The sequence below is a fragment of the Aedes aegypti genome, chromosome 1, assembly GCF_002204515.2.
Source record: "Aedes aegypti strain LVP_AGWG chromosome 1, AaegL5.0 Primary Assembly, whole genome shotgun sequence".
Classification (NCBI taxonomy): Eukaryota; Metazoa; Arthropoda; class Insecta; order Diptera; family Culicidae; genus Aedes; species Aedes aegypti.
This window is the reverse complement of record NC_035107.1, coordinates 118,174,571-118,246,659: the sequence shown is the minus strand read 5'-3', so window position 1 is coordinate 118,246,659 and position 72,089 is coordinate 118,174,571. Positions and strand designations below refer to the sequence as shown.

The following is a 72,089-nucleotide window of genomic DNA, read 5'->3' as shown; positions in this document are numbered from 1 at the left end:
AAAAATGGTCCCAGTTTGTGAAAATGCTTTTCGCGAAGAGATTTGAGACCGTATTCAAGTTCTATGATAACTAGGCTATCAAAGATAAGTGGCCAACTATTCAAAACTACATCAAATAGTGATCGTAGAACAGATTGTTTGTAAGCGTTTCGAAAATGTTAAAATTGTGTAAATTTTTTGAATTTGTAAGCCTAAAATGTTCTTGATTCAAATGAAAATCGCTCTTACATGAAGTGTCATACTAATATTCTTTAGTTTTGCATTCGTTTTGCTTAACTGATTAACAGACATTATGATATTCCGTTTAGTATGCGGTGGGTTACGCACTATCAAAGTTACCCGCATTATCAAAGTTACCCCGTTTTACGGTAACTTTGATAATGGAGTATAAATCGAACAAAACTGAATGAATTACGTAACATTTGTAAGGCGTTGCATACCTCTAGGCGTTTAATGCTATATGGAAATTTCTGACTTTGATTACAAAAACGGTCCCAGTTTGTAAAAATGGTTTTCGCTAAGAGATTCGAGACCGAATTCATGTTCTACTATAACTAGGCTGTCATTATGACTTTATCAAATAGTGATCGTAGAACAGATTGTTTGTAAGCATTACAAAAATGCTAAAATCCTGTCAATTTTTAATATTTGCATATAAATCCTCAAATGCACTTGATTCCAACGAAAATAGCTTTGACATGAAGTATCATACTAATGCTCTTTACTTTTGCATTCGTTTTTCTTAACTGATTGACAGAAACTTCGTTATTCGGTCTCGCACCGGTACCGTAAAACGGGGTAACATTGATAATGCGGGTAACTTTGATAGTGCAGGACCCACCACATACAAAACGAAATAAGATAATATCTGATAATCAGTTAAGCAAAACGAATGCAAAACTAAAGAATATTAGTATGACACTTCATTCATACATATAACGTGAATGTCGTGTTGTTCTTACGTTAGCACAAATCACACAAATTGTTAGTGACACTTCATGACAGAGCTGTTTTCATTTGAATCAAGAATATTTGAGACTTAATATACGAACATTAAAAATTGATGCACCTTTAGCAATTTCGAAACGTTTACTTGAATAAGGTCTCAAATCTCTTAGCGAGAACCATTTTTACAAACTGTGACCATTTTTGTAATCTAAGTTAGAAATTTTCATATAACGATAAACGCCTCGAGGTATGCAATTCCCTACAAATGTTAGTAATTCATTCAATTTTGTTTGATTTATGCTCCATTAGGTATCAAAGTTACCCCAATACAGAAAACCGACTTTCGATTATATGAAAAATTATATTATAATTCATAATAATTACTTTTCACAATCTTTCAGCTGCAATCGATAGCTAGAATGCCAGTACTTGTTTTAAAAATAAAAACAATAAATCTTTGAAACAGCATGCATAAATATTCAAGTTTTCTTCGAAAAAACTATCAAAGTTACCCCGTTTTACGGTACCAAGTTATCGTAGCATATATTATTTTACTTACTTCTGATGGTGATACGTCCTTCAAGACATGATCTGTGAAACTATGTTACGCTAACAAAATCGGTCCATGCTTACCTGCAGTATCTCGATCATCCCATATTTCCAAGATCATGCTTCACTTGGTCAAACCACCTATCTCATTGCGCCTCTCTTCGTCTTGTAGTTCGTTCGTTGGATTCGAGGTGAACACCATTTTTGTGGGGTTTCTGTCTGGCATTCGCACAACGTGCCCCGCCCATCATACGCTTCCAGCTTTACCGACTTTCTGGTTTCACCTTAGATTTGCCCAAATGTGTGGTTAATTCTTCTTTATACGCCGTTTCAGCGAACTCAGCTAAAGAATGTCATAGGGAAACTCTTCGCGCTAGCTGGTCCTCTTCGTGCATCGTCCACGTTTAATGCCCGAAGAGGACTACCGGTCTTATCGGCGTCTTGTACATGATACATTTAGTATAGTTGCTCCACAGTTATGGACAGCAGACAGATATGGATCAGATTTGGATTAAACGAGGAATGTCTCATCAAATAGAGTTGCAACTACGCAGAACCCATTTTACCTGTGATAGGTACAACACGGAGAAAATTTAGGCACAACATGAAGCAAGGAAAACGCCAGTCGAGGATCGTTTCAGGTTGGAATTTTTCTCGACTTCCCAAGACATAGAGTATCCTCGTAAATGCCACACGATATACACATGTAAAAATGGTAATAAAGCTCTCAGTAAACAACTGTGGAAGTGCTCATAAGAATATTAAGCTTGCAATCAATTATGACATGCTTAAGCACATACTGTAAAATGGGGTGTTAAGGGATGAAAAAAAAATCCACTTAAAATTCGAGCAACTTCTAGTATGCCAATAATTGAACAAAATACAGTCCTACCATTCTCCCGGCGTGTATATCAAAAGCCAATTACAATGAAGACGATCCTTCGGCAGATTTCTGAGATAATCATAAAAATGTGTGATTTTTGACGAAAATGCAAAATGGGGTGTTAGGGAATTTGAGCTTTGTATATAAAACCATATTTTGCCAACAGCAAAAAAAATATTATTTTGGTCAACATCGTTGATGTGTCCCTTCAACTCTAAAGGTCTTGTTGAATCTAAAGATGATATTACTTCAATATAATTCAAGTTGGAACTCCTGAAAACGCTAATCATTTTATTTTAACTGCTAAATCTCTCATACCTATTGATTCTATTTTCAAGCAAGCTATCAGAGCATCGCACAATTGTCTTGAAAAGATTTTTATACTTATATGCAATATTCGTATTTTAGAACAGTGCAGAGCAATCTTGTCATGACTTGTCAAAAGATGGATAATTCCAACAAGCTTTAAGTGTGAATAGGGCAAGTGTCCAATTTACCTTTTAAATAAAGCACCACACCAAATAACGAACTTGCATGTAACACCCAGTGGCATGATCGGGAAAAATCCTAACGAAAAGTTTCCAATACAGAGCGGAATCGCTCACACTATACCGCACACTATATATTTTCCAAAAAAAAGTTCGGAAATAACCTTATACTATAATTGTATATCTAGGACCTAGGTAATACTAAAAAAATAGAATATCAACCGTTTAGACTGATTTTGAGATTTAGTGGCGTAATTTAGGTCAAACCTGTTTAAATGTGCTCGGGTGAAAGCTGTGTAAGTTTGTGTTCCGTTCAAATTAAAATTATGTGAGTTAAGTTAACATGTCCGAAATTTATTTGTAATTGCAGTGTAATGTTGTTAGTCGTTCAATCAATGTTTGTCCAAACCCACTTGACTTAAAAACAAATCAATGATGTAAGTAGTATTAATGACTTGACCAGACAAATAGTATATATTTTTGTAAATTGTAGTTTGTCCTGAAGATGAGCAAATAAATGCTCGAAACGCCGGCTTTAATCAAAACGATTGTTTATTAATGTAACCCGTGAACCAAAATTACGCCAAAAAATCTCAAAACTTAAAAGAATTAATAGCTCCAAAACCATTTCAAATAAGATAATCATTCCTATATGCAAACTTTTCTTCAATGTGATCGAACAACTTATGAAAATATTATCAAAAAAAAAAAACATATTCACATTAATCAGTTTTTATTTAGATTTTCCTACCAATTTTACCAAATTTTGAAATAAGTCATTTTTGGAGATATTTAGTGACTTACGAAATACAGGGGATAGGCAAAATGATTGAGATAGGCAAAATTTTGCCCAAATTCAAATGCTTATAACTTTATGAAAAATGGATGAAATTGGATGCATCTGGAAGCAGTCGACGGCAAATTTGGTCCAGTTTTAGGAACTTTCTGGGCCATGCATATTTGCCACTGGACACCGGAGATGTTCCGGATTTTCTGAGGTCATGTTCAAATGTCATTTTTTCTGTCGCTTGTATTTTTGTGCGGTGTAAAGTTAGATATATGTTTGCAATTTTCCTAGAAACTAGAACTAATAGGAAGTTGAATGCCACTGGACGCATTAAGATTGGTTGGAAATCTTCAGAAATATGACCATTTCCTTAAAACTGGTTCCGGAAAGCATGGTCAGTCATGTTTGTATTTCAAATCATGTAAATATTATCCGGAGCTATATCCAAGTGGACAGCAACCTTAAAAATGATGTTTCCTGCAGCGTATTCAGAACCATTATATGCACAGACCACTCTATAGAAGGTTCCAGGTACCCCGGGGGAAGTGGTCAATTAGGAACATATCCGGAACCATATCAATATGGGCATCAAACTTCATGATTTTCAAAGGTTATGCTTTCCGAAGCATTTCCAGCATCACCGGCTGCCATGACCACTTTATAGTAGGTTCCAGGTGCCCCGGGGGATGTGTCCAATTCAAAACATGCCCGAAAACACATCAATATGGGTATAAACATCAAGATTTTTGAAGGTGATGCTAATAGAAGTATTTACAGCGCAACTTATTTATACGACCACTGTATAGTAGGTTCCATGGGCCCTGGGGGATGAGGTCATGTTTCGAATTGGCTACATCTCTAGGAGACCCTGGAATCTACTGTAGAGTGGTTATTACATCATGTGGTTCTGAAAATGATCGCCATTTTCCAAGTCCCATGGATCTTACTGTTTATGGTAGAATGTGATTCTAAACAGATGAACGGACATGATCCGAATCGGCCACATTCCCCGGGGCACCTGGAACCTACTATAAAGTGGTCATGGCAGCCGGTGATGCTGGAAATGCTTCGGAAAGCATAAACTTTAAAAATCCTGAAGTTTGATTCCCATATTGATATGGTTCCGGATATGTTCCTAATTGACCACTTCCCCCAGGGTACTTGGAACCTTCTATAGTGTAGTCTGTGCATCTAATGGTTCTGAATATGCTGCAGGAATCATCATTTTTAAGGTTAGTGTCCGCTTGGATATAGCTCCGTATAATATTAACATGATTGGAAATACAAACATGACTGATCATGCTTTCAAGAACCAGTTTTATGGAAATGGTCATATTTCTGAAGATTTCCAACCAATCTTAATACGTCCGGTGGCATTCAACTTCCTATTAGTTCTAGTTTCTAGGAAAATTGCAAACATCTATCGAACTTTACACCGCACAAAAATAGAAGCGACAGAAAAAATGACATTTGGACATGACCTCAGAAAATCCGGAACATCTCCCCGGTGTTCAGTGGCCAATATGCATGGCCAAGGAAGTTCCTAAAACTGGACCAAATTTGCCGTTGACTGCTTCCAGATGCATCCAATTTCATCCATTTTTCATAAAGTTATAAGCATTTGAATTTGGGCAAAATTTTGCCTATCTCAATCATTTTGCCTATCCCCTGTAGATCCCTTAACTTTACATTGTAGTTCAACTTGACGGAACAACTCAAAAATTTAATTTAATGGCATATATTTAATGAGTTTAGTTACTTAGAAAAGTTAGAATAGATAATTCCTTAACACCCCACTTATTTTCAAAACGAGACTTTTTTCATAAAAGTTTCTGAAAATTGAACCCCAAACATAATTTTATGAAGTTTTTGTCTGTACTATGATCTCAATTAAATTTCCTTATCTTCTACCTTACTCGCGAATTTTTCTCAAATATATTTCATGGTTTTGTAGATAAATGTATTTAGCCCATAAAATTCGAACCAAAATGTTTTGAAAGGTTTTCAAATTCTAGAAACCACAATACTTCATATTAATAGACAGCTCCTATTACATAATGCAGTTCACAATCCTCTGAACAAATCGAGCATTTCAGATGACTTATATATCGATTTTCGAGGTTTCTGTGATTTGTCGAACTTGATTGAGAAGTTCAATCCCTTAAAACCCCACGAGTCCTTAACACCCCATTTTACGGTATGTTTCGTTTGTAGAAAATAAGATGTCAATCATATGCATAGAAGCGTTGATTCATAACTGTACGGCATTGAAAACCATATAGAGATGAGACGATTCCAAAAGAAACGCCAAAACGTATGCTTTCCCCAACACAGCCGTTCGTTGACCTTGCAGATAAATTGCTTTTATAGTGTTTCATAGCTTTGAGATGAATCGCATTTGAAAGTGTCAATTTTAAAGTGTATTCCCGAAAACAACTACGCTCTTAGTGCCAGATAGATACTATTATTCATTAAAGCGTCGTTTTAAGGTGTGATCCATCAGAGCATGGACTGTTAGCCTTGGATTCAGTAACTGAAATTCCGGGTAACAGCTCTTCTTTTCTTTTTGGTTCCGTTTATATGACGGATACAGTCACCCCACAGTTATGGATCAACTACGGGTCATTTTTCAGAACAAAATATGATTAAAAAATGCTGACGCTGTACTAAACAAAATTACCTCCCTGGCACTGCCCAATATAATTGATTTTGAGAACACACCACAAAATTCCCGGTTATTTTCGAAAAATTGTCGATTTTGATAGAAATTTCAAACGACCCCACAGATGTGGACAGGGATGTAAAGTCAATTTTTCAAAAATCTGGAAGATTTTGAAAATTTGTCTGGAAAAGTCTGGATCGCTTATGTCGTACATGGAAAACCTTACAAATTATTTACAGAACCTTATAAATTCATTTCAAATTTTATCTGGATCTTCCAGATTTTTGTAAAATGGGTCCTCAAAAATCTGGAATATTCCAGACAAATCTGGAAGGTTGGCAACGCTGGATGTGGATCAGTGGGAATGGAGGATCCCTATTATGGATCAAATCGACTCATATTATGGTTCAAAACACTATAACAGCAATTCACCTGCGATGTAAACGAATGGTGTGCAGTGTTGATAGACTCGCACTCAAATGTCAATCAATACGCTCTCCCGAGAGAGCAAACTCATTAGAGATCTGCTTCGCAAATCTCACGCTTGAGATTTTGATGCAAAATCAACTCAATCAACTCAAACCGTAAAAAATGATTCAGTCGCAAAACCCGGCCAAAACTCGTGAAACCCGAATATAGTTGTTTACGTTAGAAAGGATTACTATAATTTTACCAGACTAACAAGAAATTATTGCCGTGTGTGAGTAAACTGTGGAAATACGAGACAATGAGTTAAAAAGGTGAGCCAACTCATCCGCGATTTTTTGACTGCTGAGTTGCGTGATTGACAACTCACGCATGAAAAATATCAAGCGTGAGTTGTGAGAAATTGAGTTTTTCACAACACTGATGGTGTGCTGGTGAAAGCATACGTTTTGGCGTTTGTTTCGGAATAACCTTATCTTTGATTCATAACTGTGGTTACCGTAAAAAGAAGCAAGGTATTATACTCCGAAAAATGACATTTGGCAGTGACGTCATTCCTATCGCATACTTGAACGAGTGAAAAAGAATGCAAGGCCTGCTCTCCTTTACTATCCTCAAGGCCTCATACTTGATGATAGGAATGACGACACATGTTTTGATGAAAAACCGTTGTTTACACGTGGGAATAGCCTACCTTGTTGTGTCTACCGTGACTGTGGTATGGTGTTCAATGCCCCACAAAATTACTTTTCTTCATGCTTTGGGTTCTCAAAACATAGTCTGTCAAAAGAACCAAAGGTTCTAGTGAATTATATGCCTGTAACTCAGGTTTATTATTTTGTTTCCAACAACGTTTTATGCGAAATGCTCGCGTTAGCGTTGAATGAAGGATTTCATTGATTAAAGCTGCCTCGGTTACATTTCCATCACTCCGCAGATTAATTTCGGTGCCCAGAGTTGGGGGAGTTTTCCGTAAAATGATCACCTTTTGACGCTTTGTTTGTTAAGAAATCTTGTTGAAATCACTGATAGGTCGTGCTCCTAAACATGTGACAAATCATTACGTATAGGAAATTATTTAATATGAATACCTGCTGCATCTCGAGTTTTCTTTGGACTTCTATTCGAACTTTGGGATTTTCGCTGTATTTTTGAACATTCTCGTCTAACAGTTTTTCTGAATTTCTTCCTTTCAGTATCATCTTTAACATTCAGCTTGTTCTCAACTTTTTTCGATGCATATAAATACCTTGCACTCCATGATTCATTACAATGCTGATTAAGCATTTCAAAAATAGCATTCGGAGGAATACGAAACATGGTTTACACCAATGATTAAAGAAGTGTCAAATCTAAATAATTTTGGAACGACCGTTCTAGAGACCCTCTAGTTTCTTCATTTGCGATGATAATGCGATGGTGTAGGTATCTATGGATCAATGCAGAAGTTCACTGATTTGACGTTTGAGCAGCGCCATATTCACTCTTCGGGCTATACTGTGATTGGCTAGACGAGATTAAGAATTACTGGTGACTTCACTTGTATGTATGGTACCTACCGTAATTTCGGGTGAAATTGATCATTTTTCACGTTTTTTCTAGTCTGATTTCTATAATGTTAACAAAGCCAAACAACTAAATGCAGGAAAACAAGTACGAAGGTGAGCCTCATCGACCTATGTAACAAATGTCATTTTGTTAACAAATTGCTCTAAAATAAAAAATCAGAGGATCTCATTTCGGGGTGAAATTGATCACTTGTCAATGCCATTATTGTTAGTTTTCAAAACAACTCTACATGATAAATTTGAGCTCCCTGAATCGGAATATGCTCGTCAAATTCTTAGCAATGCAATATTTATATAAATAAAGAATAGTTAAATTTCAAGAATTACGCGGAAAACGCCTAAATGTATGCAATTTGCTAAGGAATTCAATGATATCTAACAGAAATTCAATTATTTCAACCATATGAGCTAATTGGAACGAATTTTGGTGATGAAATCTGGTTTGGGGATATATCTCAAGCATCCTCACAAACTTTCAATACCATGTTCAAATCCTTGCTTAGAAATAGAAGTGCATAGGTGTTTGTCATGTTTGTGAGGGGCCCAGATAGCCGTAGCGGTAAACGCGCAGCTATTCAGCAAGACCAAGCTGAGGGTCGTGGGTTCGAATCCCACCAGTCGAGGATCTTTTCGGGTTGGAAATTTTCTCGACTTTCCAGGGCATAGAGTATCTTCGTACCTGTCACACGATATACGCATGCAAAAATGGTCATTGGCAAAGTAAGCTCTCAGTTAATAACTGTGGAAGTGCTCATAAGAACACTAAGCTGAGAAGCAGGCTCTGTCCCAGTGGGGACGTAACGCCAGAAAGAAGAAGAAGGTGTTTGTCAATGCTGCACCGTGCATGATTTTGAAATTTTACATTATTTTCATAGTAATAAACATTCTTTAACGCAAAAAACTTCACAACACACAATTCGACAATAGTTACGATAAACAACGTTCATTTACTGCAGCTTACATTGATATTTGTGCTCCATTACGAAAAAATAAAATCGTGTGATAGGATGATCAATTTCACCCTTCTGATCAATTACACCCGATTTTACGGTACTCACCGTTGCAAACCTATTCGTGTTTTTGTGTTATATGTTGGACGTTAATTCATAGACTGTTTACTCTCGGACTCTGTTTTGTAATATTCTGCCCTGAAAATGCTGTGTTAAGTGCTATTAAAAAGTGTTTATCGCGTATCAGTATAGAGCTCTCACATCAACCCACGCCCATTTTTCTGCGAACAGCGACATCTTGCGGTGATTATTATAAATTGATTTTTTCACAAAAGCTTGCACGGTATTCCATAGCCGTTGTGGATATTCAACAACGCTTGTCTGCTTCTCCAACACCGTACGTGCATAACTAAAGGCGTAAATGTGCTGAAGCAATCACTGGACTTGATCTGGTTATCTGTCGTGGTTACTGCGAATCTGCATTCCACGTGAATTGCACAACTGTGACTCGCACTTTGTAGGCGTATTTCACGTCACACAAAAAGAATTTATTCTGGATGTGTGATAAATGTGCGAAATTGCTAAAAAAACTCACATTTTCGAGAAATATCTGTGCCACAAAAAGATGATTCGACATTAATGTCGCTGACATCCACTATTACTGAACTCCGAACGAAAATTCATGTGTAAAATGTAGTTAAAACTACATCTTTTTTTACCCCAGTGGCACGTAGCAGATGGCCTTTTTTATTGATTTATCTTTAGGCGAAATGTAACGGTCAGCCTCCTGGACTTCCCTTTTTGTAAAGTAGGATGACTTAAGCGCCACTCCCGAGGGAGACCATCCACCAAGATAAGGGTTGCCCGACCGTTGAGACCTTTCAGGGGGAATAAGGCTCAGTTTTCCAGATTTGGACGGGAAATAAGGTGGTTGACTAAAACGGTTCGCAGAAATTCTACTACTAATAACGACTTCTGAATAAAACTATCAGAACGGTTTTTATCATCACTGGCCAAGTCTACAAATTCCCTTCGGACCAAAATGTGTCCGAATAAACAGTTGCCCGGTTGGTTTCGGAGCCAACCTCCCCAGTAAAATAAACAACAGAGAAAAAACTACAAATGGAACACGAACGATATGAAAAACCTTCGATCAACTTCACTTCATCAGTGCGCATCGTACCTTCGTGCTGTGCGTACACGAATTCTCTCTGCTCTTGGAAGTTTTCTTAAAAACTACCTAAAGCAATAAAACAGTACTTTTCAGTGCTACACAAACAGTACTTTTCAGTGCTAAAATTAAAAACGGTACTTTTCAGTGCTACTTAAACAGTACTTTTCAGTACTATTTTTTCTACTATTGATCCCTTTACGATCCTTGTTTGGACCCGTGCCTTCGATTTTTCGTTGGACCCGTTGGCGAAAGCTAGCGGTGGTAATCCTTCTTGGACACCGTCTAGGGAAAAAACCTCTCGAAGGTCACGTCTTTCTCGTTTATTAACTAAACATGGTATCAACAACTAACAAAAGGAAGGGTGAATCTCTGAATTCACTACTTCCTTCCAAAAAAGTGGGTTTTAAAACTGTCACTACACGTGGCAAGAATGGAAGAAAGGACGCTTCCCCGGAATGCGAAGTTTCTTCCAAGGGTGAAATGAATAATTGTATTGAAATGAGCAATCAGTTCGATGCTCTAGACAAATTTTCCGAACACCAAATCGAAGCAGCCTCTAGCCCAGGCTCTTTGATTCAAGTGAGGAAGCAAAGAGTGCCGCCTATCGTGGTCAGTTGTTCCGAATTTGGGGGATTTAGGCAGGAGATCTTGAACTCCATTAGGGGAATCAAGGTTTCCTTCCAAATCGCAAAGAAAGGAGACTGTCGCGTTTTGCCGGAAACTCTTAAAGATCGCGAACTTCTTCTCAGATATCTTGAAGAGAAGAAGCACAATTTTTTTACTTATGACGACAAAACTGAACGTTTGTTCAAAGTCGTCTTGAAAGGTCTCTCAAGTGACTATAAGTCACCTGAAGAGATCAAAAATGGAATAAATGATTTACTTGGATTTTCCCCAGTCCAAGTAATCATTATGAAAAGGAGAACCCAATCTGGCATTGTTCGGAAAGGGCTTTCTCAAGAATATTATTTAGTTCACTTTAACAAAAAAGAACTAAATAATATTAAAGCTTTAGAAAAAGCTAAACTTATGTTCGATGTCCGTGTGACGTGGGAACATTTCCAGAAACCTGGAGGAAATTACCAGAACCCCACTCAGTGCCGTCGGTGCCAAAAGTGGGGTCATGGTACAAAAAATTGTCGCATGGATGCTAGATGCATGATTTGCGGAGGTTCTTCTCACGCTAAGGACGACTGTCCTGTGAAAGAAGATACCAGAAAATTTCAATGCGCCAATTGCAAGGGCCCTCACAAAGCTAACTTTTGGGAATGCATTTCACGCAAAAGAGTCGTTGAGGCTCGTGCCAAGCAGATGAAGGATAATATCCGTTACGATAACGGTCGTTTCCGGAATTTGCCTGGTAGAGTATCGAACAATGCTCATTTTTCAGTTAACGATCGCTTGATTAGGAATCATACCCACCAGGAAGATCATAATCATGCTCATTCACAAACAAATTTTAATCCGTCGGGTAGCCGTTCGAATCTTTCAATTTCGAATGTATCTACCCACGGTAAATCCTTTGCCGATATCGTAGCAGGTAATTTGAACTCTTCCCCTGTTCGTTCCATGAGTACCCATTCTACTTGTTTCAAATCAAATGGAAAAAACCCTACCGCCACAGGTAACTCCTACCCCGCTTCTTCGTCTACCGAAAATTCCAATGGGAAATCATCAGATGATATGTCTGCCTCTGATTTTAATTTTCTAACTGAACAATTGAATCTAATGATTGATGCAATGTTCAAAGCCACCACTATGACTGAAGCAGTCCAAGTAGGTGTAAAATTTACAAATAAAATTGTTATTGGATTACGTTTTTCTAATGGATCCAAATAATAATTTAAATATTTTAAATTGGAATGCTCGTTCTCTGAATGGTAAAGAGGACGAGCTGTTTAATTTTCTTACAGCTAATAACGTGCATATAGCAGTTATTACCGAAACTTATTTAAAACCTGGATCCAAATTTAAAAAAGATCCTAACTTTTTTGTTTATCGTAATGATCGACTTGATGGGGCATGTGGGGGAGTTGCAATCATCATTCATAGGCGTATAAAACATCAACTGTTTTCGTCATTTGAAACTAAAGTTTTTGAAACTTTAGGTGTTTCTGTTGAAACACAGTTTGGTAAATATACTTTCATAGCTGCCTATTTGCCTTTTCAATGCTCTGGACAGCAAGTTAATTGGCTTCAAACTGACTTGCGAAAATTAACTCGCAATAAGTCAAATTTTTTTGTCATTGGTGACTTTAATGCCAAACATCGGTCATGGAATAATTCTCAAAGTAATTCCAACGGCAGAATTTTATTTGATGAGTGCTCTTCAGGATATTTCTCAATTCAATACCCTGATAGCCCTACATGTTTTTCCTCTTCTAGAAATCCATCTACGATTGACTTGGTCTTAACCGACTCTAGTCATCTTTGTAGCCAATTAGTTACTCATGCTGATTTTGATTCTGATCATGTCCCTGTTACATTTCAAATATCGCAAGAAGCGATTCTCAATCCTATCAGCTCCACTTTCAATTATTTACGAGCCGACTGGAATATATATGAAACGTATGTTGACTCTAATCTTGATGTTAACATTTCTTTAGAAACTAAAATTGATATTGACAATGCTCTTGAAACTTTAACAAATTCCATTGTTGAAGCCAGAAACATTGCAATTCCAAAATGTGAAGTAAAATTTGAATCCGTGATTATAGACGATGATCTTAAACTCTTGATCCGTCTTAAAAACGTGAGGAGAAGGCAATTTCAACGCACTCGTGATCCTGCTATGAAAATTATATGGCAGGATTTGCAGAAAGAAATCAAGAAACGTTTTGCAGATTCAAGAAACAAAAATTTTGAAAATAAAATTTCTCAATTGGACCCCGGCTCTAAGCCCTTTTGGAAATTATCTAAAATCTTGAAAAAACCTCAGAAGCCTATACCGGCATTGAAAGAGGAAAACAAATTATTACTAACTAATTGCGAAAAAGTTCAAAAACTTGCTATGCAGTTTGAAAGTGCGCACAATTTTAATTTAGGACTTACTAGTCCAATTGAAAATGAAGTTACTCAGGAGTTCGAAAATATTCTCAATCAAGAGAACGTTTTCGAAAATGCCTGGGAGACTGATTTGGAAGAAGTGAGAACTATTATTAAAAAATTCAAAAATATGAAAGCTCCTGGCGATGATGTAATTTTCTACATCCTCATCAAGAAACTTCCAGAAAGTAGCTTATCATTTTTAGTTGATATATTTAACAAATGTTTTCAATTAGCATATTTTCCTGACAAATGGAAAAATGCTAAGGTTGTTCCAATTTTAAAACCAGACAAAAATCCTGCAGAAGCTTCTAGCTATCGTCCAATCAGTTTGCTTTCCTCCATCAGTAAACTTTTTGAAAAGGTTATTTTGAACAGAATGATGGCCCACATCAACGAGAATTCAATTTTTGCCAATGATCAGTTCGGATTCCGCCATGGACATTCGACCACTCATCAACTTTTACGTGTAACAAATTTGATCCGTTCCAACAAATCTGAAGGCTACTCTACTGGTCTTGCTCTTCTAGACATAGAAAAAGCATTCGACAGTGTTTGGCATGAAGGTTTGATTGTAAAATTGAAAAATTTTAATTTTCCAACATACATTGTTAGAATAATTCAAAGTTATCTGTCAAATCGTACACTTCAGGTTAATTATCAGAACTCCAGATCTGAAAGACTTCCTGTAAGAGCTGGTGTTCCCCAAGGCAGCATTTTGGGACCAATATTATACAATATTTTCACATCTGACTTACCTGAGTTACCTCAGGGATGTCAAAAATCTTTGTTTGCGGATGACACAGGCCTCTCCGCCAAAGGACGAAGCCTGCGTGTCATCTGTAGTCGATTGCAAAAAAGTTTGGATATTTTTTCTTCATACTTGCAAAAATGGAAGATTTCTCCTAATGCTTCCAAAACTCAACTAATAATATTCCCACATAAACCAAAAGCTCTTTATTTGAAACCTTCAAGTAGACATGTTGTCACGATGAGAGGGGTTCCAATAAATTGGTCAGATGAAGTTAAGTATCTAGGGCTCATGCTAGATAAGAATTTAACTTTCAAAAATCACATTGAGGGCATTCAAGCCAAATGTAACAAATATGTTAAATGTCTCTATCCCCTTATTAATAGAAAATCAAAACTTTGTCTTAAGAACAAGCTTTTGATATTCAAACAAATTTTCAGGCCAGCCATGTTGTATGCTGTACCAATATGGACTAGCTGTTGTAATATCAGGAAGAAAGCTCTGCAGAGAATTCAAAATAAAATTTTGAAAATGATTCTGAGGCTTCCTCCCTGGTATAGTACCAATGAGTTACATAGGATATCCAATGTTGAAACATTGGAACAAATGTCAAATAAAATAATCAATAATTTCAGGCAAAAATCGTTACAATCTACTATTGCCACGATTAATGCGTTATATGTTTAGGTTAAGTTAGGTTAAGTATATTAAAAACTTTTTTTTTCTCTTATAAGCAGGTGAAATCAACTCACCTGTAAAAAATCTGAACTGCTACGGCAAATGAAATGTAATATGTTGTTAACAAAATGTTAATAAAATCTTAGATTTGTTTTACCAAATTAGGATGATAGTGTTGTCTAATAACACAGAACACCTAGATATAAGAAATAATGAATGTAATGTTTGGAATGATACTAATAAAGAAATTAAAAAAAAAAAAAAAAAAAAAAAAAAAAAAAAAAAAAAAAAAAAAAAAACTTCATCGGGACATTAATTCAAATCACATTTTTAGGGGTATCATCATTTATTGCCTGCAGTGTTCATTGAAATACTTCTGTTCTGCCTGCCATAAAACGGAGCTTTCATTTGTGCTTATTCATTAAGGTGAAACATCTCGGAATCCAAAGATGGCTGGCATAATGGCCGACTTGTGTCCCTACTCACGTTTTCAAAGGCACAAAACTGGAGAAATAGTTAGAAAACGTTTCTGATCTTCTTATTTTAAGCTTTCTGACAGTGCACAAAGCCAAAATAAAAAGTGCACGGTTGTTGGATGCTTTTTTCGCTTAATTTGTGCCTTTGAAGTTTTAGTGCAATCTTAGAAGTTGATTTCAAACTGTTTCACCTTAATTTCTCCTACTACAAAGTGTTAATTTCTCTCTTCGTTTCTCGCTCTCTACTCTCTTTCTACCTTTCCCATCTATGGTCCCTGTCTATCTATCGTGTGTGTGCTTGGCTGGGTGTGGATTTCTTCTGCATGCAATTTCTCGTTTGCAAAGCAAACGCAAAACGGTTTTGTGCAAATAATATGTCATGAATATGCCGTATCGACGCCTAGCAACGTTAAATATGTTGCGGCGGAAAAGTCTCATGCGCATGGACACTACAACATACAAAGTGAGTACTCACGACCTTCTTGTGATGATGATGACGGCGCCCGCTCGACGCATGAACGGGAAGGGGTGGCGGTGAACTCTTCTACCTTGCGCCGGTGGGAGAAAGCGGTTTGCTTCTAATCGCTGCTGCTACTCGTCATGGGGGTGAACGGATGGTCCTTTAGCGATTCATTGATGCTGGCGAGGACGCGACACGTGCGTTTGAGTTCCGCTGGTCGTCACCAACGGAACGGAAAACGTGCTCGCTTAGGCGATGAACTCGCCGATATGCCCTTCCTAGGGCACGCAAAATAACGGACGGCCCTCTTCCGGCGTGCTCCGGGGAAACTTCGGAAGCTGACGGTGGGGTCAGAAATGGCCACTGACGATTGGGTTGTGGGGTGCTGGGCGTTTTGGCGGCCTTGGCCACAGATCTTTTCTGGACACAAGCAACACACGATAACACACCGCCGTTTTAACTATTTCACTCACAACAACTCTAGCTATGAACTAAGGGAAAGGAATTTAATTAAAGTTCCACTGATCGAACGAATATCATGTCACATCTACCTTCTACACAACACCACGGCGCGAAACAATTATCAGTTAAAGTTCATTTGTAGTTATTAATTATCAGATAAATAAATAACAGATCAGTAATCGGAGCCGTTATTTTACTGTAATTCTGAATGAATCGTTGGTAAAAGCCTGCGAGGCCCATCAATCTCCTAATGTCTTCCTGGGACTTAGGCTGCGCATAATCGAGAATCGGCTGGATTCTGGACGTGTCTATAGCAACTCGGTTTTCATTTAACAGGTAGCCTAAGTAGACAACTTGTTTTCGGCAGAATCTGGATTTCTCCAGAGAGATTGTCAACCCTGCCTTTCGAAGTCTGTCCGCTACAATTTTCAACAGCCGTAAATGTTCCTCAAATGTGTTTGACGCGATCACTATATCGTCCAGATATACGAACACATATGGTTCCAGGTCGAAACCTATCGCCTTGTCCATAAGTCTGTCCATAATGAACGGTGCGTTAGTCCAAATGGAAGTACCTTGAAACGGAATACGCCCTTTGTCGTACGAAACGCTGTTAAATTTCGGATTTCCTGTTTCAAAGGAATTCGAAAATAGGCGTCTTTGAGATCAATGACCGTGAAGTACTTCACCTTGCCCAATTGTCGGAATATATCCTGCATATTCCGCATTGGATACATGTCCTTTACGGTCATCTTGTTTATTCTTCGCGAATCCAGACAAACCCTTACTTTTCCATTCTTTTTAAGGACGGAAACAAGGGGGTTTGTCCATTCGCTATAACATTCCTCTATAGCATCAAGACTTTTGAAACGCTCTACTTCGTCGTTAATTGCTTGCTGTACATACGGCGAAAGGGTTGACGGTACATACGTATAGGGATGGTTATACCATCTACCAGAGCTGCGGCAACAGACATGAGCTGGGCACAGCTTTTATCGTGATGGGCGAAATGCAGAGGCGCGTGATTGGGTGGTGGACAATCGACAACAGAATGTGCAAGATGAGGATCAAAGGCCGTTTCTTCAACATCAGTATAATCAACGTGCACAGCCCTCACCTAGCAAGTGACGATGACGATAAGGACGCTTTCTACGCGCAGCTGGAACGTGAATACGACGGCTGCCCAAGCCATGATGTCAAAATCGTTATCGGAGATCTCAACGCTCAGGTTGGCCAGGAGGAGGAATTTAGACCGATTATAGGAAAGTTCAGCGCTCACCAGCTTACGAACGAAAACGGCCTTAGACTGATTGATTTCGCCGCCTCCAAAAACATGGCCATACGTAGTACCTACTTCCAGCACAGCCTCCCGTATCGGTACACCTGGAGATCACCCCAACAAACTGAATCGCAAACCGACCACGTTTTGATTGATGGAAGACACTTCTCGGACATTATCGACGTCAGAACTTATCGCGGCGCAAACATCGATTCGGACCACTACCTAGTGACGGTTAAAGTGCGCCAACGACTCTCCGTTGTGAACAACATTCGGTACCGACGCCCGCCACGGTACAATCTGGAACGACTCAAGCTACCCAAAGTCGCAACTGATTACGCGCAAAGCCTTGAAGCAGCGTTGCCGGAAGAGGGAGAGCTAACCGAAGCCCCTCTTGAGGACTGCTGGAGTAGTCTCAAAGCAGTCATAAACAACGCAGCGGAAGGTGCCATTGGGTTCGTGGAAGCAAATCGACGGAACGGTTGGTTCGACGAGGAGTGTCAGACGGTTTTGGACGAGAAGAATGCAGCGCGGGCGATGATGCTGCAGCAAGGCACCCGTCACGTTTTGACAATGGATACAAACAGAAGAGAAGACAGCAAACCCATCTATTCCGGGATAAAAAGCGCCGCCTGGAAGAGTTGGAGTGCGAAGAGATGGAGCAGCTGTATCGTTCTCAAGTAACACGAAAGTTCTACAAGAAACTAAATATGCATCCCGCAAAGGCTTTGTGCCGCGAACTGAAATGTGCCGGGATAAGGATGGAGGTATCTTGACGGACGAACATGAGGTGATTGAAAGGTGGAAGCAGCACTACGATGAACACCTAAACGGCGCAGAAGAGGAAGATCAAGACAGCAGGAGGAATAGCTTCATCAGTACGGCGGATGAGGGAGACGTGCCAACTCCCACAATAGGTGAAGTTAAGGATGCTATCAAACAGCTCAAGAACAACAAAGCAGCTGGAAAGGATGGTATTGAGCGGAACTTATTAAAATGGGCCCGGACAGGTTGGCCACTTGTCTGCACCGATTGATAGCCAGGATCTGGGATACAGAACAGCTATTGGAGGAGTGGATGGAGGGAATAATATACCCAATATACAAAAAGGGTGACAAGTTAGAATGTGAGAACTATCGAGCGATCACCATTCTTAATGCAGCCTATAAAGTGCTTTCCCAGATCATCTCCCGCCGTATATCGCCATTTGTGGGAAGTTATCAAGCCGGTTTTGTGGACGGGCGATCGACGACAGACCACATCTTTATGTTGCGGCAGATCCTCCAAAAGTCCCTATCAAGTCCCTACGCACCACCTATTCATCGATTTCAAAACGGCCTATGATACCATCGACCGCGAAGAGCTATGGAAGATTATGGACGAGAAAGGTTTTCCTGGGAAACTGACTAGACTGATCAAAGCAACGATGGATAGTGTACAGTGCTGTGTGAAGATATCGGGTGCATTATCGGACCCGTTTGAATTACGCAAAGGACTTCGACAAGGCGATGGTCTTTCCTGCCTCCTGTTCAATATTGCGCTAGAAGGTGTTATGAAACGGGCGGGCTTCAACATGCGGGGCACGATCTTCAATAAATCCAGCCAGTTCATTTGTTTCGCTGACGACGTGGACATTGTTGGAAGAACGTTCCAGGTGGTTGCTGAACAGTATACCAAGCTGAAACGTGAAGCAGATCGGGTTGGATTGAAGGTAAATACGTCGAAGACGAAATATCTGCTGGCTGGAGGAACCAAGCGCGATAGAGCTCGCATAGGCAGACGCGTGACGGTGACGGGGAAGAGTTCGAGGTAGTGGACGAATTTGTCTACCTCGGATCATTGATAACGTCGGATAACAACTGCAGCAGAGAAATTCGAAGACGTATCATTGCCGGAAGTCGTGCTTACTATGGACTCCACAAGACCTTGCGGTCTGGTAAACTTCACTTTCGTGTGCTTAGGACGATCTTCGGCGAAGTATGTGAGAACGGCGTATGGAGGAGAAGAATGAACCACGAGCTTGCCCAACTCTACGGTGAACCCAGTATCACGAAAGTCACCAAAGCTGGAAGGGTACGATGGGCGGGACACGTTGTGAGAATGCCGGACAACAATCCCGCAAAAATTGTGTTCAACTCAAATCCGGCCGGTACAAGACGAAGGGGAGCGCAACGAGCTAGGTGGTTTGACCAAGTGGAGCAGGATCTTGGAAGTGTGGGGCGATCGAGGAATTGGAGGTTAGCAGCCATGGACCGAGTTAGTTGGCGTAACATTGTGGCGCAGGTCATGTCTTGAAGGACGTAGAGCCAGCAAAAGTAAAGTAAGTACATACGGCGAGCATTTGTACATGGGTGTGTTCCGAGGTTTGGACCCCTCTTTGAGCTCTATCTCGTGTTCAATTAAGCTCGTTCTCCCTAACTTAACTACACAAGTCAGTTCAAATTGCTTCACGACGTCTGTCAGTCGTTTCCGCTGAGCTTCTGTGAGCTTCGTCTTCCTCGACTGTTTCCAGACCTGGAAGTTCACTAGTCGGTTCAATCGTGAAACATTGTGGTCGATCATTCCGGTGTTCTACTGTTTCTAGTTCCTCTAATCCTTGGCCTAGGTCTATCATGGGTTTAATCCCAAAGGACTTTCAGAAATCGGCACCAAGGATCAGGTGACGAGCGATTTCTGGGACCACTAACGTCGGTACTACTTTGGTTAGTCCTTTGTAGGAGAAAGGTACGTTAACGTAACCCAGACAACCGTACGCAGACCCATCGGCCGTTGTTACCCAAATTGCTGCTGGTTGAATTTTCAATCTGTACTTATCGACTATATCTAGGGAGTTTAATATGCTTATTCCAGCCCCCGAGTCTAAAAGAGCCTCAAATTCTGAATCAAAGATCCTTACTCTGATATGGGGACATTTCGTATGTTGAATTCTTATATGATAGATTTGTGAAAAAGGGCTATAGATTTCGTTCGATGGTAGTCGTTTGGGAATGTTGGTTAGGCAAGGGATGAACGAATTCCCAACGTCGCACCCCTTCATTCATTTCCCTGTTGGTGTCCTTCTTCCGCTGGTCTGGAGCTGAGACGAGACTCGCGGAGACGGTCTTCTGTTTCTGTGATTGCTGAGATTTTTCTTATTCCACTCTGTGTTGATATCAATCATGCGCAAGCCGTTCAAACTCTCACATGAACATCCCAGCAAAAAACTATTGCGTTCGCATCACACCGAAGCATACATAGCCTTTTAAGTGAAATTTCATGCCAGCAAACGTAGCAGACATCAAGAATAACTAGTTTTGTAATTAAATTTATCAGCATCTTTGGAAAATCTGCTCCACTGACTGGGGGTTTTGTTAACAGTTTATTTTGAATACAATACTTCTCACTTTTTCAGCCATAAAAAGTAAGAGGTTGTTTCCGAGATACGACCGACAAAGTGACGTTGGATAACTTTAACTTATTCTATTTCCTGGCTTGAGACCGTCACGAGCTTATGAAAGATTTCTAAGAGAACAGCACCAATTTTCGACCGACCGATTTTCGATACGGTTTTGGCCTACTTTGCATGAAAATCCGAAAATTGGCACAGAATTCTTGTAGGTCGAAAATAAGTGCTCTTCTGATCAATTTTCACACTATTTGTTGCATGTCAATTCTGACCTATTATGAACATTTTGAGTTATTATTTGGTTGGTTCGATTAACACTTCAACCGGTCGATGGAAGAAGAAGCATGAGCGGTAACTTTTGCTCAACAAACAAATATTCCGCTTGAAGGTCCACGCATGATCCACTAAGATTGATTGCTTAAGTGGGTTCCGAAGCCTCTCGATATTCGTCGTATCCGTGGCGAACGCGCTTAAATTGCATTGAAGCACAATTTCAAACAACTGCCCTTTTCAGGGCCACAATTGATAAAATAATTTATTTAGGTATCAATTATAGTTTCGGATGATTAGTTTTCAACGGAGATAAATGGAAAACAAAGTTGAACATAGGTTTCCGTCGTTCGGGTCGGGCGGCGGTAGCATTTTCGCAGTCTTTTCTGTGTGCGTATTTCCATTCGATTGACAATGTCTTACAAATCGAAACGTCAACAAAGCTGTTGCTGATTAGTTTTAGCTCTGTGTTCGACGAGTTGATACTGATCGCTCTAGTATCATGTAGGTAGCGACGGCGACAACGGCATTATGCGATCATCTCAAAATGCGAAACAAACCGTTAGGGATTCTTCATTCAAGCGCTGTTCGCAATTTATCCGACTCATGCACACACTGTCGACGATTGCCCCCCGCGCACACAATGGGAAATTTATTTCCTATTTATGGTTGCGTGGAAATGACTGACCAAAATCTGAATCAATCACATCCAATCATTAGTAATGTCGCTCTTCACGGTGGAAAATTCTCACAACTCTTCTAAAATGAAATTGTCGTCCTGAAAAGGACGGTTGGTGGTAGTCACCGTCGATCAAACTGGGTTTTCATTCCATTGTTAGACAGAAGCACACCAAAAGATCACCGAAGATGATTAAATTAAAATGCGGTCGGTAATTTTGTGCTTTCTTGCCCATCCTTGTATTCGATGGTTTGCTCACTCCTCTGACGGTAATTATCAAGGTTTCTGGACGCATTCTCCACGAATTCGATGAACTAGCTGGATGCCAAGGGCCATGATGAGCGATTACACGGAACCCGCAGCTTTTAGCTTGGGAATAAACAGCAGGAGCAGCAGCAGCGACGAACGTGTTAAATTTATTCCGATATGAGTCCTTCTCCGGTTGCTGGTCAACGATTGACTAATGCGCGCGTGAAGTTGAGTTTGGTTGGCTTCGACTGAACACGAGATAATAAAGAGAAGTAAGAAGAAGACCGAAAGGGGCGTTTCCCTTTGAATGACGAAGGTGGCTAAGATATCGCGCAATGATGTCTGTGTCAGGAATACACAAGAAAAATGTGCTTTTCTATGAAAAATAAGACATGCTTCGATGTTTCCCAATTTTTCAATAATTTAGTCATGAGAATCAAAAGTTTTCATTGTTGGAGTAGATTTGTAGAAAGATTTCCAATCGATTGGTGCAAGAATCTTGAAAATCTATCCGGGCGTTAGTAAGTTATTAACAGTCAAAATCTAACCACTTTTCGTGACGCGAGCGATTTTTCGTTTTTCGAAATTGTACCCCAGTATGTTGCCGTAAGACGTTATCCAACGTCAAAACGACGGGCTGCATTTGACGTTTCGTGACAGCGGAATCTGGGCTGCATATGACGTTGATATTTTTCCTCTTCACGAGTCCCTCTCTGGTCTGGAGCATCGCTCACAGTTGCGAATGGTTCGTCCTAAATTTCCGCACCCATAGCAGAAGACAACCTTTGGTTTCTGACATTGACGCCAACTATGTCCTGGTTCCTGACAGTTCCAACAACCTAACTGGTTCGCATTTGCTGGAACCTGCCGTGGTTCTCTAGCATTTGTCTGTTGGTTTCCTTGCCTGGGATTTCTACTATTTCGACTTCCAATCGCGTTGATCGAAGCAGACTGATCGCTCTCGTATTCGCTGTAGTCAGCTTCAATCTGGTTGATTGGACGCCGATTAGTAAATTCACCAGCTTGCTGCTGAAGCTGTGGGTCAGCTGCATCGATTCGGTGATTCAACCTGATCAACTGTTGAAGGTCTTTCACCTCAACCAGGGAGATCTTTGACCTGTAGTGTTGGCGCATGTTATCCCACACTACTTCAAACTTCCGTCGTTTTGAAAGTGGTCGAGATAACATTCGATCCAACTTTTCAATCTCGGAAACAAAGGCAATAAAGGACTCTCCCCGTAATTGCTTCCGTTCATGGATTTTGGATCGAATACCCTGATCCATGTTTGGGTTTCCAAACCTATAGGTGCTCGACGTTTCAAATTTTTTCCACGTCCGTAGCTCATCTACAAACGTAAAAAACCTATCTGATGCTGATCCTTCGAATAGCATATGTATATCTCTTAATAATATCTCTCTTGGAATCCCCTCACGTTCAGCCAGTTTCTTAGCCTTATACAAGAAATTTTCAACAGAGCCTGACCTCTGATCCCCTGAGAATCTCAATTTCCACTTCTCAATACGGCTTTGATAGGAATTGTTAAAGTTACGTGTGTAACGTCGGTTTCGATACCTGTCATCATAATCGGAGCATGTACAATCATCTACCTCGCTACCCTAAAACCAAGGTTCCTATTCCTACTATACATGTCATATGGTCCCGCCTGCTGATCGAACTCTGCCGTCTCACGTAGTGTTACGATCCATACATTTTTTTTTAATTTTTCATACAAAAACTGTTACGTGGAGGAGGTAGGGGATCTAAGATTGGCATATTTTACGTTACGTAATGTTTGAATCATCCCAAAGAGAACAAACTTCTCTGTTGATTATCTACGCGCGTAGGACAATTTGTTACTGGTGGCTATTGCTACTCATGCTGCGTGCACTAGAGCAGCTGCACACGGGGTCATCTAAGCCTAATACTTTCAGGGCCGTTGGGGGACCACTTAGCGACCACGTATGGACTTCAAATTTTTACCTGATTTTTTTCTTACCAAAACGAGCACTTTACAATTACGAACTTATAACATTTCGCATTTTCGAAAAATAACGGACGGCCTAATGTCCACCCCACAGATGTGAGAGGAGGATCCCTATTATGGATCAAACCGACTCAAATAGGGTCCTGAAGTTCTGTCCCAATTTTAGTGCCAAACGCTTAAGTTTAGGCCAAAAACACATGTTTCCTCAATTTTGTAATGTTTTTCATTTGTTTAAGTCCAAAAAACATTTTTTCATGTTATTTTAGATTTTGCCACATCCCTTGGCTTAAACTCAAATTTTAGGTGTGTTATGTTTTCCGTGTCCCTTTCGAAATGTCGGATAGGAACAACCCCAGTGTTAAAACTAAAACCCCTGTAGTGTTTTTGTCGACTAAGCGAACGTCAAACATGATCAAAAGTGTCAAGGTTCATTTTTGAACTCAATTTAGAAATTAAAGTTTAAATCATGCATTTAGCAGTTGTACGGCAATGTTTTGTGCCATGACCCCACTTTTGGCACCGACGGCACTGAGTGGGGTTCGGAAAATTTCCGAAAAATTTCTGAAATTGTTCCCATGTTACACGAACATCAAACATAAGTCTTGCTTTATCTAAAACTTTAGTATTATTTAGATCACTTTTGTTAAGGTGGACTTAATAATATTCATGAAAAAGCCCTTTCCAAAGAATGCCAGATTGGGTTCGCTTTTTCATAATGATTACTTGGACTGGGGAAAATTCAAGAAATTCATGAATTCCATTTTTGATCTCTTCAGGTGACTTATAGTCACTTGAGAGACCTTTCAAGACGACTTTAAATAAACGTTCAGTTTTGTCGCCATAAGTAAAAACAATGTGCTTCTTCTCTTCAAGATGTTTGAGGCGATGTTCACGATCTTTATGAGTTTCCGGCAAAACGCTGCAGTCTCCTTTCTTTGCTATTTGGAAGGAAACCTTGATTCCCCTAATGAAGTTTAAGATCTCCTGCCTAAATCTCTCAAATTCGGAACAACTGATCACGATTCGCGACACTCTTTGTTTCTCTCTTGAATCGTGACCTTCTAAGAGGTTTTTCTCCCAAACCGGTGTCCAAGAAGGATTACCACCGCTAGCTCTCACTGACGGGTCCAACGAAAAATCTAAGGCATGGGTCCTAACAAGGATCGTAAAGAGATCAATCGTAGAAAAAATATTACTGAAAAGTATTGTTTGTATAGCACTGAAAAATACCGTTTTTAAGCACTGGAAAGTACTGGTTTTGTAGCACTGGGAAATACTATTTAATTGCTTTTGGTAGTTTGTAAAAAAAAACTTCAAAAGCATAGAGAATTTGCACACGCACAGCACGAAGGTACGATGCGCACTGTTTTTAAGCATCCTAATAGAAATGCAATTGCTAAGGAATCTTCCAGCCTTTCTGTACGCTTGATGTAAGAGAAACACAAAAACTAAATAAAATATATCCCACAAAGTTCAAGATATCTCCATCACTCGGAAGCGCCTGATAACGCAATTACTGAAATTACAACATCGAAATCAATAAGTGATAAATCACAGTCGAGTGGATTGAACGACCTGCCAAACCCATCATAATTCTTGTCTAAACTCATTGACGGAACCCAAACGGTTGTGTGATATTGATTTATCATTTCTGTTTACGTTCGAATTAATGTCTAATGAAATGTATGTACAGCGTGTATTTATCAGTATCCACAGTACGACATTGGTCGGGTCAACTTTGGTATCACTATTCGCGCTATCGCACAGTCCAGCGGCTGTTCGTCCGCCGTTATCTACCTCCAGATTAGGGCGTCATGTTCTTCCTCTTCAAGCGTACGTTATCCTCCGATCCAGCAGTTAGGAACTCCGTATCATCTTGGCGTAATATCGTGGTGTCTTCGCATCAAGTTCGCATCTCGTCAGTGGGCGAATTCTCCCGGTTCGTACGAATGTCTCCAGATGTCCACCAAGCACACGGAAGCGTGAAACCGGTAGAACATTATCAGCGGCAACGAAAGATGATTCAAAATCGACCAGAGGACGTCACCGTAGAAGTCGTATCTGTTGAGGGGATTTTTGCGGAATTACTCGATTAGAGTCTGTTGTTTCAAAAGACAAAAGTGGATTACGGAACTAATCTGAGCTCACCTTTCGTCGCCAAAGTCGCCGGTTTTGACGGAAAATGTGTAGTAGATCCACAGCGACACGTTGGCGATTGTCAGGAAGGTTACGAGTTCTTTGCCGGGTTTCTTTTTCCGCAGTTCAGGGGAGTTTGAACACCGCCGAAGGGTGTCGATGATCCAGGGCGTTTGAATGAGGATTTGTAGCAATTGCGTGAAGATGATGAAACCATTGAGGATGGATCGGTTTTCGAAGGCCGGTATCATGCTGAAGAGGGTTTCGGAAAAGAACGCCGGGATGGCTATGAAGAGCAGCACGTCATCCATACGTGAAATTGGATGCTGGTTGATGTCCAGCTTGGAGGTTTGGTAGTACGCCAGGAGGACGGCAAAGGTCATGATCGCTAGGACGACGAGCTCGAAGATGGAATCCAGGAGAATACCTGTGTCACGGTACTCGCTGCAAAACGATTAAAATGATTATAATTTAATAATTTTTGAGTGAAATTAAACATGCCATTGAAAATGGAATTTTTTTGAAATTTGTGTATTGAATCAGTACATATATCGAGAGATCAAAGTTCCCGAAACAAGGGTATGTTTTCTGAATGCTACAACAGATATTCTGGGGCATCCGAAGAGGATTAGAAAAGTTTTAAACGAGTTTCCAAATGGCTCATTGGGGTTTTTTGAGAGTTCCTAAACAACACTTCAAAAGATTTTAATCTTACGTGTTTGTTTTAATATAATGTAATATGTTATAATATTTATAATTTTGTATCGTTTTCTCACTCCCAGATGAAAACATTGGTGTTGGAAAAACATTTCTCAAGAGGCTCTTTCAGAGATTTATCCAGGATTTTTTTTGATGATTCCTCCATGGATTTTACTACAAATTTATTCAAGATAATCTCTACAGTTATCCATACAACAATTTTGACAGAGATTCCTTCACGAAGAAGTTTTGATCGCAACCAGATTTTTCAAGACCGGATCAGACGGGGCTCCTGAAGCACCTTCAGCAGTTCCTTCAGAAATTACAGGAATTCCTCCAGAAAAAATTCAACAGGGGTTCCTCTAGAGATTTCGCAACGAGTTTCTTAAAGAGTTGTAACAGGAATAATATTTTTAGATTCCTCCAGGATTATCTCCAAAAATTAATGAACTTTTTCAAAGATTGGTGCAGGAACTCCTCCAGTTATTCTTCCAGGTATTTTTCAAGCGATTCCTCATGATGTTTCTTCAGATATTCCTCCGGAAATTCCTTCGAGTATGCATTCAGTGTATTCCACAGGTAGCCCTCTCAAAAATCCTCCAGGAATTATTCCGGAGATTTCTTCAGGGATACTCAACGGATTGCTCCAGAGATTCTACCTGGAATTCCTGTAGGGATTCCACAAGGAATTTCTCCTGGGATTCTACAAGTAATCACTTCATAAATTCGTAAAGGGATTCTTCAAGAGTTTTCTCCAGAAATTCTCCTAGCAATTTAGCAATATCGCAAAAGGAAGGAATTTAAGGATGTTTACAATTACACAACTATTTTAAGGTGATTATAGAACGAAGCCATACCTCAAATTTCCAAGAGCACAAGACTTGAGAACCAAACAGAGCTCCGCGTTGAAAATTTATCCCATTGGTCACCACCAGCAAGCCAGTAATTTGATTGATTTTCAACTCGAACTGTTGTCAGATTCTCCAGTCTTGTGCACTTGAAAATTCGAAGTTTGGCTTCCTTTTATAATCACCTTAACAAATCCTCCAGGGATTTACCTAAAATTATGCTTTAGAGAATTGTTTTAGACCTCCGGGGATCTTTCCATGAATTTCCCTAGACATTCTTCCAGAGATGAATTCTATCATGAATTCCAGGAATTTCATCAGAAATAATCCCAAGAATTTTTTTGAGGATTCTTTCGCGAATTTTTGCAGAAACTTCTTCCAGATTTTTTTTAGAAATCCGTAAATAAATTCCTGGAGAAATACTTAAAGGATTCTACCAATTCCAAGAGGAACCTATAGCAAAATGTTGAGAATTTCCTGTAGGATTTACGGTGGAATGCCAAGAGGAACTTGTGGGAGAAATCCTGGGGTAATCTTTGGGTAAATCTCTAAAAATCCCTGGAGAAATTCTCGCCAGAGTTTTTGGAAGAATACCCGGGGATTTCTCTCCTGACAAATACCTCTGAGACAATTCTTGGAAGAACCATAAAATGGGTTTTCTGGAGAAATCTCTGGAGAAATTCCTGAAGAGATAGCTGGAAAAATCTCAGAAGGATTACCTGGGTAAATTGCTGAAGGATTCCTTCGATACATCTTTGGAGAAATTCCTGGAGTATCTTTGGAAAAAAATCTGGAAGAATTACGTAGAAGATTTTGCTGGAGAAATCTCTGTCTATATATTTGTGGGAAAAATCGCTGGAAAATCCTTGGACGAAATGCCAAATTTATGGAGAGTTACCTGTAATATCACCAGTGGAGTCTCTGGAAGAACTCTCTATAGAAATCCCTGGAGTAATGGAATGGAGCTTAATCGGAACTGGTCTAGAAAATACGGTTGTGATTGAAAGTTCTTGCCAAGGAAATCCCTAGAGATTTTTTGGAGAAATTTCTTGCAAAATTTCAAGCAAATGGTACATATCATATTCAGAAGTTTATACGCATGTATGGTACGACGCCACAGTACGTTGAATGTATGGAGATGCGGGACAAAAATCAAAACTGGTAGATAAAGTCATTTGAGTACCTTGGTATGGAAGGGGAAGTTTGCAATTTCTGTGACCCGTGCCAACTGCCACTTCAGTGCTGGCTAATTCTCCTCCTTCATAAGAAACACCTTACAATTTGTTCTTTTATTGCTCATAATGATTTAAGAAGTTATTTTCAAATATGTCTCTTCACACTCGTAGCTGCAAAAGTGACCTAAACGCCTTCATGCAAAAAAAAAAATCGATTTTTTTTATCAATTTTCAGGTTTTTATATAAAATTAGAGTAAAATTTTGGAAACCACATTTAATATATATTATCTTAAGCATAAACTTGCTCTGGTGTAATGTCTGGTTTAGCCTAGATCACATAGTATTGCAAGATTTTCGGATTTTTATCACAAATAACTCATTTTCATACTTAAGCTGGTTAAGGAATATACTTAAAAATAATCGAAAATCTCGAAGAGTTGCAGGGAGTTACTGCTGTATATATCAGACCTTTTAGAGGACACACTAAGAAACATGTTTATGCGTGATTTAGAGTGGAACTCGGTGGAACTTTTTTTTCTGAAACGATAATCAAAGTTACATGTTAGTGCTTCATAAGTTTGATTTGATAGCCAACTCAACGTGCCGATTTCCAGCAAAATATCAAATCGGCTGATAGAAGTGGAAATTTAAACAATGTGTTCTTTTTACATGCAAAGAAATGCTGTAGTGATGTCTTAAGAACAAACAAAACATAATTGTGATTAAAGTGAGCAACCTAATTCTAGAACAAGTTAAACGACCCTTATTCGTTTGGGAAAACCTAATTGCTGTGCAAATGCTGGTTCAATGATTATTGAAAAATGGAATTCACTTATATTTTCGTTGGGTAGAAAAGTTAACATGAAGAATTTGGTGAGTTCGATCCGATATATCTGTGTGTTCATCGCTATCAGGAATCGCTTAATTTCAAGTTATTTATCTATTATTTTTTTTTGCATGTTCGGAGGGTCTTTATTTCTTTTCAGAGAGGCTCTTGAGCCAGGGCACAAGGAAGAAATACCAGTGTCCCTTCCCAATAGAAGGAGTAGCAGCACATGGAGTGTTAGGGTGGGGCTTATTTCCAAAAATCTTTCGTAGTCAGGATTTACAAAGTGGAAAATGATCATCGGTCCCAAAATAACGTCCTGTGAAAAAATGAGAATTTTTGGTGAAGGTTTAGAGGTGGCGCAAAGGGCGTATGTGCAGTTTTACCATTTTAGTGAACTCTGAAAAATTTTGGTATGCTTTTTAGCTTGTTTTGGTGATTTGAAGACCCTTAAGGGCAAAAAATCACCTCAAAATTGCGATATCTCTACTCCTTTAGATGATATTTGACGAAATATATTTTATGCATGCGATTTTTGGCCCTTGAATAGGTTACAATGACTGATTACTATGAGCCCGAATAAGAATAGCTGGGGAGGATTCCTATGCTTGTAGTATGGAACAAAGGGCAAAGAAGAATGATAGAAAGAACAAAGAACACAGAAGAATGTAAGGTGGGGTGGGTTAAACAAGGGGGAGGGTGTGACTGATGATATTATATTAAAATCAACTATGGAGCCGTGAAAATATCTCGGAGATGTGATTATATGCAAGTTTAACACTCATTTAGTATTTTAGAATGTCCGTTTGATATAACTCCAGCAATTGCTTTTATAATCTGAAAGAAATTACAGAGGGGCCCAAATCCATGCAGGCTCAAAATCCGTACACTTCATACAAATAGAAGGAGTTTTATATGAAGTGGAAGGGTTTAGATTAATTTCTTAGGTGTTCGGATTTTGATCCCACACGATATATCCTTATTAGGTAAATCCATAAACGATTTTTGCTTTCCAGCAATAACACTTCTTGTTAGAATTTCCACATGAATTTCTGGATTATGATGCCATTTCAGCAGTTAATTGCGTTTGGGGTTCCAATACTTCACTTTCGCCACAACACCTTCAACATAACTTCGGACAAACGAAAATGCAGATGAAGTTCAATACATTGTTCTACATCTGTATTTGAAATCGATGTGTATAAACAACAGCTGAAGGAAAAAAAAATCGGTAGTCAAAATTCAAATTAGTGCACGAGCTTCTATAGGGTGCAAGAGATAAAGCACTTCAGGTTGGAAACCTCTCAAATAAAACCAAAATTAAGTCGTCACAGTTCTGAAACATATTTTTTAGGACAGAGCTACATAAAGAAATTTTCACAGGATGTCCTATGTATATATAAATAATTATATAATTTAGTTATGAATCTAATAGATACTGCGTGAGGCTAAATTTCTAGTATGTAAATTTTGCAACGGTCCCTTTCGATATATTGCTATCATCGTTCAGAAAAAAAAACAACCAAACGATTATTGAACTAAAGCAGTAAAGTGACGTGCATTTATCTATATCTGCCAGGAGAATAATGATGTAACTTCGCATGGAATTAAGGACATTTTAGCCGTTATTGAAATTTTTCCATAAATTCCAATAAAGTTGCAATAAGTTCCAATAAAATCGTATACATGGGTTGAAAACTAGAGATGGTTAAACAATTGGTGCTCTTCCCCTACTTGAAGAAAAATTGCTCGAAATATTTCTGAAGTAGGTAATATTAAATAGAAGTCAAGGGGTCGGATCTGGTGTAGTGGTTAGAACACACACCTTTCACGCTGAGGATCTGGGATCAAATCCCATCCCCGAGAAAAAAAAAATGAAAAAAATGAAGTCAATAAATATAATCATCGTTTTCTAGATTCCTCAGTCACCCTCCCACCTGTTTAACCCACCCCACCTTACATTCTTCTGTGTTCTTTGTTCTTTCTCTCATTCTTCTTTGCTCTTTGTTCCATTCTACTAGCATAGGAATTCTCTCCAGCTATTCATATGCATATTCGGGTTCATATTAATCAGCCAGCGTAACCTATTCAAGGGCCAAAAATCGCATGTATAAAATATATTTCGTCAAATATCATCTAAAGGAGTAGAGATATCGCAATTTTGAGGTGATTTTTTGCCCTTAAGGGTCTTAAAATCACCAAAACAAGCTGAAAAGCATACCAAAATTTTTCAGAGTTCACTAAAATGGTAAAACTGCACTTACGCCCTTTGCGCCACCTCTAAACCTTCACCAAAAATTCTTATTTTTTCACAAGATGTTATTTTGGGACCGATGATCATTTTCCACTTTGTAAATCCTGACTACGGAAGAGTTTTGGAAATAAGCCCCACCCTAATGGAGTGTGCATTAACATTTTAATATTTGAGCAATTCTCGCTGAAACCAGGCCGCCATCGGCACGCATCGTTAGAATTCCAATTTTATGTCACTGATCGCTAGTTTTCGATAAAACTTAAGGGTGGTCCTTTCGGTTTTCTCAAATTTGTGGACCCCTCGTTCGCCAGCTAGCTAAACAGTTTGCGAAAAAGCACATTTTTTGATAAATCTAAGGTATTTCATCACGTGATATGTCTGATATTTCTCTTGAAACACATAGTAAACTTAATGGCATCGTATAGAGGAATGATGTAGCTTTCATTTGATGGGAAAAAATTTTTGGTCGCCATTTTGAATTTGGCCGCCATCTTGGATTTCGTCAGAAAAACCGTTTTTTCACCATTAGCGCACCGCTCGTTTTGAATTCTGAGGACACCATCAGAAAGCTGAGAAAAAACTGAGTAAGATAGGCTACAGAAACTAGGTGTGCAATGGTATTTACCCTATGAAATGAACGATTTTTTAAATCATGTTCTACGATTTTGACGTATATGGCGAGTGCAATCAATGCAATTATCATTGTTCGTACAACAAAGTAACATGTTTTCAATTGCTGGTACTTTTCTCGAGTTGAGTGAAGAATAGGACATTAATTTGGAGTGAAAAAAAAACTGGCGGCCATCTTGTACAATCTCGCGATTCTTCGACATGTTGATGGAATTTCAATTCAACGGATGTACAAATCAATGAACTTGCTTCCGCAGTTTTAAAGAAATACTTACCTTCTTCTTTGCAATGAAACTGATGATTGAAAGGATAAGCCTGTGATTTAAACCATATGTCCTGTTGCTCACTGGGAGCGCGATGGTTATGGTAAAGTCCGCAAGTGGATTTTTCTGCAACTGGAAATTTGCTTGACTTCGATAAAGGATTTCAACCTGAATCTGGGTTTGAATAATGAATGATTACAGCAATATGATATTTTTTCAACGGGTGCATCGAAATATAAATCGTTGGTGCGAACAGGGCAAAAATCGGGATTTTCTAAAAGTAAGATGACATCCAAAATTAAAATGGGTGCCATTTTTTCTCAATAAAAGTACTGTTCTTCATTCAATTCTATAGAATAATGAGCGATTGTAGCTCTACAGTACAAACGATTGTAGCTCTACAATATAAGCGATGTTTGCTTTCATTGCGACCGCCATGCACGTTTCACTGATTTATTGACAGCAGCGCGAAACACATATAAAAAATGTCAGAATTAAAAAGCTGAGAAGCAGGCTATGTCACAATGGGGATGTAATGCCAATGCTGGAAAGTATAGGATGAAAAACCTGATATGTTTTTCAACGCAAGCCTCAAAATATAGCCAAAATATAGCCAACACGGTAAAATATTAATTTTTAAGCTCAAAACCAAGATGGCGTCGAAATACAAGATGGCCGCCAGTTTTTTTCACTCTAAATTAATGTCCTATTCTTCACTCAACTCGAGAAAAGTACCAGCAATTGAAAACATGTTACTTTGTTGTACGAACAATGATAATTGCATTGATTGCACTCGCCATATACGTCAAAATCGTAGAACATGATTTAAAAAATCGTTCATTTCATAGGGTAAATACCATTGCACACCTAGTTTCTGTAGCCTATCTTACTCAGTTTTTTCTCAGCTTTCTGATGGTGACCTCAGAATTCAAAACGAGCGGTGCGCTAATGGTGAAAAAACGGTTTTTCTGACGAAATCCAAGATGGCGGCCAAATTCAAAATGGCGACCAAAAATTTTTTCCCATCAAATGAAAGCTACATCATTCCTCTATACGATGCCATTAAGTTTACTATGTGTTTCAAGAGAAATATCAGACATATCACGTGGTGAAATAGCGGAATTTGGGGCAAGTGTGCCACCTTAAGCAAATTGTTCTCTAACTTTGCCCAAAGCTTATGAAATCCACCAATTTAGCCTCATGATGTTAGTTTCACATCTTTTCATAACCACTGTGCCATTTAAAAAGAAAATAATTTCAAAAAGTATTAGTTTTGGAGCATCTCAAATATCATCCAAAATAACCTATTTTTCGACACTATGGGGCAAGTGTGCCACCCATATGGGGCAAGACAGCCACCGAATGAACATCGCATGTATTTCTACTAGTAATGAAATTTTCTTCATTTCCTATTGATATTACTTAAAAAGCAGACGCTAATTGATAATTTAAAAAATAATTTTAAGTTTATCGTAATAAGGTGGTGCTTTGTAACAAGGTTCAAAACATGCGTAACTCTCTATTACTCATTGAAATAACTAAAATGCTTATATTTGTCTCCATTCAATACAATATAAGTAGAACCCTTATATTACGGCCAACATGTATAATATTACACTGGATCAGCACTGAATAACGGTTAAATATTGATGTAGATATGTAAAACGGTACCTAATAAGCCGAAAAATATGTTATTATTGACTATTTTGGGATAAAATCGCTTTGGGGGGCAAACATGTCAGTTATTCCCCAATAATACTTCAGAAACCACTACCGGTGCCTCATTTTAGTTTATTATTATGATTTTGTTGATGATGTTCACATTTTTATAAATTTCACTTCAACAATTTTTGTTTACCAAATAGGTGGCACACTTGCCCCAATAAGTATACATTTCATCCAAACTGGATTTCGGATGTAAAACTAAATACTTTTTTCGTTCAAATGCCACAATAACTTACACATTTGAATAGTTTCACGATGTACAGTACGTTAGAAAAATCTGTTAATAATTTACCTTTTACTATGATAATTAGAAACAACGAAATCTTATAAAAATTCACTCAAATTTGATTGTCTTTGCAAAAGTCGATGTAAATACGTGGAAAATAGAGAAATTTTCATCATATTTTGATCATTATATAGTTAACTATAAAGGAACATATTGTTAAGCTCAAAGAGAAAATATATATTGTAGTTTTTATAAAAAGCAGGGGTGGCACACTTGCCCCTATGGCACACTTGCCCCAAAGTCCGCTACCTTAGATTTATCAAAAAATGTGCTTTTTCGCAAACTGTTTAGCTAGCTGGCGAACGAGGGGTCCACAAATTTGAGAAAACCGAAAGGACCACCCTTAAGTTTTTGCGAAAACTAGCGATCAGTGACATAAAATTGGAATTCTAACGATGCGTGCCGATGGCGGCCTGGTTTCAGCGAGAATTTCGCATTTGTGTTACATCACTGATATGATGCAAATATTAATCCTGACAAGAAAATACTGGGAAATTTCCGGTATTTCCAGGATGCTTTTCAATATTGGCTGTACAAGCACTTAGAAAAGAATAGCCAACTCAACGTGCCGATTTCTCATATTCAAAGTGAAAATTGATGTTTTTGTCATATCAAATATACTTTTCAAAACATCAGCCATGTTCTCTTTGAGATTTTGATTGAATAGATTGGTTTCAACACTCTTCGTGCTAGTTGAAAGGATTGCTGAAAACATGCGACAAAATTTAGTTTTTCTGCCACTCCAACAACTGTCACTTTCGCCATTTGTTGTATTAGTTTTAGTGCTTTATATAGTTAAACAAACTTGTTTCAATAACGGATGCTATATATAAACACTTGTGGATGCTTATTATCGTCAGATAAAATAATTTGAAATTCGATTTTTAGTCTATGGAGCAACGCACTGTGTACGGTTTAAATTTCATTGTTTTTCATTCCGATTTACAAGAACATCAAGAAGACCGACAACTAGATTTGGCCGGATTTGGTCAGTGCCTTCTGGAACCGGTTCCAGTAGGGTGTGGTGTGGACATTTTCAGACCATCATATAGTTCCATCATGCGAAAGCTCAAAATTCACGATTTTTCATCCAGATATTAATGAACCCATACCAAAAATCAAACAATAATCTGTCCTTCTTTTTTTTCTGGCGTTACGTCCCAACCAGGATAGAGCCTGCTTCTCAGCTTATTGTCATTACAAGAACTTCTACAGTTATTTACTGAGAGTTTCCATTGCTAATTGACCATTTTTGCATGTGTTCATCGTGTGGCAAGTACGAAGATTCTCCATGCTATGGTAAGTTGGGTACATTTCCAATCCAAAAAGATCCTCGACCGGTGGGATTCTAAAAAAAAATAAAGAATCGGTATCATTCGACAAGTCATAATTCATGTCTTTTTTTTATCCATAAGTAAAACGACTTATAACGCTGACGAATTATAACTTTTGACAGCAAACAAATGACGAGTTCAAATAGGGCTCCAGGTATTCCTTCAGGAAAACCTCCAGGGATTCCTTCAAAAACTCCTCCCAAAATATTTCCATAGACTTTTCCAGAAATGTCACCAGGAATTCATTCGAAGATTCCTCCAGGGTTTTTATCAGAAAATCCTCCAAGATAATCTCTCCCGTAATTTCAAAAGGGGTTTCTCCAGGGATTTCACCAGGGTTTCGACGCAGGACTACGTTTTTCTTCTCTATACAGGAGTGAAATTGGAATTTCAAAGCCAAGAGCGTTACGTTGGCATGAAATATTTTGAACGTTTATAACTTTTTGCTGGCTTAACGAAATTCCTTGATAAGCACCTCAATCGAAAGCGAAGACATCAAAGGTTCATGTCATTTACTTACTGAATCCCACAAACCTGTTCAAATAGATTAATAACTGTTTTAAAAGAGAACGTTGATTTCAAGCAAATCTATAAATAGGGGTGCTAGAGAAAATTAAATGACGTAATTTGCTTTTCACTCTCCACTTGGATCGCATCTCAGCAGGCAACAGATCGGCTTGCTCTGACCGGGAGTGCTTCTCAGACACAGACATCGATAACGAATTGGCAAGAGTGAAATGAAATCCCGGGAAACTGTGGCTGTGGCTGGCATCCGAGAAGGAGGAGGAAAAAAGAAGGCAGATCCTAAGCAAAACCCCACCAAATTTCAAAGACTTCCTTCCAAACCTCATGTAGCTATTCTGTTTCCCAGATTGTGTCCATTAGCCGATTCTGACAAATGGCCAGCTTCTTCGGGCCGACATTTATGAGCACAGCTCCTATACCATCCTTACCGGCTACTTTATTGTAGTTGAGCTGTCATACGGAAACCTTAACTGAGGATTGGTTAGTTTCCATCATTCGCAGTACTGAGAGACATTTCCGTCGAAAACGTGACACTCGTTTCCTGCACTCTCAGTACCATTCAGGTGTTTATCAAAGTGATACTTCCATCTTTCGATGTACAGTTCCACGTACCGAGCTTCCAATAGCTAGTACCTTTTCGTCACAGTGGTTGCCAATTGTTCAATTGCTTAATTCAAGGAAACGTGGAGCGCTGTAGCGAGTACCTGAAGGAATAAAATTGACCCCTTTGTGTGGTTCATAGTCTCTTGCCCAGCAACTCCTATCCCTACGTATTTGCGGTACTGGCCGGGGTACGAGTAGCCTTAGGGAAGATCGGGCAACCAACCCCGGTGGGAGTTTTGGTCGTATGCTAACAGGGAGAGGGGGGAGGGTTGCGTTTGCAATGGACGATGGAAGGTGTGCAAAATTGTGAGAAGGTTTCAGGCGAACACTCCAGTTCGTTTGGATCCGCTGGGGACTACGACAAGGTGATGGACTATTGTGCCTGTTGTTCAATATTGCGCTAGTTGGACTGGTGATAAATGCGACCAAGACAAAGTACATGCTAGCTGATGAGGCCGAGCGCGACAGGGATCGCCTAGGTAGCAGTGTTATGATAGACGGGGATACTTTGAGGTGGTTGACGTGTTCGTCTACCTTGGATCCTTGCTGATGGCCGACAATAACGTTAGCCGTGAAATACGGAGGCGCATCATCAGTGGAAGTCGGGCCTACTATGGCCTCCACAAGAAGCTGAAATCAAAAAGGATTCATACCCGCACCAAATGTACCATGTATAAAACGCTCATAAGGCCGGTAGTCCTTTACGGGCATGAAACGTGGAAGATGCTTGAGGAGGACTTGCAAGCACTTGGAGTTTTCGAACGTCGGGTGCTTATGACGATCTTCGGCGGTGTGCAGGAAAACGGAACCAAGAGCTCGCCAAAGTCTTCAGCGAACCCAGTATCTAGAAGGTGGCCAAACCTGGAAGGATACGATAGGCAGGACATGTTGCAAGAATGCCGGTCAGCAACCTTGCAAAGATGGTGTTTGCTTCGGATCGGGTTGGTACAAGAAAGCGTGGAGCGCAGCGAGCTAGGTGGGCGGATATTGTGGCGTGAAATTGTTGATTCAGTGTTATCTGATCAAATGTTAACCTAATAATGAAAATAAAATGTGTAGCGCTGCGAGCTAGTTGAACAGATCAAGCAATTTGGCGAGCGTGATGCACAAACGAAGATGGAGAGATACAATCACGAATCTAGTATTGTGCCATGAAGTTGCTGAACCAGTGTTTTCTGTTTAGATGGTGTTCGGTCTCACCGCAACGATATCTCCCATTCGCTCTTATGCTAGGCGCACTCGTTAACAGCAGCAGCGCTGCCGTGTGCATTCAATTTCACTCCTTTCGCCCCAGCTAGCAGCTAGCAGCCCAATTGCTTTCATGCTGTTACATTGGGCTGCGTGATGCTAGCCTGATGGCGCATCACACCTTTGTATTGTAAAGATCTTCCGTACTACCTCCACCATATAAAAGAGGCACCGTTTCTGTGTAATGTTAGTTGTAAGTTGTGACTGTAACTGTAGAGTATCGTTTCCCACCGAGCAGGAGCACTGCCTCTCGGTGGAGGCAATAAATTATCGTTAGTCAAATCGTTAGTTCAATCATTCGTCTGCCCCTCCGGGACCAATTAAATAATCACAACGTAGGGCCTGGTCAACCCTTGACGAAACAGATGGTAAATAATTATATAAATAATAAGAACACGTATTCCAGAGGGATTGGTCGTGGCTCACACTCAGAGCATCATAAAACAGGTTAATTTTTTTCGTTCTATCATGGCAATATCACCAAAAGCAAGAAAAGTGAAGATCAGGTTTAGCTTTCAATCAACAGGAAGTTTCACAACCAAAATAAATGAATCATATACGATGGATATATCAGTGACCCGAGATCTCCTGATAACCGCTAAAAAGAAACATTCGTATCAATTGCATCATGATTCATGATAAGGTCTCTGGAAGCAATCGTGATAACAACAATAGAGCTGTTGAAGGCTGGTATCGCAAAAACGTGCTGCCGAGAAACCTTTTGAAGTTAGATCTTACAACTATAAAAGTATGTATCAGCAGCTTGATTGCGGTAGGCTTAAATCTGCGATAAATCTGGTTTTCTAATGTATGCAAGCAGTGGCAGCCACGGCGTAGTTGTTTTTGTTTTCAAAAAATGAACACAAAAAAAGTGAGATTGTGGAGAAACGTACAAAATGATAAGTGAAATGCTTGTTGTCGCTAATGTATAAAGGGGCCCAGATAGCCGTAGCAGCGGTAAACGCGCAGCTCTTCAGCAAGACTAAGTTGAGGGTCGTGTGTTCGAATCCCACCGGGCGAAGATCTTTTCGTAAAAGATTTTTTTCGAATTCCCAGGGCATAGAGTATCTTCCTACCTGTCAAACGATATACACATACAAAAATAATTAAGAAAATACTTGTACTTACTCATCCCTGGCGGCAATGTGGAACAAAATGATGACGACTACAGTAGCCACAATCAGCAGCAGCCCCACGAACAGCCCTCGGCTCGAAGCGTGACAATCACCATAAACTACCATCTTCCCTTTAACCTCGATATCGTGGTCGATGGTATTGTCCTGCACGTCCGAACACACACTATCCTCATCAGTAGAGTGCACACTTCGTTGACTGCCATGACCATGTCCGTGTCCATGCCCGCCGTGGCCTTTGACGGACAGCTTCTTCGGACACCGGTTGATGTTCGCGTAGATCATATACAGCAAGCCAACGATTAAAATGTTGAACTCAATCACAAACGGATACAGATACGGCGAAAACGTCACCAAAATGTTGTTCAATTCCTCAGGCCCTGGGCAAAACTCCATTGCCAGCTTGTCAACTTTTTTAATCGCATTGTCCTCGTACGATTGCTTTATCCTGATTGCTACGTGCGTTTCCCGCACGATTGTGTAAACCCAGAATGCTAGGGCTGTACCGATAGCGTGCATCAATCCAAATCGTGCCAACCCTCGATAGTGATTAATGACCACGTTTGCATATTTCCAGAAGAAGAAAACCAAAAATAAGCAGTAGCTAAGGAACAGAACTTCCAGAGCAATGGTAACGTTGGATGCACATTCAGCCCATTTACCATCGGTGCTGTTCATCAAAATTCCTTGGTATGACAGCAGCAGCACTGAGTGGATTAAAAGTCCGAAACAGAACCAAGTGGCTCCTAGCTTTAGATAAATGAACTCTCCATGTCTACCGCTCACAAAACAGTACAGATGTGGAACTGGTTCAAGCTTTGGCATATCCCAATCATGAGCTGTATTCTTCTGGGGAGCATTGATGTTCAACGCTAATGGTCCATGATTGAACTGCGCCGAAGTCTTGGCCATCATATCGTCATAAGCCTGTTGCCTTCGTTCCAACTCCTCAATAGCTCTATGAGTTCTGTGAACGTGTAACCTTATATTCGTGTACAAGAACGCAAAATACACAATCCCCACCGAAACCATGTACAGCCCGAAGACTTCCGCCAGTGGGTATCGTGCATTGTTCTCCACAGCGTCCGTCACGAACGCTATCAACCCGAACACCACCAAGAATATCGTGTAGCTCAGTGCCGTCACCACGGCCAAATATCGGAAAGTGAATTTCTTCTTTTCCTCCGGAGTGGATGGCGGTGGGATCAGGTTCTCGTTGGCCGAAGTCGAGCCATGTGACCGATGTGAGTGTCCTCCCATGGAAGGCTGATATGAGACGGCTCGTTGCATCACCGGAGGTCTGCTGTTGGATATGACCGAGACGGGCCGCTTTCGGTACGATACCGTCGGTGTGTGAGTGGGATCGAAGGTGTCATCGGGGCTGGGGACTTCCAGTTCTATTCGCGATGTCATCGGCGGTGTTACAGCTGGAACGTGCTGTTCGGAGAAGATGATAGATAACGGAACATTAGTTTAAGCTGGGTGCATTGATTGGAGGGGTCTCGAATCGGAGCAGCGCGGTGACGTCTTTTAGTCGTGCGGATAGGATTAATCTTTATCAGAGGATTAAAATATTTTATAGACAAACATTGTCTGAGAATTTGAACAAGAAAGTACAGCGATAAATCATAGATTTGCTTTTGCTTACTGAGGAAAATTTCTGTCGATGCAGAATATTGATTCAGTGGCTATTAAGGAGTGGAAAGTGTTGAGAAAGATTTCCAACCCATCACCGCAGGCAATTATGTGTACTACCGGGTATCGTACCTTCCTGCTGTGTGTATACAAATTTTCTCTGCTACTGAGAGTTTTCAATGCTACCCAAAGCAATAGAACAGTGTTTTCAGTGCCAAAAAACAGTACTTTTTAGTACCGTAAAACGGGGTAACTTTGATAATGCAGGTAACTTTGATAGTGCGAGACCAACAACATATTAAACGAAATAACGAAGTTTCTGTCAATCAGTTAAGAAAACCGAATCCAAAAGTAAAGAGTATTAGTATGACACTTCATGTCAAAGCTATTTTCGTTGAAATCAAGTGCATTTGAGGATTTATAAGCAAATATTAAAAAAAAATCAAGATTTTGGCATTTTTCCAACGCTTACAAACAATCTATTCTACGATCACTGTTTGATGAGTTCGTCACTTATCCATGACAGCCTAGTTATAGTAGAACATGAATTCGGTCTCAAATCTCTTAGCGAATACCATATTTACAAACTGGGACCATTTTTGTAATCTAAGTCAGAAATTTCCATATAGCGTTAAATGCCTAAACTGCTGTTTTACGCATAATTGTCCCATGTTACTTTTTGTCATTTTTTAGTTTTTGTAGCCAAAAAGTCTATTTAACCTATATTATTATAAAACAATTCAAAAACATGTACATTGTTCTAGGCATAACCGTCCCACTTTGAATTTCATAGCAAAATTCAAATTCTTTCGCAAAAGCCAATTCTTGACTATAAAAAACACCCATTGTCTCATATTATTATGAAGAAATTATTCAACTTTGTCATAACCTTCACCAATACGGAGCATAAATGTGCGAAAATCTTTAATCGCGTTTTTCTCGGTTTCATATTTTGGAACATGGGACATTTATGCGTATAACGGCAGTAAAGGTATGCAACGCCCTACAAATGTTCCGTAACCCGAGCAGAAGAAAATAACTACTGAATACCAAATTGAGGTATTCCATACCAGATAATTTCCAATACTACATACCTGAATGAGGTATGAATTAGCCCTGCATAAGAGGTAAAATACCTCAAATAATATCTCAAGCATATTCTACGAACACCAAACTGATAACTAGATAAGGTATTGTAATACCTCAATAATACTTGATGGATGTTCATATAAAATTGAAATTTTTCAAATTTAGTTCAATACCTCCAGCAGACCTCAATAGCTGTTCAATACCTCAATGAAGTATTTTTAATTATTTTAGAGATTTTTTTCAATACCATTATAATACCAAATTGAGGTATTGACAACTGAACAATACCTAATTTTGGTATGATACCAAAAAATGGTATGCATAAGTTATTGGGGAGTTATTTGTTCCTCCTCGGGAATTCATTCAATTATGTTCGATTTATACTCCATTATCAAAGTTACCCCAAAACAGAAAACCGACTTTCGATTATATGAAAAATAATATATCCATTCAGAATAAATATTTTGGCAATCTATTAAGTGCAATCGATAGCTAGGATGTCAGTACTTGTTTTAAAAATATAAATTGTAATTCTTTGAAACAGCGCGCATAAGTATTGAAGTTTTCTTCGAAAAAACTATCAAAGCTATCCCGTTTTACGGTACCATTTTTTTCTACTTTTGATGCCTTTACGATCCTTGTTAGGACTCGTGCCTTTGAGTTTTCGTTTTACCCGTTAGTAAAAGCTTGCGGTGGTAATCCTACTTGGACACCGTCTTGGAAAAAAAACCTCTTAGAAGGTCCCGTCTTCTTCCGTTTATTCACTAAACATGGTTACAACTACAAGCAAAAGGAATGGCGAATCTCTAAATTCACAACTTCCTTCCAAAAATGTGAGTTTTAAAACTGTCACTAAACGTGACAAGAATGGTAGAAAGAACGTTTCTCCGGAATGCGCGCCGTCTTCCAAGAGTGAAATGGATTATGTTGATAATTGCATCCAGAGGCGCGTCCACGTTCGAAACCATGAGTAGGACAAACGTTGACATATATTTTGTGCACAGGGAAGCTAAGAAATAAGTTAACCCTATGGAATTCTAGACTAGATATTGAAAGTCACTATTTTTGAGGGGTTCAAACGCAAAGGGGTGTAAGTGCCATTTTGGACGGTTTTGACTTGAGTTGTTTTGAGAACATTATACTCTTCCCATTCGTTCTAATGATGCTGGTGAAATTTGAACAATAAAATTCGTTAAGCCGGAATAGCCTAGAACTTGACAATTTAAATGTGCAACGTTCTACGATATTTTCAGGTAACTTTTCCGCTTTACAGAAAAAAAAAACATAATGTTTAGAAGATTGGCTTGTTTTTTTTGCTTGTTTTGTACAGAATACTTCAAAGAAGATTTTCCTAAAACTAGATTTGTACTGACATTCCTTTGCTTCCAACTATCCAGTGAAACCGAATGCAGAGCAAGACTCAAACTAGGATGGTGACTATCTCCTTGAAATAGGAAACTAGAGACCTCTTGCCTGAATAAACCAAAAACCGACCTAAGTAGACATAAACAGACGGAGAAATTCTTGGTGGGTTTCTTGAAAGATACCTTAATAGACTGGCCCAGCTCAGTATGGGAGAAAAAAAAAGTTGTATGATTCCACGGGACACCCTCCAGGATTATTTCTTGGGGTTAGACGAAGCCTTTCTGAAAAATTCAGCTCATTTGGTCGTTCCATGAGCTGGCGCAATTGAATTGAAGTTAATATGGGATTTTCAGCTCAAACATATGAGCAACAGCACATCATCTATTGTTTGGTTCAGGAAAAATGATGATCGCGTTCAATTGAACCCAGAATTTCAAAAACACTACTTGATGTAATAGCGAAGTATATTGTAGAAGATTGTACCACGATCAAAATTAATAAAGTTTGTGTTCTAACCATCTGAAGTATATCATGCAATACTGCTTGTATTTCTTCAACATAGCTTGGAGGTAGCCACTAAGCGCATGGGCTGACGCTGACGCTGGGCGAGCTGAGACACATGTCGCATGCATATAAGTGACTGTACGGGAGTGCTGATCTAAGCCTAACTTTCAACAACTGAAAGAGTAATGAAAATGAGATTAAATCCAGATACAACCTTCTGCAATTATGTTCATTAGGGTATCAACTAGTGTTTTTGTCATTCTGGGCTTATTAGAATGCGAACAATTAGTATACGGAACGAAACAGTGACATAGGATCAATTTTCAATATATTTGAGACGAATATCCCATACAAACTTTAAATCGAATGCGCCAGCTGGTGAAGCAACCAATTGAGTTGAAATTTTGAGAGAGAGTGTTTTTCTTACCCTAAGGCTCATATCTAGGGGGTGCCCCGTTGAGTTTTACAACTTTTTTGTTTAAGGGCCAGTCTAATACCTTAAGCTACCTATATTTTCAAAAACTCTGGAATAGACCTTAATTTCCATAACCGAAATTCTGTAGAAATCTTTGGAAGATCTCGTAGAGTAACAGCTAGAGAATTCGATTGAAGTATTAGTGAAAAAACTATTTGGAGACAATTCTAGGATAGTTCTTATTACCTGTCGTAGCAAATCTAGTCATGGAACGACTAGAACAAGAGAGCATGCGCACGTTAGAGGAGAAATAAATACCGATCAGAGTCTATTGTCGCTATGTAAATGATTGTTTTTGCATTGCAAATGAAAGAGACGTTGACACAATTGTGACCGTCTTCAATGAATTTCATGACAAATTGCAATTCACAGTAGAACGAGAGGAAAATGACAAACTCAAATTCCTTGACATAACTCTCTTAAGAAAGGACGATAAATTTCTCATATATGGACACCCAAACAATCGAACGGAAGATACCTCGATTTCAATGCAGAGAACCCATTTCAACATAAAAGGAACACGGCGATCGCACTCATAGATCGCGCGATCAAACTCACTGATGCCGCAGATAGACCAAAAGCAATAACATTAGTGAGGAAATTCTGCAAAAAAAATCACTACCCGTTTTGGTTTGTTAACAGGTTGATAAAGAGTAGGACCGACCAACACTACAACAGCTTACGGAAAGAAGCCGAAAAGAAGGAAACAAAATACGTTTCAGCTCCCTATACACCATGCCTAAGCGAAAAACTGTCGATCCTCGTCAAGCATAACATTACACTAGCACATCAACCACGAAACAAAATAAAGAACACAGTTTTCAGCAAACTGAAGGATACAATCCCAAAACAGAAAACGAAACATGTAGTGTATGCAGTACCATGCGGCACGGATGATGGAAAAATATACGTTGGACAAACTGGAAGAATGCTGGAGACAAGAATTAATGAACACCGGAACAACATGAGGGAGAAGGAAGCAAAAACAGGTTTAACGCAACATCATCTAGAGGAAGGACATAACTTCAATTTCGACAAAACGGAAATTCTGGAAAGCATCGAGAACCAGGCAAGCAGAACCATAGCAGAGGCCTTGCACATCAAGCTACTAGGTGACGACAGAGTAGTCAATATGCAGCGTGAGTGGGAGGTATAGACTCTACATACAACAGTCTAGTGGGTAAAATCCGATCGCTACCAACACACACACAAACAAGAAGAGATAGATGACGTACAGTGACCAATGCGAAGAATGTTATATGTATAGCAGGAAAGGGGGTTAGTAATAAAACCACACTGGTGGTGAACGATCGATTTAAACAAGTGGGTGGAAAAAAGTTGATGAAAAGCTATCGAAAATTGTAAACAAATTCATTTTTTAAATATATTGTAGATCTGATGATGGCTGAAAATCAGTAAGCCGAAACGTTATAATCGTGTTTCAGTGTGTAGTAATCACCGAAAAATATCAACAATCTTCAAATATAATTCTAGGATAGTGTTGAAAAAAGTAGCTTCTCAAGGATTACTTGTAGCAAATTGTAGAGAAATTCTTCTAATCATCCTTCGAAAGGGGCCCAGATAGCCGTAGCGGTAAACGCGCAGCTATTCAGCAAGACCAAGCTGAGGGTCGTGGGTTTGAATCCCACCGGTCAAGAATCTTTTCGGGTTGGAAATTATCTCGACTTCCCAGGGCATAAAGTATCATCGTACCTGCCACACGATATACGCATGCAAAAATGGTCATTGGCATAGTAAGCTCTCAGTTAATAACTGTGGAAGTGCTCATAAGAACACTAAGCTGAGAAGCAGGCTCTGTCCCAGTGGGGACGTTGTGCCAGAAAGAAGAAGAAGATCATTCGAAAAATCACTGGAAGCAATTCTGGGAGCATTGGTAGAGCAATGCAAGCAGAATAAGGAAAAAAGAGACTTTAGATACCGTTTTGGTTAAAATAGATACTTCAGAGACTTGCATTAAAATAGAGATCAAATTTCTAAAAATAACCCTACTACCAGTCCTGTCATAAGGATCGTTCATCGGATCAACTTTTGTTATGATTCATATTAAAAGTATGAAAACCTATATAAACAAAAATAGAATGGTGTTTGTATGTCACGAAATGGCATCCGAACGTGTTAACGGATTTGCATAATTCTTTTACTGCTGTATTTACAACGTGTTCGTGTGAAGGAAAAGTTTAAAAAGTATGCAGAATATTACGGTTGTTAAGAAAATTTTCCAGTTTGCGGTAGCCGCAGAGTTCTACCGCAGCTGTCAAAGTTCTACCGCAGGCTTCGAAATCATTCCATCATTGAAGCAAAAATTCAATCATAGTATGCTTGAAAGAGAAAACGCTATGAAAAATAGCAACAAACAACCATCATCAAGACGGTATCCAAGGTATCATTGAAGCCTACTGATGATTTACCAGTGCAAATCAGTGATATGACAGCTGCGGTAGCTTTTCGTTGAACCGTAAAACGGAAAGTTTTCCCTAAAATTGCAATAGTTGAAAAAAGGAAGAGAACTTATCTGTCAATTTGTATGGGAGAGTTCATGTCATTTTGCAACAGCCTACATGAAAGCAAGATGAAGTTTGCCTGGATCACCTGTCCTTTTTATTTTTATTCTTTATAAATCATTTTCGTTGAACAAATTTGACAAAAATAGACCGTACTGCTTTACATCCAGTGAGGTTGTTCAAATTTCATCAGAATGTTTCAACACGCAAAACACCATCAAATATCAAATATTTCGCTGAAATTTCTTCAACAATTCTGCAAAAAAAATTTCAGAGAATCATCATCATCTGCTCTAAATATGTTGATGAATGATGCCAGAAAATATCAGTAGGAATATGATCAAATATTTTTTCACGAATTAACAAGAACTACTTCCAGAAATTTCTACTACAAATTTTGATAAATTTTGATTTATTCATGAAAGCCATAGAAGATTGCTCCGTACGTTTTTCTTACGATTTAAGGAGTTTCTTATAGCAATTATTACAGTGAGTTTCCCATGGTTTTGACTATAGATATTCTCAATCGTTCTTCTCATGAGCCAGCACTTTTGAGGCTCATGCACAAACCATGTTGCGCTTTACTAGGCATGAGAAACCTTATCGTGTTTTCAACCTCCATAAGAATAAGTAGGACGTTGATATACTCGATCAACGTCCTACTTATTCTTATAGAGGTTGTATGTATATTTACAGATGATAAATAGTTTATTTTAAAAATAGGACTATCTGTCAAGACAAGCGACATTTTAGCGTTTAAAGGTATTTGCTCGCCATATTTTTTCTTTTGCAAAAGCGAAGTGAAATGTTGAAGTTCAATTAGAAGTGTTGCGACGTCCTTTGAAAGGCTCTAAGACGATGAACAGTTCTAACCGCGAGCATAAACTCGGCATGTAGTGGTAGTGATAGAAAAGAAAAATATGTAAAAAAATGATCTTTAGTTCAATATAAAGTTTATTTGGTGCTGAAAATAGGACGATTAGTGCGGAGCAAAGAATACTGGAAATCCATTTCGGTTTATATAATCTCTGCAATGCATTCCGGTGACCTAAAAAGCGATCAGTAAACAAATTACTGTTCCCGTTAGATATATAACCAAATTTAGTCATACATAGGTTGAAATACTTAATTATAATATGTGTGTTGCACGGGTTAAGTAGAGTAACTGTACCTTTTATCATCCTGCCCTAATTTGAAATTGACTGGAAGTTTGGAAGTTGTGGGAAGGAAACCACGTTGCTGGAAGCCAATCAGCTGCTTCGAAATTTTTAGTTTCCCTTCGGGAACAAGTAGTTTTTTCTTTTCCATACTCTAATAATCCGTAAAATAAATTTAAAAAAAAGTGTACTTAAATTTATTTTCCAAGCTTTCTGCTGATGTCCTACTAGGTTTTTTTGTGCGTAGTACATGTCTTACCTGTCCTACCCACTTCCCGCGTAACTGATTACATCGAAATGAGCAATCAGTTTTACAAATTTTCTAAACACCCAATCGAAGCAGCCTCTAGCCAAGGTTCTTTGAATCAAGCGACGAAACATTAGGGCACTTTTAACACCATTATGCACTGTCGGGAATACGGTCAGTGGAATCTGGCCAACCATGTTGAATGTACTTTATCAACAGCTCATAGGATATTTTTCTGTTTGTTCGATAATTTCACTTATTCTTCTGTCCGAAACTCGCAAAAATGCATTTAATTCACATCTTTTAGCACTTCGTGAATGGTCTGTTTCTTGTTATTTTCAGACTGCACTGCTGGAAGACATGCACGCGAGAGCGCATCGGCTATCACGTTTTCCCTACCGGTCACGAACTCCACTGAAAGATCATACCGCTGAAGATTCAGCATCATATGTTGCAACCGACGAGAAGCTGACTGAGGTGGTTTTCAAAAAATTGGGGTGGGTAATGTCTTTTACATTACCGCGGGGTTGACGTAGAACTACGATGATTAATAATTTGATTTGTCATGTGTATGAATTTGTAAGTGAACTAGTTTTGTGTTGTTATTGATCGTATGAAGTTTTCAGAAGTTAACTCTTTTTGGACTCATTTTGGTAGTCCTGAAAAGAACCATTTGTCGTTCTGTGGTTCCGAAAACCAGTGTTTGGTGTTCCAGGAATAATGCCAGATGATTGAATTTGTTTGTTTGGTCGTTGTTTCCTTGTGTTGCTTTGTTGGGTGATCGATTTCTGGCTCCAGCTGTAGTTCGCCAAACTCCTCCAGTAGATTAGATGTTTGATAGCTCGGGTGTTTCGATCGTTAGAATCGATGGAATCGGTCCAGTGCTTTGGTTTGTAGCAATATCCATTGCATGAGCATTTAGGCTCTGTACATTGATACTCATCAATATGCAGGCTTGGCCGCTATGATCCAGTATTTCACGCAGTTCGTCTCAAAGCGTCACTAATCGATGATTGCCTAAGCGCTGCAGCTCATTCCTCAAGTCAACCCTCTTGGGAGAATTGCTGCCTTTGGCATGATGGAACTTAGAAATATTGGAAGAGTTTGTCAAAAATAGTCCTTGCAGTGAAGTAACCCGCGACAAACAAACATATATCAATTGCTGATCCTGGCTTTTGTCATAGTCGTACACGACCTCGGGGAAAGTTCCACCTTGCGACTTATGAACAGTAAAAGCACAGGCACTAACCATCGGGAACTGAATGCGTTTGCAGTTGATTATGCCGCACAGTAAAATAAAAATTCTCTATACAGGAGTGAAATTGGAATTTCAAAACCAAGAGCCTTACGTTGGCATGAAATATTTTGAACTCTTATAACTGTTTGCTGGTTTAACGAAATTCCTTGAATGGCACCTCAACTGAAAGACAAGACATCAAAGGGTCATGTCGTCTACTTACTGAATCCCACATACCTGTCCAAATAGTTTAATAACTGTTTTAAAATAGAACGTTGATTTCAGGCAAATTTATATATAGGGGTGCTAGAGAAAATTTGACGTCATTTGCTTTCCATTCTCCGCTTGGATCGCATCTCAGCAGGCGACAGATCGGCTTGCTCTGACCGGGCGTGCTTCTCAGGCACAGACATCGATAGCAAAGGACCTCCCCGTTTGTCTTGCTTCGCTCAAATCAAACTGTCGAGCGAGCGAGAGATGCCGTCCGAAGCCAAAGTCATCACCGCTGCCGCCGCCAAGAAGAAGAAGAAGAGCAAGCAGTCCACAGGAAAATTTGCGGTCGAACTGTGAACACGGTCGGGCAAGTGATTCTCGCTTTGTGATTCACCGCTTGCGTTCACCCAGCCATCGTCATCGCCGCCATCATCAGATTTCGACTTAAGCCCGGTGATCCACTACCTGTTACTGTTGTGCGCCATCCACGCCACGAAACTTTCGGTTCGTCGTATAAGCAAATATGCTCAAATTTATACATTTGAGATGAGGATTCCCCGTTTGACCATGGCAATCAACTGATAACATCCCGCAGTGTTATTTATCTGTAAGAGCATCAAAGCTAACAAAGCCATCGGTCCTTTTCAGGGCCATCAAATTAGTGGAAAAGAGTTAAAAGAGAAATATTTCCGACTTTATATATGACTTCTTATATTCCTAAATCAATTTCACAGCTACATACAAAATTTCATTTGTCATGAATAATTTATGGCTCAACCATTTGAGATTGTACTCGCGGACGCTGCTGCAGTGCCGTCGGGGTGAGTGCTCAACATTCCACAACGATTGTAAAATAGAGTGCCATTTCCAACAGCGTCTTTGAAATCCATATTTTATGGGAACACTTTGATTAGCAAAATTATCACATGTAACAAAATTGCGACATATTAAGAATGCTTTTGAAAAGACATTCTCATTGAACAATTGTAATAATTTTGGCACCCATGGATCAGAAATTTACCGTCATAATAAAGAAAACGATTGATTATCAATAGCTCGTATTGAATATTTAGTTAATATCAACCCTTCCAGCAATTCATGTTCGACCAATTTCTCACGCAGTAGCATTCTCCGCAATTTTCAAGTAATTCCAAGCCCAACACATTATTGGCACATACCCATTTCCCAGATTGGTCGATCAGAAAGCGAAGAGCACAAAAGGGAGGAGCATCATCTGCTATTCTGAGGTTATAAAACATACTTCCTTCGTCGGATCCAGTTTCATTCCAATTCCGCTTTCGAGCTGGTAAGAGCTCCTCCGAACTTGCTCAGCGAGAAGTACCTCGATGATAGAAATCTGCTGAGCTTCAAGCTGCCAATCCAGCATCTGGTTTGTGAAATCGCTCAAGATTTCTAGGTTGACCGATCCGCGCTTCTAGATTTCGACTCGTGGTCACAGCATCCAAGCTCAATCGGCCCTTTTCAGGGCCAACATACGTTCATAAAAGGGTTTATTGGATGATATTTACTGATTTATCTATAATGATCTAAATATCGCGGTATAGGGTGCAGAACCACTTGGGCACTTCCATGATTCACTTTGGCATGGGGGGTTTTTCTCGGCCGAATTGTCTGAAACTTTGCAATAAGGAGCACTTCACTACGACGCATATTGTGGCCAAATATGAGATTTGTAGCTTTCAAAAAACCCCACTGCCGAAGTGAATCAAAAGTGCCAAGAATTGGGTCCGGCTCCCTACTACATTTACCGCTGCAGCGCCGTCGGACCGTAATAACATCATACTACTCAGCATTGTATGGTATTTCTAACAGCATCGTTGATTTATTATATAATGGGGGAACACTTCCTAAATTCTCGAGTATGGATATTGGAAAATGTATTAAAATTGCGACAGATTTTAAATACTGTTCAACAAACTGTTTCCTGACCCATTGTAATGAGCAACTATTGATCTGAAATTTTTCTACATGTTAGTCTATTGCAAATGTCATAGTATATAAATCAGAACACATTGAACATTGATTAGAAATATTTAAAATTTGCACGAAACCAAAACATGCGTGATTTTAATTAATTGTAAGCTATTAAAATAATGTTAATATTTTTACTGTCCATTCGAACGCGCATGTGAATTTTCCAAGGTATGTAAATCCCTAACCAAGACATCAACTTCATGTATCTTATCCAAGATTGGTCAATCAGAAGAAGGCGAAGAATACGAAAGGGAGGAGCATCTTCTGCAATTCAAATTATGTAAAACATACTATCTTCGACAGATTCGGTTCATTTAAGGGACGAATGACCTTCGGATTAAAATCCCTCTGTAACAACAACTGGATTCGGTTCATTTCATTTACACTTTCGAGCTAGTAAGAACTTCTCGTGATAAACACAGTATAGCTAGTAATATTTCTTAATGTGCTTACCACATACTTGCTATAATCTCTTAATTCATCTCGTAGCATCATACAATATCTGATTTATCACGAATAATCGACAATACGGCAATTTGAGGATGGTCCGAGAACGCTGCTGCAGTGCCGTCGGGATGCAATAACAGCATAATGCTCATCTTATACGTCCCTTGCCAAGACATCAATTTCATATAGCCTATTTCTCAGATTAACGCAATAGACAACATGTGGAAAAATCAATTCAGATCAATAGTTGCTCATTACAATTGATCAAGAAACAGTTTATTGAATAGTATTTAAAATTTGTCGCAATTTTAATACATTTTCCAATTTCCATACTCGAGTTTTTTGGAAGCGGGGGCCATGACTGGTCCTGGCTGGAAATATTCGTGGGGAGAACCTCGACCCTTTGCTGCAGGAATTTCATTAACAACTCTTTGGTAAAGCAGCAATTTTCCGAGAAAAACTCTGCTAAAAGTGAACTTTTTCAAAACAACTCTTATTGATTGGAATATTTATCAACAACTCTTTGTTAAGTAAAATCATCCTAAATAACTCTTTGCTCCATCGCCAAACCAAACCATTTCATTGAATTCATCAAGTACAAGAATATGAATGGTAAGGAGAGGCAGATGGTGAATATTTCGCTGGCGTTACTTTCCAACAGGTCGCTGGTTGGCGCTGACTACTAATCCGTCCACTGAATGATTTTCAGTTGTTGCTTTCGCTTCGTTGCTCTCTGGTTCCGTTCGTTACTCGCACACTGCTGTGGCTTTCACGCGCTCTTCTTTGCTGATCCGTTCGTTATGCCGTTCGATTTGTGAATGAGCTAGGAGCAGAACAACCAGTGGTTTTATTTGCTCGAGCTTCTTTCACCGATGGCGAGTGGTGGGGTTCTCGCTTAGTTGTTTCGTCACTCCGTTCGCTACTCGCACGCGATTGGTTATTGCTTTCGTGCTATTTTCGTTGATGATTCTTCGCTGAGAAAAAAAAAAACTGCAACTCTTTTGATTTTTCATGCAAAATAACCAACTTTGATAAACCATATCTCAGTTATTTATGAACCGATTTGAATGAAATTTTCACAGAATATCAGAAATAACTTAAATTTTAACATATATTTTTGAGTGATTTTTCCAATCACACGTTGAAAAGCAGTAACGGTTTGACTAAAGTGAATTTTTTGACGATTTTTTATAATTGACATAACTAAACAGCAAAGTTGTAGATTTTGACGAGATGAATAAGTTTGCTGAAGACAGTTTTTGTGTAAGGCTATCAGAATTTAAGATAAAAAGTTTTGAATTTTTCGTCGAAAATTACAGTTTGGTCAAACCGTTATTACTTAAAAACTTGTAATTGGAAAAATTATTCAAAAATATATGTTGAAACTCAAGTTACATCTGATATTCTGTGAATGTTTCATTCGACAATATTTCCATAAATAACTGAGATCTAACTTACCAAAGTTGGTCATTTTGTATGGAAAATCGAAAAAGTTGCAAATGCATGTGAATAAGTTGGGGCCTTCCTTAGCCGAGTGGTTTGGTTAGAGTCCGCGGCTACAAAGCAAAGCCATGCTGAAGATGTCTGGATTCGATTCCCGGTCGGTCCAGGATCTTTTCGTAATGGAAATTTTCTTGAATTCCCTGGGCATAGAGTATAATCGTACCTGCCACACGATATACGATTGCAAAAATGGAAACTTTGTCAAAGAAAGCTCTCAGTTAATAACTGTGGAAGTATCATAAGAACACTAAGCTGAGAAGCAGGCTCTGTCCCAGTGAGGACGTTAATGCCAAGAAGAAAAAGAAGAAGAAGAATAAGAAGATGTGAATAAATTCTCGGTTCATTCGACAAACCAGCTAAATATTTCATGGGTGCACAACAGCAACAGGGTAGCGGATCACAGGGATTTAGTTGAAATCTGGAAACGTAGCTCAATAGTGAGCAAGTTCGGAGGAGCTCTTACCAGCTCGAAAGCGGAAATGGAATGAAACTGAATCCAACGAAGGCAGCATGTTTTATAACCTCAGAATAGCAGATGATGCTCCTCCCTTTTGTGCTCTTTCTGATCGACCAGTCTGGGAAATGGGTATGTGCCAATAATGTGTTGGGCTTGGAATTACTTGAAAATTGTGGAAAATACTAATACGTGAGAAATTGGTCGAACATGAATTGTTGGAATGATTGGCATTCCCTAAATATTCAATACGAGCTATTGATAATCAATCGTTTTCTTTATTATGACGGTGAATTTCTGATTCATGGGTGCCAAAATTATTACAATTGTTCAATGAGAATGTCTTTTCAAAAGCATTCTAAACATGTCGCAATTTTGTTACATGGGATAATTTTCCTAATCAAAGTGTTCCCATAAAATATGGAACATAAAAGGCGCTGTTGGAAAAGCCACTCTATTTTGTAATCGTTGAGCACTCACCCCGACGGCACTGCAGCAGCGTCCGCGAGTACAATCTCAAATGGTTGAGCCATAAATTATTCATGACAAATGAAATTTTGTATGAAGCCGTGTGAAATTGATTTAGGAATATTAGAAGTTATAAATAAAGTCGGAAATATTTCTCTTTTAACTCTTTTCCACAAATTTGATGGCTCTGAAAAGAACCGATGGCTTTGTAAGCTTCGATGTTGTTACGGATAAATAACACTGCTCGGACCAGCAAAACTAAAGGGGCTTCTGGTATTTGCCCCTAACGGGATTGCTTCTTGACCACCAATGATGATTTCATCACGATTCGAAATTTTGAAGCGCGACGGGTCAACAGCTCCTCGGCCGATGAAATTTGCGGCGGCGATGACGATGGCTGGGTGAACGCAAACAAGCGGTGAACCATAAAGCGAGAATGACTCGCCCGACCGTGTTCACAGTTCGACCGCAAATTCACCTGTGGACTGCTTCCTCTTCTTCTTCTAGGCGACGGCAGCGGTGATGGCTTTAGCTTCGGACGGCATCTTCTCTCGCTCGCTCGATAGTTTGATTTGAGCGAAGCAAGACAAACGGGGGCGTCCTTCGCTATCGATGTCTGTGCCAGAGAAGCACGCCCGGTCAGAGCAAGCCGATCTGTCGCCTGCTGAGATGCGAGCCAATCGGAGAGTGAAAAGCAAATGACGTCAAATTTTCTCTAGCCTCTAGATTTGCTTGAAATCAACGTTCTATTTTAAAACAGTTATTAAACTATTTGGACAGGTATGTGGGATTCAGTAAGTAAACGACATGAAGCTTTGATGTCTTATCTTTCGATTGAGGTGCTAATCAAGAAATTTCGTTAAGCCAGCGAAAAGTTATAAACGTTTAAAATATTTCATGCCAGCGTAACGCTCTCGGTTTTGAAATTCCAATTTCACTCCTGTATAGAGAAGAAAGACGTACTTCTACGTCAAAAATCGTAATAAGCGGTATATGATCCGTCCTAATAGTTGCCTTGGGATTCCCTACAATCAGCTGATCGAAACGTATGCAGGCGAAGATAATGGCCAGAAGCTCTTTCTCGATTTGAGCATAATTCCTCTCCGTTAATATCAGCGTTCCTGACGCAAAGCCGATAACTCCATCCTGTTGGAAAATTGCTACTCCCAGGCCGGTGCTGCTAGCATCACATTCAATCACCACCGGCTCTTTGACGCCATAATAACGAAGAGTGTTAATATCAGCCACCTTGACCTTTCCAAACTCCATTCTGCGATGTCCACTGCCAGGGAACGGACTCCGAAATCAGTCTTCGTAGATTATTTATGTTGGTGCTGAGATTCCGGATAAAACTAACTAAACTAACTAAACGGACTAAGGTAGTTCACCATGCCAATAAATCTATGGACCTCCTTGCGGTTGACTGGTGCTGGATAACTGCTAATAGCAACCACCTAGTCTTCATCCGGTTTCAAACCTTCGTCCGTGAGCACATGCCCATAGAACTTGACGGACCATTCACATAGCTTCAATTTAGATCCATTCAGCTTCACGTTGTGGTGTTCCAGACGGCATAGAACCCCTTTTAGCCCTTTGATAACTTCTTGGAGCTTTATTTGAAAAATCTCAGGGGCTGGCGCAATACCGAATGGACGGCGAGTCCAACGATATCGACCGAATGGGGTTCAAAAAGTGGTTAACTTGCTGCTAGGCTCGCCGAGGAGCACATGCCAGAAACCTTTCCTAGCATCGACCGAGGAGAAAATCTTTGCTTTACCAGCGTGACGAATTGCAAATTGGGTCGCTTCAATGCTTTATTCAATGGTACTGGATCAAGGCAAATACGAACTCCTGATTCTGGCCCACCACGTTGTACAATCACCAGATTACTCACCCATTCCGTATGCTGGGTCTCTTTGACGATGATTCCATCGCGCTCAAGGGATTCCAATTATCGTTTCAGTATTCCACGAACTGCTATGGGAACATGTCGGGGAAGGATTCCAATCCTTCAGAGTCACTTTCTTTCACTTCTTTCATATGCTTTCGGATCTTGGATTTACCAATGGCTTTGCAAACTTTTCCATGGCACTGGTGGCATCGCTTTCCGAAAGCAGGACATACACCTTTAACAAATTTATGCCGATCGCCACAAAACTTGCATCTGGACGAACCGGCTCTGGAATCTCCTTTTGTCTTCCGGATTTTATTGACTTCTGACTGTTTCACCGGAACGCCGAGTTCAACTGCTCTTGCCGAAGCAATTTCTTCGGCTCTGCACAGATCGATGGCCTTATCCAAAGTGATTTCCGGCATAGTCAACAGCTTTGTACGCAAATGTGGCCACATATTAGAGGTAACCAACTTATAAGTTGTTAGTTCCGTAGCCAGGTTGCCCAGGTTTATTATCAGAAGATTATTCTGTAAGAGTTGGTGCTCATTTTGAGACCAATATTTTTACATCTGACTTACCTGAGTTACCTCAGGGATGTCAAAAATCTTTATTTGCGGATGACACTGGCCTCTCCGCCTAAGGACGAAGTCTGTGTGTCATCTGTAGTAGATTGCAAAAGAGTTTGGATATTTTTTCTTCATTCTTGCTTAAATGGAAGATTTCTCCTAATGACACATTCCAGCGTAATGCGACACCACGAGGAACCATCTTTCATTATCAAATGAGGCCTGTTCTCGCAAATATGCCTTGTATCCATGTGATTAAACAGCTTTTATATTTTGCATATTTAATGTACTTGATGTTCTTCTTCTTCTTCTTCTTTCTGGCGTTACGTCCCAATTGGGACAAAGCCTGCTTCTCAGATTAGTGTTCTTATGAGCACTTTCACAGTTATTAACTGAGAGCTTTCTTTGCCGATTAACCATTTTTTCATGTGTATATCGTGTGGCAGGTACGAAGATACTCTATGCTCTGGGAATCGAGAAAATTTCCAACCCGAAAAGATCCTCGACCAGCGGGATTCGAACCCACGACCCTCAGCATGGTCATGCTGAATGATTGCGCGTTTACCGCTACGGCTATCTGGGCCCCTTGTACTTGATGTTGTGACATTCATTTTGAAACTTATCACTGTAAATATGGTAACTAAAAGTAGTTGCATCTCGTAACGCGACACCATCGCTGAAATGCACTTTTTCAAACATCACTCTATAATTGCCTAGGTATATCTGCTCTGCTATATTTTTTAGAATCCGGGTTTGTTCTAGGCAATCTTTCTGTGTATTGATTAAAACCAGATTATGACTCCGAACTGGAAGGAAATATTGAATAATTGTAGAATCTCATTGATTTAATTTTTAAGCGCCGTGTTACGTTTATCGTCCAACAGTGTTCTGCAAATAGTGTCGCGTTACGCAAAAACATTTTTTATTTTTATTGACAAAATCGGTAATGTTGCATTCAGGTTTCAGAAAAAATGTATATTTCGTATTATTTTTTTTAATACATTTGACATTCTGCTTCACAGTTGAGTAATTTGATGCGATACTGGCCAAACTTAAATAACTGTTTCTGTGAAGCATTTTGAGGATTTGATGCTTAGTAAGACCGTAGATCGCTTGGGGTCACCAAAGGAATTTTACTTAATTCTTTGCAATAGTATTAAGATGTTTTTGTGATATTTTAAGAATGTTACCAGTACAGTACCTTCGTATGGCGGAGCGAATGATCTTAATTTTTGACACATGGTAATGTGATTGAATATGATTGTAAAAAATATATGTAAACCTTTCAAGGATGTACTTTAAAAAGTATGCTTTCGGTGAAGTCGACTACCAGACGTTTATGATTGTCGGAACTAGCCGAAATTCAACAACACAGCGGAGTTAAAAGATCTGAAAAATGGGTAAAATTATTAAAAAGATTCAATAAATAAATATTAATTCAGAAACTGTGAGAAGACCATAATAGCATCCCAATGATGGGACGAAAAATCTGTAGAGCTGCTGTACAGTGGGGTAATTGCACATTTTTTTGGGTTAAATTTTTTACCCGTCTCTTTGATCTTCTTTGAAGATGATGTTTCCGACTACGTTATAGAGGATATTAAGGATCTGAGTTTAGAAAGTAGCACGCTATGTCTGAACCAGGAGATTCTTCTTTTTTCTGGCGTTACGTCCCAACTGGGACAAAGCCTGCTTCTCAGATTAGTGTTCTTATGAGCACTTCCACAGTTATTAACTGACAGGTTTCTTTGCCAATTGACCATTTTTGCATGTGTATATCGTGTGGCAGGTACGAAGATACTCTATGACCTGGGAATCGAGAAAATTTCCTTTACGAAAAGATCCTCGACCAGCGGGATTCGAACCCACGACCCTCAGCATGGTCATGCTGAATAGCTGCGCGTTTACCGTTACGGCTATCTGGGCCCCTAACCAGGAGATTATATAAATTGAATATATATCGTATTTTTACTCGCTAGAGATTCGTATTTGGTCTACGTTTTCAGTATCAGAAGGTTTCAAAATATTCTATCGGTGAAATTTTCTTTTTTTTACCACTTTCAAGCTATTTTTCATACTATAATCTATAGAAATCCCGTTTTGTGACCCAAATCTGCTCATACGAAATGTATGGAAAAAATTCATCAAAAGAATATTTTAAAACCTTCCGATTATGAAAATATGGACTGAATACTGCTCTTTAGCGAGAAACAATCCGATGTACATTCGATTTTTATAATCGGCTGGTTTAGACATAGCGTGTGTAGGTGTTTATTATTTCCTAATGGTGGTCTGAAGGATATGTATAATATTTCAACGCATCCATACAGTATTTTAAGGTTCATATTTTAGCAAAAACGTTAAGGACTTTTATGGTCTCAAAATATTGATCTGAATATCAGGGAAATTTGGTGCAACTGTGAATACATTTCAACTCATAAAATTCAATTCATCAATTATTCAAACCGATTGTTTTAGCTTTCATTGAAATAAAATAGTTGTACAAGCTTTAAGCGTTGGCGCCATTCCTCTGAAACCTTCCGCGTTTTTGCGAGAGGTAAAAAATTGGTCGTAAAAATCATCCTAGATCAACGTGCGTTTTATTTTTTCAAACGCGTCAAAAATCATAATTACAGAACGTATATAATTTGTAATACACGTATTATTTGAATTGATCATGTCTAAAGACCACCTTGATCACTGAAGTTTATTGCAAAATTTATCAAATTCATTATTCAACAACATAAAGGATGAATGTCAACATAGACAAATGTCATGACAAGATATCCGGAAGTTCTAAAATAAACAATGCTTGTCTAAGTTGATTTTTACGAGATAACCATTTTTACGGTTGCTCTAGATCCTCTTAAGAGCTTTATAAAGGCCACCTATATCCATGAACAATCCCAAACATCCGTTATGTTTAGTAATTAATTTCTTATATGTTTGGACAAAACCGCAGTGATCTAGGATGATTTTTACGAAGTGACCATTTTTACGGGTGTTCCGGATCTACCTGAGGCCGTTATGGTGACCACCCAGGTCCATGAACAATTCAAATAACCTACTGCGTTCTAGAATAGGGAATTCTGATGAGTTTGAAAAAAAACCACAGCTGTATTGGATTATTTTCATGAATTGACCATTTTTACGGATATTCCGAATTATCCGCCGGAGTACCACGTTGTTTACCATTATTCCAAGTATTCTCCAACATGTAAGAGACTATTCCTGCACCAATCGGCACCTGTCTAATAAGATTTGGGTCACTAGCCTACGAGTTCATTCATAAACCAGAGCTACTTGATAAGATTTTAGTGAAAAATAAGAAAAAACAGACACACTAATATCTCACAAAAACGGGGAGGGTTTCAGCGGGGTGGCACCAATGCTGACAGCTAGTGTAACTATTTCCTTCTACTAAAAGCTAAAAATTTCTAAAATCGGATGTAGCATCCCAAGTAACATTTTTAGTTTTTTCACATACTACAAGCTGTTGTTACCACCATATCGTTAAAACTCATTTTAGAACTTATTAGTTTCAACAACCTTAATAAACCTGTGATAAAACTCCGTTAAACCCCAAGAGGCCCACACTACAGGAGGTTGTTAAAACTATACCTTAAAACCGTTTTTAAACTTCTTAGTTTTGTATAGTATGAATACATCTACCCTTGTAGTGTACGTTAAAACATACATAAGAGCTATTGTATAGCCTTGTTGAGCTCAACTAGCGGTATTAAATCTTTTGCGATATCTTAAAACATGGAATAAAACTGATGTTAAGAGCTGACGATCGAACAAACATCGGCCAACAAGTTGTTTATTAATCAAAACATTTTTTTATAATATTGAAACCATCATGATGTCTGCCGACTCACAATAATTAATTAAAATAATCATTTTTGCGTGGCCGTAAATTTTCTTGCAATCGCGTGAAATTCATGCCAAAGAATGGTGGAATGACAAAAATCGATTTACAACAACGCGCCACAATTACAACATCATAATTGCCTATCTAATATTTTATTCCATTACTTTTTTAGAATGATTTCATGCTCTTCTCAATCTTTAATTAAAATTTCCCACACATATTGTAATTACGAACCCGAAACGGCTTCAATAAAAATGGATTCCATCCAGTTAAATCTTGCTGGTCTTGTCTGGGATGGTTTAAGATCAATTCATGAGAGGTTTTGATCTTAAGAATCCTTGCAGAAAATCCTCCTCTGGCCATTATATTCTTAAATCGGATTATTTTTTCTACAGTAAGACAAATAGGTTTTTTGGGATCCTTGGCTTAAACTTATTGCGCTCAAGAAAGCTAGTGCTGTCAAAATGGTAAACAAATTGGAAGATTAGGTTCTGGGGTATAATTTAATGAACTAATTCGTGTTGTTACGTATCTAATTATACTGTTACTGAAATGAATTATTGTGATAAAGCTCGTGGTTGATCGATTGTGCTGATGCAGAAAACGGTAAGTTATAAGTGGCTGAAAATGAAAGCTTTTTACGAGTAGCTCAGCTGTTGTCTGCAGCATAGTTTTCCCACGAGAAAGAGAAGTTCAGGCAAGCATGGGAAAAATATGCTACACACGGTAGTCAAATAATACTACGAGTGGAATGTTTGCCAGTTCATTGTGTTTTATGATTCTTTACATTCGTGTTTCAAAATTCTTTAAATGATTATCATTATCCACATAATGATATTGGTAACCACACGCAGACCATAACTTGCGTCAGACATTTGAGTTTTAAGAAGACTTTAACATGACTTAGTGCAGTCTAAGGAGTTTTATTGATGTCTTTGTAAGACAAACAAGCTGAGGTTTTAAGTATAGGTTTTAATAGACACTATACAGCTCCTTCAAAATACAATTTATTATTAACAAATTTAGCTAGCATACAAGTTTTAACAGAAGCACTTAAAGGTGTCTACAAAGCAATTTAAAGTGGTTTATACTGGAAAGATCGTTTAGCACTTTCAAATCCATTATTAAATCCGTTGGGATTTAATGCATCTCTAATAAAACCTCAATAAATAACATCTAACATATCAAGAAGCATTGAAATTGTTACTTGGGATTGATGAGAACAAGCATTTTGAAATTTGTAGTTTCATCCTGAACCATAATTTTGCACCTAGTGTAACTTTTCGAAGAATGGTCCGATTTTAAAACTTTTTTTTATGGAAAAACGTATCTTGACGACTAGGAAAAGAATCCAAAATATAAGAGTTCTATAAGAAGTATTTATTTTACAATGTCAAAAATTAGGCAATTTTCGTAACGCGACACCATAATAATGTGACTTTTTGAAAATATACCTTTTCAATGAACCAATAATTTATTTGAAACAATTAAACCCGCACATAACAATGTCATCTAATACCCTTCTTGTTAACGGATAAGACAGTCATGCTGCACTTGATAAACTATGATTCAGGACTTTTTTTAAAAATGTTGTTAAATGTCTCAATTTGTCACCTATAAATTATATCATCTTAATACTTTCAGGAATGTTTTTTATGGTATTTTCAATCAAACTTATGTTTTTTATTCAGTTTAACATATTGTTTTTCATGTTCTGCATAGCTTTGGAAATATTTCAGAGTTTGAAATGTTGATATCTTGGCGTAGATGTGCGTTGAATGTGTATAATGCTTCCAAAACTCAAGTAATAATATTCCCGCATAAACCAAAAGCTCTTTATTTAAAAACTTCAAGTAGACATGGGTTCCAATAAATTGGTCAGATGAAGATAAGTGTCTAGGGCTCACGCAAGATAAAAATATAACTTTCAAAAATCACACTGAGGGCATTCAAGCCAAATGTGACAAATATGTGATATGTCTTTATCCCCTTATTCATGAGAAAATCAAAACTTTGCCTTAAGATCAAGCTTTTGATCTTCAAACACATTTTCAGGCCAGCCATGCTGGTTGCTGTACCAATATGGACTAGCTTTTGTAATAAAAGGTAAATCAAAATAAAATTTTGAAAATGATTCTGAAGTTGCCTCCCTGGTATAGTACCAATGAGTTACATAGAATATTCAATGTTGAAACGTTGGAACAAATTGAAAATAAAATAATCAATAATTTTAGACAAAAATCGTTGTAATCTTCTATTGCCTCTATTAATGCGTTATATATTAGGTTTAATAAGGTTTAATAAATTGAAAGCGCTTTTTTCTCTTAAATGAAATCAACTCGCCTGTAAAAATTCTGAACTGCTACGGCAAATGAAATGTAATATGTTGTTAACAAAACGTTACGTTACAAAGTGATATTCTTCGTGAGTTCTTTGGAAGAATTCTGGAAAGATTTTTTGTATTATTATAAGCACTTTCACAGTTATTAGCTGAGAGTTTTCTTTGCCAATTGACCATTTTTGCATGTGTATATCGGGTGGCAGTTACGATAATACTTTATGCCCCGAGCAAAACCAGAAAATGTCCAACCCAAAAAGAGCCTTAACCGGCAAGATTCGTACCTACGACACTGAGCTTGGTCTTGCTGAATAGCTGAGCGTTTACTGTTACGGCTATCTGGGTTTATCTATTTTCAATCACAATCTGCTAAATTCGGATCACGTGTATTCCAGATGAACCTTCACCAAGCATCAGGTGTTTCGTTTCAGCTTCTTTTATCTTCTCTTCATATTGAGGTTAACTTGTTATCAACCGAACCGAATTATTTTTAACTCTCTACCCATAAGGCTATAAAATACTTATGGACCTTTCATATCCGATTTCACTAGGCCGTATGAAAGCCCGTTTGGCGAAAATTATTCCAATGAAGATCATAATTTCATAATCATTCAACCAAACGGGCAAAAGACCTCTTCTCGAACGGCGCAAGGAGGAAGCTCTTTGAAAGCAATCCCCCCAGTGGAAGTAATGTTCCCTTATAGCTTGTTTCAGTTGCATTTCCGCTCCCGATTTTGTGGCGGCAAATGACAACCTTTTGCTTGCCCATGTAAGCATATCACATGTATGTTTTTCATGGTCTCTGAAGCACGGTACAATGCAAAGTAACTATTCAAGCGTTAAAATCCAGCTCATCGCACCGGAACTTCAATCACTAATTTGGCCTCTCATCGCCCATTTGATGAAACGGAACATGGCGAGAAAACCCCGAACAGGTGTTCCATGTCTCGTTGTTGGTCTCTCTCTCGGTTCGGTGTCATTTAGGTTGCAAATCAGTGGTAATAAAAAAAGTTTTTTTTTCTAATGAGGGAAACCCCTAACCAGTGGAAAACCCACTTTGTTGTGTCATAAATTATAACATATTCATGGAACTACCTACCGTCGGCTTCTCATTCTCGAGGTTCAATACAGGATAAAGGCTGACTCGTTGAGGAGTAGGGTCTTCAACAGATTCTACAACGACTCTTGGAATACCCGGCGTATCATATTCGGACTCAGGGGCCCCTGAATCGCCTTCGGTAGGCATTCTCCGAACACTTTTCAGTCCGATTGATTAGATTCGAACATTAACAAAACTACAATAACTTAGTACAAAAAACGTAGATGACGACGCGTTCACGACGGAATACGAGCGAAAACTGAACCGTCTGATATCGAGAAACTGGAAGTGCACAATCCACCCGGTGCGATAAATATCTACTTTGGAGGCGCTACCTACTAATGAAACGGAGAAAATTTATTGTCTTTCCAATGCGAAATCAAAGATAAGTGGCAGCGGGGTTAGGAGCGGATATCCACGCTAGATATCCGAACCCGTTTGATAAGGTTTCGGAGAGTAGATTTTTGGTAGGCAGATATCATTGTCGTCAATGGGCTCAACAAGGTGCGTCGATAGGCCTTCACGGATAGACAGTGTTTGTGTTTAGCTTCCGAAAATATGTTTACATATGCGATGAGTCGTCTTAGGTGCTTTTTTACGGATATACTGGATTATGAACACGTGACAGTCGAAAGGTTTAACAGAGGATTGATAATGGGATATTATAGTCCACAAATGGTAGTTTGTGACAACTTTAATGAATTCTAAAATACGGGAAGCTTTTAAGGTAAAGTTGTTCAGCAAGACCAAGCTGAAGATCTTAGGCTCGAATTCCATCGGTTGAAGATCATTTCGTAAACGAAATTTTCTTGTCTTCCCAGGTCCCACACGATATGCACATGTGAAAATGGTAATTTTTTTTCATTTTTTTAGTTCATTTATTTAATTCAACGGATCTCTTATGATCTAATCGAATACTGTTCTTAATGCTAGATAAAAATACACAACATTATACGACAAACTATAGCAATGTAAATACATCCAACATTTTTGAATGGTATAGTAACACCAAACAAAAACGAATTTTCAATTCGTAATGATTAATTTTACAGTTTTAAATAACACGTGCTATTCGTATTTGAGGTTCCCACGTATAACATTGCTCTTTGAACTCTAAAACAAATGCCTTTGGGCCAAGTCGACGAGCACAATGCACGTTCACGGAGACTATCATCTACACCAACTTTAAAAGACACATACGGAAGGCGAGACACATCTGTCCATCTAGATCAGGGCTGCCCAACGTACGCATCCAGCCCGCGAAGTCATTTTGTACGGCCCGTGAAGAGTTTGAAGACTCTCCTCATATGCGGCCCGCAGACTACTTATTTGAAGTTAGATTATAACAAGGGTAATTATTAAAAGTTGCTAAAATGATGATTCAATTAGTTTTTGAATCTTCTAAATTTACTTCATATCAATAATGATTCAAATGATGCAATGTCATATTTTGTTAATAATCAGTCAGAGGCGTAGATAGGGTTTTTGGGGCCCGGTGCGGGGCTCGATTTAGGGGTCCTCAAAATTAAGGTGCACGTCGTCTAAATGTAATCAGCTGTTGAAATAAACGATTAACAGCTTTCGCAGAATTATGACTAAGTGATGAAAGTTATGTTGATATGTTGTTGTAGTACACAGTTCGAACAAAACGTGTAAATTTCTGAGACATATAATGCACATAATTGGAGCGTGGAATATCATGGACATTTACATGATATGTCATGTAAACTTCAATTATATGTCATGTAATCTAACAGGATCCTGAGTGATTACACGACATATAACACATTTTTACATGATTTCAGACTTAAATTTACATGACGTCATGTTTACATCGCATGAATGAAGTTTACATGACGTGTAATCCTCATTATTTTTAACTGTGTAGTAGAATAGCAAAAACCACAATAAATGAGCGTACACGTCTTCTATTCCTAATTCTTGTTAAGTGAATTTCCATGGAAGTGAAATATTAGCTGGCGAAGTAGCCCTGAAAAGTTCTACACGGAGAAATCAGATTACCCAAAAAAATAAGTTCTTTATACTCAAATTTGGGTAAACTGCATTAAGTTTTTACCACGGTTGGGTTGTTTTGCCTCTCTCGCAACAGCAATGTTGTCAAAAACAGAGAGAGACGCACAGACCCATCATCGAAGCTCAATGGAATAAGCCAAATTTGGGTTCATCCGAGTTTACCTAACATTAAGTTGTTTTAACCCACGGCGAAGACTTCGAAAGCTAACGCTGGGTAGATTTTTTTTTGCACTGAGTTGATTTTTTCGCTGTTGTCAAACGGAAACTACCTTATGATAGGTATATGTCAGTTGACCCAAATTTGGGATATCCCACGGAAGAGCCGTATTGCGTCAAAAGAAGTCAAAGTTGGGTTGATTTGGACATTGCCTAAACTTTGTGTTTTGAGTTGTCATTGATTTTGCAATTCTTGATGAAAGAAATGCATTTAAAATCAATAAATTTGCCCAAAAAAATGCTTGAAACAAATTACAGAAAATACTCTAAAGAGTAAAGATTTATTCAGGAGTTAAATTTATGATTTTCATGAATTTCCATTGGATCTATCTAAAACTGATACTTTCAAAAGTTCAACATTTAATTTTTCTAAGGATAGCCTCAAAGATTCCATCATAAAATCATTCAATGGGTCTTTCGCGGGATATTTAAGAAGGAAATCCCAAAGTAACATCTGATGAAACTTGATTAAAATTGGAAAGTAACTCTTGATGAACTCCCACAATGTTCTCTGAAAGAACCCCTGGGCTCTTGAAGGAGTCTTGAAGGATTTCATTCATATATTTAGTTAACATCTAAACAGATACCACTAGATCAACAATTTCACGCCACAATACTCGGTTCGTGGCCGCATCTCTCCATCCTCGGTTCTGCCCCACGCTCACTAAATCAATACGTACTTGATCCGCCCACCCAGCTCGCTGTGCTCCACGCCTTCTTGTACCGCCTTCCGGATTCGAAGCGAATACCATCTTTGCAGGGTTGCTGTCCGGCATTCTTGCAACAGGACAGGATTGAAGGATTTCTTAGATGAATTGCTTAGATGACGGGAATAACTAGATTTTTTACTGCACTGTGTTGTGGAACCTCAGATGAACTGAAGAAGCCATAGAGATTTTACTTGAAAAAATACACGAGAAATTGTTTGGAAGGACTGCAGAAGTAATATTGGAGAAATCTTTAGACAAGTTTCTGAAGGAGCTTCATGAGTAATCCCAGGACAAATTATTAGAGGAATCCCTGGAAGAGTATTAAATATATTTCTTCGGATAATCCCTGGGAAAATTTTAGGCTAAATTTGGATGAACTCTTGAAGGAATCCATATAAAAAATCCTGAAAGGACTATAGAAACTTTCATAAGCATTTTCGTAGATCTTCCTGGAAAAATGCCCAAATGAATTTTTTTATGAAATGTAGATTGTTTTTTTTTTTCTCAAAAGAACTCATGCACGACACTTTGGAAGATCTACTATAGTTACAACTGGGGATATCAAAATAGTCAAGAAAAGCGTTGTAGTGCTAATGAATTTGGGATGGTGCAAATTAGGAAGCAATCCATCAATCTATACCTTGAAACAACGCTGGAATTTTTTTTGGGAGACTTGATAGTGGAACCAATATAGGAAGTTCTGAAGGAGATCCCAGAAGTATACTTGAAGAGATCTTTGTAGAAAACACAAGAATAATTCCTCGAGGAATCTAAAAAGAAATTCCTGAAAAACGTGTAAATAATCCGTCAAAGTCTTTGAAGATCTCTTTAAGATATGATGAAGCAGGATTTCATGCAAGCAGAATAAAGAAAAAAGTGACTTTCCGTTAAAAATAGAGACTAAGCTTCTAAAAAGAGATCTGCTACCAGCCTGGAATATGTACAAAGCATGTGTTCCGTCTTCGACCTTAGCGCACTGGCCAACTGCGATTGAAAACCGTTCTCAATTGATCTATTCCCAATTCGCGACTCCGAGGAGGATTCCACTATCTAGATTGCACTTATAGGTGATTACACTGGCTATTATTCCAGGTCACCGAATGGGAACTTCTTCCACCACACAATTGAACACCGTTTGTACAAAAACTAAAGCGTTTATTCAGACGACTGGTTTACTCGCGCACTGAAATGAGACTGACTGATCTTTCTATATCGTACTGGTCATATTCCTACATTCTCCTATCTCCGGGTGACTGGAGAGATAGGATGAGTGATCTGCTATCCATCTCTGCTGGATGGATACTGCGAGAATGAGTGACCATCTCACGAACATCAGTGAAGCTGATGATCGTTGCAGAGTGGGGTAAATCATAGCCTAAATTATACAATATTTTACATACCGGCCGCCTTGGAATACTCGGTGTTTCAAACGAACTACAACATATCCACAGATCTTATCTACTATTCTACAAACTAGAGTTCTGACGTATACAATGCGTGCAATAGAGTTCTTTCAACACAGGACAAATAGTCGTAGTTATTGAAGGTATGCTGGTAACGTAACTGGTGTCTGTCGAGACGTCATTCTCTTCGCCTAGATCGCTCGGATCGCTGCTGAGCTGTGTAAGCGGCCTGGAGTTAAGACACGCTTCTATTTGAGCCAGAACAGTATTCAGCTCATCTGGAGTAACCGTTCGCAGTCCAATCACCTTTCTTAAGTGCTGCTTCATGGATTTAACCGCCGCCTCCCACAAACCACCGAAGTTTGGGGATTTAGCAAGAATAAATTTGAAATCTATTCCATCATCCGCCGCGCCAGTAGCAATGGAATGCTGAGCTTGTTGATCTCTGAACAGGGTTGCAAGCTCGTCCAGTTGCCGCCGTGCTCTAATGAAATTGGAACCGTTATCGCACATAATGAGAGCTGGTTTCCCACGTCTGGCCACGAACCTTTTCTGCTGCTGAAAACCACTTGGGTGGTAAGGTCAGCAACCATTTTAATATGGACTGCCTTAGTCACTAAGCAAACGAAGATTGCGGCGTAGTGTTTGACGGTAGTTCTCTTACGATTGGGATAGTTGATCATGAAAGGTCCGCAACAGTCAACGCCAACTCGAAGAAATGGTGGCGCTGGGGTAACCCGTTCTGCCAGAAGATCGACCATCAACTGGTCTTGAACCATTAGCTTGTTCCGGAAGCAGGTGATACATTGGTGCACAATCATCCTTGCGAGACTGCGCGCGCTGAGTGGCCAGAAATCAGTGTTCTAGGTCAGCGATTTCCTGTGCAAAACATTCCTGCTGCGAAAGCTTCACTAGATGCAATAGAGCGTTCTCGCGCTCTGCGAGTGAAATCGGGCCACATTAATTCACTGGACTACGGAACGCATTGTGCTTAAATCGCAGCAGCATTGCGACCAGTTTTTCTAACCGGTGTAGCATAGAACGAAGACCAAAACTTCACTTGGCGGGGAGATTGTTGCTACAGAAGCTACTGTGGGACCCTCCTCCAAATGTGAACGATCGAGCTCCTCCAGTACAACTGCTTGTGCATCCGACCAACATTTGTTCTCTTGTCGCAGCCAGCCTGGACCTTCCCACCACAGAGAGTTCTGGTGGAGATTAGCTGGTGAAACACCGCGCGACAAACCATCCGCGGGGTTCTCGGTGCCGGCTACGTGTCTCCAAGTTCCATTTTTCGTTAGATGCTGCACTTCAGAGATCCTGTTCGCAACGAACATTTGGTATCGTGACGGATTTGAAGACAGCCAATATCTCACAATCATAGAGTCGATGTGGAAGTATGACTGAGCAGACATTGTGATTCTTGCGGAGATTTTCTCGTATAGGTGAGCAAGCAAAACAGCGGACGACAACTCCAGTCTAGGAATTGTGAGCTGCTTTCTCTTCTTCCCTAGCTCTGCGAGCGGTGCGACTCGTGATTTAGCTACTAGCAAGGGGTCCAGATAGCCGTAGCGGTAAACGCGCAGCTATTCAGCATGACCATGCTGAGGGTCGTGGGTTCGAATCCCGCTGGTCGAGGATCTTTTCGGGTTGGAAATTTTCTCGACTCCCAGGGCATAGAGTATCTTCGTACCTGCCACACGATATACACATGCAAAAATGGACAATCGGCAAAGAAAGCTCTCAGTTAATAACTGTGGAAGTGCTCATAAAGAACACTAATCTGAGAAGCAGGCTTTGTCCCAGTTGGGACGTAACGCCAGAAAGAAGAAGAAGAGGTTGGAAGTAATTGTCCCGTCGAAGTGTGTACATCGAACGTATATGCATGCCCCATAAGCCTTTGTTGAAGTATCACAAAAACCGTGGAGCTCCAACGAGAGACAATCCCTTCGAAATGCGATCCATCTCGGAATCTTCAGGTTTACTAGCCTGGACAGGCTGGACCGAAACTCGATCCACTGTGCTCGTAGATTATCTCCCAGTGGTGCATCCCAAGTAACTTTTTATTTCCAGGGGGTCTGGACGAATATTTTGGCAGAAATGATCACGACTCCGATTAGCCCGATGGGATCGAAGATTCTGGCTAGGTCAGAATTAACCGAACATTTGCAGACTTCCGAAGACGTCCACTCTGGTACCTTTAAACGAAAGACGTCTATCCCAGGCTTCCAGATCAGTCCAAAAGTTTTCATAGTAGCGGTTGAATCATCGAGCTCGAAAGAGGTGCGGTCGTCTTTGAGCTCTTCGGGTATCTTCTCCAAAATAGCAGGACAATTGCTGCTCCACTTTCGTAGGTTGAATCCTCCACCCTTTAGCAGCTGCTGCATGTCGCAGCAAAACTTAACTCCTTCATCCACGCTGTCAACGCCAGTCATCATATCGTCAACATTAAAGTCTTTGAGGATGATTGCCGCTTCAGGGTATTTGTGACCGTCCAGCTCTGCGAGCCGCTTGAGGGATTTAGTAGATAAATACGGCGCTGATGCCGTCCCGTATGTCACAGTGTTCAACTGGAATACTCGGATATCTTCGTTCGTATTATCCCGCCAGAAGGTCTTGTGGAGTTTGCGGTCCGTCCACTGTTAAAGCACCATACGGTACATTTTATCGGCGTCCGCTACGATGGCAATCCGATGGAATCGGAAACGAAGAACGATAGAGATGATATCATCCTAAACCGTCGGCCCCACCATCAACGCATTGTTGAGGGAGACTCCGGTGGACGTAGCACACGATGCATCGAA

At 39.2% G+C, this 72,089-nt stretch overlaps 1 protein-coding gene across 1 annotated transcript; it reads right to left on the bottom strand.

Annotated features, from left to right (window-relative positions):
* Positions 1–25,814: 25,814 nt before the first annotated feature.
* LOC5565272 (otopetrin-2) lies at positions 25,815–65,246 on the bottom strand. Its single transcript, XM_021845995.1, has 4 exons — positions 64,923–65,246; positions 39,836–41,277; positions 26,303–26,734; positions 25,815–26,215 (listed from the first exon to the last, which is right to left on the bottom strand). Exons 1-4 carry the CDS (start codon positions 65,067–65,069, stop codon positions 26,074–26,076), a joined length of 2,163 nt encoding a protein of 720 aa, XP_021701687.1. The 5' UTR covers positions 65,070–65,246; the 3' UTR covers positions 25,815–26,073.
* Positions 65,247–72,089: the final 6,843 nt, after the last annotated feature.

Excerpts from the sequence above, each read along its gene's own strand:
- LOC5565272 (XM_021845995.1), bottom strand. The coding sequence starts at position 65,069 with ATGCCTACCGAAGGCGATTCAGGGGCCCCTGAGTCCGAATATGATACG. Across the intron at positions 41,278-64,922 it reads TCGAGAATGAGAAGCCGACG|CACGTTCCAGCTGTAACACC; the intron begins GTAGGTAGTTCC and ends TTCTCCGAACAG. Across the intron at positions 26,216-26,302 it reads GGCGACTTTGGCGACGAAAG|ATACGACTTCTACGGTGACG; the intron begins GTGAGCTCAGAT and ends TCCCCTCAACAG.